Here is a 66,818-nt window from a genome sequence, read left to right on the forward strand (position 1 = left end):
AGGTTGTTTATTCTTAGTTTTAATCTTTATCAATATTTTGCGAGAATTATGTAAAGAAAACAAAATGAACCAAGAATTGAAGAACTCTCCACAAAATTCATTATATTATACATACATATATATATATATATATCATCTATACACTGGTCTGGTAGTACACAGAAAAACTTCCTAAAGTAGATGATCATCGCAGAAGAATTGCAAAACCAACAAATTGAAAGAAGAGAGAGAAAAAAAAAATTATGGGTTGTGCTTCTGTGTGTAGATATAATCAATATGAGCCGCAAGCGTTCTTCTCATGAGGCACTCTTCTTCCCCAACTCCCTCACAGCTTTCCTCCACCATGGCCTTTTCTACTTCAACATCCTTCAACTGAAAAAAATATATCATAAAGAGAACAAAAGATTAGCAAAAACCCAGAAATATTTCATCACAAAGTTACTAGTTTATTTATAATATGATTTGGGCTGAAATAGCTTAATTAGTTGATTAATTATTAATTACCTCATCTTGAGCTTTCATTGCATTGGCATCAGAAGCTGAAGGCAACGGCCGAGCTGCGGAGGAGCTTAATGAGAGGAAGAGGATGAGGGCTATGAAGCAGAGGCTGGTGAGCTTGGAAGCCATGTTTTTGCTTTGCACTTTGCAGATTCTAAGACGATGAGCTTTTGTAGTTTGTGAGGATGGGACTGTGTGGAAGACTATATATATATAGGAAGCTGCAGGTCATCACAAGGGCAAATGTAGAATTTTAAAATGAATTGGATGATCGCTACTGCCCACTAGTCGTTGACCACTTTAAGAATATCTAGAAGATTATTAGCCGCAATTGATTTAAGTGGATCAAATGTGGAATTGTATTTAAGCAAGTGGATTTTATGTGGACTCAATTAATTTTTTATTCTTTCTTTCGTGAGAATAGGGCATTCGAATTTAAGATTTCTTCTAATAAATTGAACTGATCTATAGTATCGTTAACCTTGCATTATTAGCAAATTTTCGCAATCGCCTTAATAGGCAAGGATAAAGAGAGCACACCCCAATGTTATTCCTCATTTAAGCTTCATATGATTATATGTTGCGTTTTATGTAATTGTGCGTTACATATACTAAATTATAGTTATCAAGAAAAATAAAATAGTTATCAAGGGCCCGCTTATCCGATATGGTCCCTGTTGCATAGGGATGGGAATAGTAATTGCAAATTCAGACCCAATTCGCGTCGTTACCATTCCTAGTCCATTAATTAAAAACTTTTTTTTTTGTCCCCATACAACCCCAATAGCTATTTGTTTTAAAATTAAAAAAATATTATATTGAGTAGACTAATAGCTAATTGTTTATTCAAATTCTTTCGATTTCGTGTGTAATTTACGCATGGCTAACAAAAGAAGTAATTAATATTGTTGAATTTATTAAATCCCCTTGTTCATAATAGGCATGGCCAACTCGTTCATAGTTTTTAAAAATGTAAATATACCTAGTACGGTCAGCTAAGCTTAGCTAAATGATGCCGTGTTGGCGTAGCACCCTGCATGTGAACAAACAAATATTCTCCGCGGGATGGCACGGTTTAACATTCACGCGTTGACAAAAGCTAAAAACACGCAACAATGCCTCTAGAATTTGGATCTTGTCTTGATTTAAACTAATTAAGAAATTATGCCATAATTGGATTAGTCCAAAATTAGCGTACCTGTCCCTCCAATGTCACCTGGATTCTGGAGGAAACTTCCCAGCTGATATTGCTTTGTCACCTTCTGAATGTTTAATTAAAGGATTAAAAAGTGTTGAGAGTATTTATCCCACGTTAAAAAGTACATGTCACCCAATATGTGTTGTCTACGTGTTAGGCTTGACAGTTCGCCATATTTGCGAGGGTATTTGAAAATACACCCCCAATGTTCGGTTTTTAAAAGTCAACATCAACAAATCATAATTTGACACGTATTGATTGATTATCTTAAAAAGTGCAAGTCAAAATGTATGGGAACTATTATGATAACTGTCAGCATGCTCATTTGCTTATGGAATAGAACCCATGAGAATTTATGTTGGGGGGGTGTGGTTGTTTAGTCAAATAAAAATTGTCTCCTTATAAAGTGTAGGCAATTTTGTCAAATAAAAATGGAGACCATTCTTTTGGCATTAACTTTTAGTTGTTGGCTGGTGGTGGGGATTGGGTGGCTTGAAAGTATAAAGAGAAAAGTAGAGAGTCTAATAGGCATGACAATTGGTGGTAATGAAAGAAGCTTCTTTTGGTCATCTTTTCAAGCTTGCAGCAGCCTTTTAGCTTTAGGCGAGTCTAAGCTGTTAGATCACTATCCAGACCTCAACATCTTCATGGCCTTTTTATTCTTTCATGAAGCATGGAGGTGAAAATTATAACCTTTATAAAAATAAAAAAAATACAATCGACACTAGGGGAGGGGAAAATCGAACTTAAAACCTCATTTATAGGAGTAACTGTTCTTAACCGCTTGAGTTACAAGCCCCATGCGAAAATTATAATTTAGTTCTGAGCTTGGTGGAAATCACCTTGAATTTTGCTGGCTCACAAAAGCTCACCAATATGGGAGTGAATTATAAACCGTCCTAGAAAAGTAGTGCGGAAACCATAAGCATGAGGGCTAACATAAGTAATGGGTTTTACTAAAATCTTCCGAAAAAAGTCAAAAACAATGAATTAACATTGACTAGACTAATTTCTGATCCATTGTATGAAGAATTCGCTTCTAGTACATTGTTGAAATAAGTAGCAAAACTGCTATGAAATGCATAGCATAATTGCATGGGACATGTTGCAGCTATCATTTTCCCAATTTGTATTCTTTGAAATCATGCTTCCTGCATCTTTGTGAGTATAGCTAATATTCATAAGTTTTTTTGTCTCCTAGCTTTTCCCCAGTCCAATGGATGAGTTACAAAACATACGAATATCCGTCGTATGTTTATCAGTCACTAGAAACATTCTTTTCCTTGAAGCATGTCGCTTAGAAAGTCGAAGAGAAGCCCCCAAACCAATTTCAACTTCCCATTTGTGAGCAAAACCACAGAATGGAAGTCATTCTTTTCAGTCCCCTGAGAAACAAAAGGCTCTAGCAGAAAAAGAAGCAACGTCTGCATGATTGTGTCAACAATGGAAGGGCAGGCAAAAGAAACAAAAATGCTCAAGAACTCTCAGGCTAGGGAGAGGTTGGAAAAGTAGTCTACAAGCAAGCCTGTTAATGGGGAAAACTAGGTGGAAACAGTACAGCATAATACAGCTAATTCTTAGTAAACGAAAAGGAAAATATATATTTTCCTTTGTAGGATGAAACCACTACCGAAGTTCAAAGATTGTACTATGGAAAACATATATTTTGGCAACATTAAAAAAAGTTTAAACACGGGCATAAGCAATTTGTAGGATGAAACAACTACCGACTTTCCCCAACATCGCCAAATTCCCCATCTTCGAGCTCATCATGATCACCACTTCTACGAGAACCATTCCGATGATCTCTTTTATGTCTTCTATGTCTGCTTTCGGTATCTGATTCATGACCAGGTGCCTGCTACGCAATAACAATAGGAAACGAGGTAAAATTTATATCAGTGTTTAAATAATAAATCAAATGAAAGGTCACAATTATTCTCAACATACCCGTCTTGATTTCTTGTGGTCACTGCTAGATCCATGAGATCTTTTAGACCGATCATTCTCATTTCCATTGGCATGATCTTCATCACTATGATGGCGCTTCCTATGTTTCTTATTATCGTCTTTCCCAGACCTCTTTTTCTCTTTGGAATCATGAATGTCCATTACATCAGCAATCTCACTGTCTAAACCATCTTTCTTAAGGCGTTCCTCTCTTTCTCTTTCATATTCTACCTCTTTTTCTCTTCTCTGCTTCGTCCTTCTCCTTTCTCTATCATCTCTCTCCTTTTCCTTCTTTTCCTAAAGGGTGTAGAAAATTATAGGAATTCATTGCGTTAAATTCAAGGTCTCATATTAATGGACAAGTAATACATGAGAAGTGACTGAAGTTTGCAAATATCATGCTTTCAGTTCAAAATAATCATACGTAATCAACAATACAACCGGATACAGCATTAAATTAATACTCTTTTATTTTAACTTCATTTACTTTCCTTCATTAGTAGCCTGTGCTATTATATAACTCCTTATTTAAGCTAATAAACATTAATCACTCAGCAAACCCATATTTAAACTCTAAAGGCTCTATTAATGAGAACATAATCCTCTCATATCATTACATTGCATCTAGCCAAATATTATTATATCATGTAATCACAACCTCCATTTACAATTTTGGGATTCCTTGTGAACGCCCTTCTAGAAATAAAAAAACTCACCATAAAGTTATCTAAAAAATGGTTTAAATTATCTAAAAAGTGGTTTAAATTATCTAAAAAATGGTTTAGACAACAAAAGTGTGTCTAGTCATGCAAATAATCATACTTCCGATTTCCTAGTGATATGCGGGACAAACATCGTTATAAGTTGTCCAAGTTGCCAAGAAATAGTTCCTTTGCGTATAAAAATAAAAATAAAACCTAAAACCTAAAAAGTAAAAATCATATATGTATTCACTATTCAGTTCTATTTATACAACTATAATCCCTCAAAACAACACCAAATGCACGCTTAACAATGATTCAAACATGAAACATACAAGTACTCTGCATACCAGATGTAAACCCTGCAGGTGTTATATTCCACATTCAAAAGAGAATAACAGCTCATATATCAGACATAGGAACTGATTTAAAAATTGTGATCCAACTAATTAGTACCTTTTCCTCCTTTCGTTTTCTCTCTTTCTCTTTTGCTTGTTCTTTCAGTTGCATTACATGCTTATCAAATATCTCCTTGCAGAAGCTCTCTTCACCAATAGCACTACACAAGCATCCAAAATAATCATGCAATAGTCAGTTAGAGAACAATGTTATTTGTTAAAGTCTAAGAAACCTAAAACAAACTTGTCCAGCACAATATAAATTATTCTAAGCTTCACTTTCAAATTTCAATTCTATGTTCCTTTAAAGTTTTCTTCATTTTCCACAATTTTCTTTTATACCAAAATGTAAAAAATAATGTGAACTTGTCAAGAGCCCACGTGTCTCCACTACTGCCCAAAACATCAGCCAGACAGTAGAGATCTCTCAGATATTAAACTCCAGGCACAAAAAGTGAATGTCAGAGATACTTTAGGAGTCATAAAATCATGCTTCTATGGAACAGAAGTCACTATATAAAATTAAAAGAAAAACAACAAATAACACTATTATGAACATAAAAGATAATTTGAAGGTGATTTAAGTTATTAATAAAATATACCTGCACTCTTGACTACCTTCAAGAAGTGATTTGTAGTCCTCCCACTTAGAAGATGGAGTTATCTCCTATAACAAATATGAATCAGAGAGATGACAAAAATTTAAGCAAAATAAAGAAAAATTATGTTACTGCTAAACCATTAGGAAAATGAGAACATCATAATATCATAAGTTGGCACACAGCGTGCTACACCTTGATAGAAGATAAGAGATGAGAGAAGTCATCTGCAAGACGTTTACGTTTTTTAGCTTCTTTCTCCTCCTTCTCCTTCACTCGTTCCAATAACTCATCAAAAACTAGCTGCAAGGCAGTTGAAAATCACACTAGATCATTGTGACACATAGTACAATGACAAAGAACTTACTGTAGACGCTACAGTGTAGGATGAAACCAAACATAAAAATAACCAATCCATAAATGAATTTTATCAACAGAAAAGAGCCTTCAACAGATCAGCCCTTTTTCCTTACCACGTGGATACTCCCCTGGTGAAGCCACTTACATTCATTAACACTTTAAACATCACATATTAAAAAAATATGGTTGCACAAGGATGTTTTCCTAGTGTCCTATTCATTGCAAGTTCTTGAATGCTTATAAGTTATAACTACCTCATCCCAGAGAGTACTGCACAATTCATCATCTAACATATATCCAGGCGACTTGACTGGCAAAGACTGGAACTTTGGAACAATGGCATCAATTTAGACTAAGAATGCACATAGTAGCTTCATCATGACTAAGGAATTATATCTGAGGTTGGAAATGGAGTTAATTAGCAGCCTTGTTCTAGCTTCTCTGCAATACTTTCTTTGGATTTTCTGAAAAAATAGCGCATTGTCTGAAGTGTAGGCTTTTCCGTGAGCAACCATTTAGAAATTTTGACAAAGAAATACTTGTTACCTAAAAATCATGTTGTGGCAACAGGTCCAAGGAAGTTTCCATAGTTTTCATGCCAAAAAAATTCAAAATCATTGGACCACAAGATAATTTGTAGGAGATTCATCAAGCTTACTTAAATGATTCTTAAGAGCAATGACCACAAGATGAAAGCTGATGTCCATCATAGACTTCTAGAAATGCAAATGTCATCATCTTTGTGTGAAGTCTATACGTACCTTTAAGTTGGCATCTGATATGGGTGGAAAGCCAATATCATTTGATATAACAGTTTTGAAGTCTTCAAGCTTCCAGGTTGATGTAAGCATGACCTAAACACAATCTCACATTAGATATCTAACGACAGTATAAAATGGAAACAAGAAAAGTCTGACAAATCAAACCTTTCCCAACTTCACGGCATCCTTGATTCGAGTTTTGTCCTCATGATACTGTAGAAAACAGGCAGATTTATCGTTAATAAAATGTATAAAATTTATGTTAAAAATTAAATAAATTAAATTAAATATTGCTACAGAAAAGAAAGAAGGAAATTATATTGCAACGTAACAGGAGAATTTTTGAGGATTATAAGGGAGTGGGAGTGGCAGAGTTATGGGATAGAGTGAAGTTTTGGGCTGCCCTTTGGGCATCAACTTCCCTTGCCTTTAAGGATGAACCCTATCCTTCAATTATGCGCAATCTGCTAGCCGTAGTATCTTAAGGGGCTGTTTTATGTTTGGTTGGTTAGTTAGGTGTTGAGTGGCCTTGTGTCTGTTTCTTCGGCTAGTGTTTTCTTTTATCTGCAGTCTAAATGCCCTTGTTTTGATCCTTACAATTTGAATAAAAATGTTTCTATTCAAAAAAAAAAATATTGCAATGTAATTACAGAATCAAATTTTACATCGTTTAAACAGGGACCCGAAACATGGAAAACTGAACACAGTAAATTTATATGGAAAGGACAACAGATTGTTGGTCTTTGGACTGCAACGATAGAGTTATAGACCTATTTAATATAATCAGAAGTACAAAATGGCAAGGTACAGTTCAAGTACTTGTTTTTGTAGTTCCTCAACAACATCTTCAAACAAATCTTTCGGAGTTGAACCAGAGGTGTTTGATGCAACTGCAAGATATGTAGGTAGGTCTTTAACCTAAAAGGACAAAAGCACAAAAACAGAAGAAAAGAAGAAAAACAGGGAGTTAAGTACATTAGAGAACAACATGAATCAGCTAAATTAACATTTAAAAGTAAAAATGAAAAAGGTTTCTTAACCTTCATGCAATAATCACGCCAGTGAGATTTAGCCGTAAGAGTGCCTGCAGCGAGATGCTCTTCCATCAATTTGCGGAAGTCATCACGGTTTTTACGTTCTGTCTTTCTCAATTCTTCCTGTGCCCCAAGAAAGCCCCAGATAAAATAAATGTCCGTTTAAAAATAAACACAAAGATCTATATCAGCAGAGTCGAACAATAAAGAACCTTCTGTATCCTCCTCTGCTCCTCCTCTTCCTTCTCTAGATCCCGCAGATATTCCTGTGACAACATTTTAAAATAAGCTTCAAAGTCCAGTTTGAAGTATCACTAGCTAAATGAGGAAATTACCTGAAAAATTTCCAAACGATCAATTTTTTCAAGACATGAACATCTCTCATCAGCCTCTAAACGATCTTGAACTTTTCGCCACTGGCTGCTTGCCTAAATGAGAAGGTGATTCCAAGATGTATAAGTTTTGATGGCAAAAGAAACCCATGAATACAAAAGAAACATGCTAAAAGAGAACCTTGATGAAGTCACAAGATTCCAAGAATTGCCTGTATTCCATTATATTGTGCTTACGTTCCTCCATTGCCTTTGCTCGTTCCTGACCAAAATCCAGTTTAACAGCAGTAAGAACATATATACTTAAAATCCATGATCTTCAAAGTACCAAATGACAATGGGCATCAAATGCTAATCTAAACTACATCTGCACTAAGTTATTTGTTATAGTCAAGAAGTTTGGATGAAAGAGAAATGGTAAGGTTAAGGTTGGAACACCTAATTTATGAGGTCAGTCTATGTAAAGCACTTATTCTCAGCTAAGAATAGCCATTAAAAATCAAGCTTTAAAATGAGGAAAACTCAATAGATCCGACTTCATATGCACACTGGAGAACACCCACAAATGGACAAAAAGTCATGTAGTTTGACTCAAATATAAGGTTATGGAGGTCAACTCAGGCTCAATAGTTAGATCAGGAAAGGATTCCTCAGTAAAATCCCAGCTTAAAGTTGCTGAATGCAATGTACATTTTTGTAACCAAGGCTGCAACATGCATGGAAATGTTACAAACAGAGGAGAACAGTCAAGATATCAGGAACTTACTTTCTTTTGGAGTTCCTCTACATAGTTTTCAAACATATCCCTGCGATCTCTATCTCGTTCAACAGCTTTGAAGCGTTCATCGTGTTCAAATATGCTCTCTACTTTTCTGTACGATAATTTAACCATACGCATTAACCAACCATTGCATATATTATAAACAGAATATCAAATATTGATATAAGGAAAAACAAACCCCCATCTTGTGGATGATGTTAACTCTGAGCATTCCTGCAAGGATTTCATGACATAAATAAGAAAAGGAAACAAGAAAATTTCTATTCAGAGAAAAAGAAGAATCTTTCAAGGAGTATACAACTTACTTCCAACATTTTTTTGAATTCTTCCCTTGCCTTTTTCTGTTTGATACGTCTTTCCTCAGCCTCTTGTTTTTTCCTTTGTACCAAGAACTGAAACATAATCTCGATTTTAGTGGTTATTTATAGGCATATTGATAACATCATCAGAAGAAACTACAATGATATAAGTGTATCAAATTGCTAGAATATTTTCAGCATTTAAAAACACAAATTATATACTCTAACAGTGATATTAAGAATACCAGACGGCAGTAGTCATGATTTAATGGTAACATCAGTCTGTCAAAGACCAAATGCATGGATCCAATATTTGGGAGTGGGCTACTTCATGCCAAATTGATGAAGATTAAGACAACACCACATCTCCCTCTCAGAATCCCACTCTCATGAAACCATTATTTGGTAGATGCTATAATTTCTTTTATTCGCACAACAATGTAAAGACTTGCCTCATTAAAAGCTTGCTTCCGCTCTCCAAGTGTTTTCAGAGCACCATATCTTTTGTCATTAATTATCACCCTCATGGCCTGGTAATATAAAGTGTTATATCAGGTACTTTCCCATATAAAACAAATAAATAAAAATAGAGAAGTTATATGACACAATTAAATTACCCGATCCCAAGTCCAATCAGAACCAATATTGGTAGACTCCAGGAGTGCTTTAAATGCATCTTTAGCCTCCTGAAAAAGAAAACATAAGTTCAAATAATAAAGGGAGTGCCAGGACAGTAACAATGAAAGAGACTGCAATGTGTTGAAATTTGAGAAATTAACAATGAAAGAGACGCAATGTCTTGAAGTAAGAATTTTAGGTTGTACCAATTTATTTTCATAACTTATGGGTTCCCGATCAACTGGTTTTTCTTCTGATGCAATATCATTAATTTTCTTTCCTGTTACGTCATCCGTAGCTTCCTGCAAGGCCTCGCTATATCAAGTTTCAAGAAAAGCACGTAAAGAATTCAATACCACAACTACAGAAGAAACCTAAAAAATACCTCATTCTCCTGTACCAGAACTCCATCAGCAGAACTAACAAAATCCTGAGCTGATAAATTGTTCGAACTTTCCCTACAAAATGAGCACAACAAATTTCAGATTTTCAGAATACATACCAAACATAGCACCTGCAATTGCAAATGAAAGCACCTAAAACCAGTTAAATGACAGTACATTGGTTCTGCAACAGTATCGTTGATTGTAACAGTAGCTTCAACACTTGACACAGCGGAAGATGGTACAACAACAGGTGTGTGAACTCCATTGGGATTTTCTATTACAGGAGAAGCCACAACAGGTGGGGTAGATGATCTTGATGCTGCAGCAGTTTGAACATCACCATCACCAGTGGCAATAACAGGTGCCACAGAAACAGGACTTGATGCTACTTGGGCAGCATTGACTAGCGTATCAGCTTCAGCTACAGGAGGGGAAACGGTGACTGTAGCATGATGATTTACAAGCATTTCTTGTTGCATTTCCTTCACAGGCGCCTTTTCTACTAGCTCTCGAGCCAACTTGAAGAAATATTTGCAAAGATGAATAATAAGAAAATTATAAAAATGGGAAAGAGTATAAAAACTAGAGGCATAGATGGGTGGAGCAAACGGGTTGGAACAGTGAAAAACCTTCAGTTCCTCAGGCATAATCCATCTAGATTCTTTTGTGACTTTGTTGTAGTAATACCTGTAGCATTTACATGTAGGATGAAGAAAACAAATACCAACGAGTTTAAAATTGTACACTTGCATTGATGACTATTTTTACAGAACCAATATCAATTACTCACTTTCTTCCATCAGGACTGGTGAATTCCTTCCAGTTAGTTGATGCATCTGCCCTCTGTCCCAGTGAAGAAACTAAATAAGTTGAATTTCTATCTTAAGCAATACTTTCTCCCAAATTAGAATAATAGAGAAAAGTGGAGCTCGTTGTAGGTTGAAAAGTAAAACTGTGACATTTTAGTCCAGCTCCAGAAGCAGAAATAGAACAATAAGAATTGTCGAACATAAAAGTAAAACTAATATTGACAAGTATTACAAAAGTTCTGGCAGAAAAACTAGAACATTAATATCACTACAGCGCCTGCCTAACAACAATTTTGGCACAATCGATTTTATTCCTATCCAGCACAATGAATTTCTTATGGTGAAGTGTGTCAAACTCTCTCTCTCTCTCTCTCTCTCTCTCTCACACACACACACACACACACACACACACACACACACACACAAACACACACACACACACACAGGCAGCACATGTCAGGGGAAAGAGCCACTGGAGAAGAGGAAATTCGAAAATCATATATGATCTTAAGTGTAACATAGTTGTCACCCATCCTAGCATAAAGGCACACAGAAAAAATTGCTGAAGATCAATGGAAGAATTTTACCTAAAACTTCCTAATAATAACCATAATTCCCTCCCTTGCCCCTAGAACCCTCACCTAATGCAACTTTACAAAAACTAAACCACCATGCAACTTACACGAAGGCCCTTCTAACTAGGAATCCCAATAATAATAGCTGCTAAAACTATTCAAAGAACCAAGCAATGCAACTTTCTTGTCCTCTACGACACTAAAGATTACGTGCAGGCCTTGAAAGATGAACCCCAAATTATATGAGGCAAATCCCTTCAAGCTACAATAAAGTAAAATTTTAAAACTCTCAATTTCTGCCCTACAAATTAGACAAGTTTTAATCGATTATAAAGAGATGAGATACCTATCAAAGCCAGAAATTTAAAACTGAAAACACTATGCATGTATGTATAGAAGAAAGATGTTTCTGATGTAAGTTACAAGGTCATTTTGTAGAGTTCCTTATAGCAGTGTAAATGCAAAAGTCTCAAATAGTTGCACTAAAGAATTAAACATACAATTTCACCCAAATGTTATTGTAAAATCAAGTAATACAAATGACAGGATTTACTAACATTCAAGCTATATAGTACGTAGAGCAAGCAGCAAAGACCCACAGCATATCCTACCTCTCAATAGATTGGCACGCCATGTACCTGTAAGCATCTTTAAAGCTATGGAAATCACACAATCCATAAATGAACAAAGAGAAAACAAACAAACAAAAAACAAAAAAATGAAAAAACTCTTAAACGAATTGAAACACCATTAACACTATTTCTAGGATTGATGCAAATAGAGAACAGCAGAAAACAGATCTTGTAATACCTTGGAAGTCTTACCAAAAGAGAATACCTTCGAAGTGGATCAAACGTTAAATAATTAAGAATAATATTAGCAGTATGACAACAAGTAAACATCTCAGTGCATTACCATAACATTTATATCGAATACATAAACTTAGGTAAGCCAATTACCATGAACTCATTGAAAGTTATGAGATAATGATTGTTGAGAGATTCATTTTGTGTATTTTAACGAATTTACTAATTATGTGTCAATAGCCTAACATTCTAAATATTGTCAACTAATTTGAAGAAAAAAGCATCCTGTACATACTAAAGATTCTTCAAGCAAAAGATGTAGGATTTTCCAGTTACCAACACAAATAAACAATGTTTCCAATACAAAAGGTAACTCTTTCCTTATTTTGAACTTAGCACCATAATTGAGCCAATAACACCCAAAAAAAAAAAGTTGTATAAAAATGACTTATGACTTATCTCAATGTACACAGAAAAGCTATAACTAATGGTCCAACCAGGCTACTGGATAGTGGTAACCTTGCAATGAATATTACCAATTAGTGGTTGCCTGCCTGAGAGAAACTCCAGTCATGAGCTAATGGACCAAATTTCACCAGACTTGCATAAGATTTGAATGCAGTGTAACAAGATACAAAAAGAGCGGACATTTGAACAACAAGGAACTTGATAAATCAAACCCAACCAGAACACCACCAACCAGGAAACACAGACAAGCTCACAACTCGAAGGAAATGAAAACTGTTATATGATCACTAACAAAGGGGCACCAGGACAAGAAAGTTACGTGCATGACTAACCTCCAGTGGTGTCATCAATTCAAAAGGCTTCTCCCAAGTAGATAATCCTGTCCTCCTGTTGTAATAAAATCTGAACAGTTTATACAGCAAAGAACAATATTTGATTAGCACAGATTATCAGCCATAAAAACTACTAAAGTACGACATTCTAACAAACTGAAGCTTAAGAAACAATTAGGTGGAATAGTAAGAATCACCACCTTCTTCCTTCAGCAGATGTATGCTCTCTCCATTCTGCCACGGTCCCTCCTGCAGGGTTAGGCCGTACACCTGTTTCCTGAAATTTTAAAAGATAATGAATGCTACCAAGAAATCAGCATGGATAGCTGAGGAGCATGAAAATAGGCTCAAAGCTTAAAAAAGAAGCTTCTTACTGGAGCAATGGAAGAGGTTACAGCAGGCCGTTCACCAGTGTGCTGCAGAGGTGTAACTTGTCCCTCCGATGAAACATTAGGTGCATGCAATTGAGATATAGACTGATACTGGGTGGAGTCATTAAAACTTCTTGGCATTTGACCATAAGAAGAAGGTGTGAACTGCATAAGTGCGACTTATGAATTCAAGGCCTAAAGTAAAATAAAAAGTCAACCAACAGCACTCCTAAGACTTACAGTATATGATGAAGAGAGAGGTGTTCGTGGGCCACCTAAGTTAGGCATGGCGTTATTTGGACCTTGTGAATTAGGCTGAGGTAGGGGCAATTCAGATGCAAAGCTCCTGTTGGGCTGACTAACTGGCAATGGAATGGCCTGTGATGGCAGCATACCATGACCTGGCTGACCAGATCTTGGAGGTAACTGCTGCATTGGTTGCGAAAACTGGGGTTGGTGAGTTGGAGGAGGCAGTCTAACATTCATCAACGGAACACCCCTACCAACATGCTGAAAATTTTGAGAAGCCACAGAAATGAACTCCTGCGAATGTGGTGCTGGAACTACTGGCCGGAACTGCAGCATAAAATTAAATTGGAAGGGGACTGTTTTTAGTTATCATTGAAAATATACAGCTGACAAACAAATTCATTAAGAAGGAATGTGTTACTTGAAAAGACATGGGAGGCAAACTTCGAGGAGGATCAACAGAACCAACCATAGGAGGCCGAAGAGGCTATCCAACAAAAAGAAAAAGGAGAAGATAATTAGCAAAGCATAAGAACATAATTGGCCAGCATCTATTTTTAAATTTTATTTTATGGAATCAGAAGCTTCCATACTTCTGAAAGGTAAAATATTTTTGAAGGGAAAAGTCAAATACATGAGAAAGTATAACCATTAAAATAATGGATGGTATGGATCCATAAGAAAGGAAAACATTGCCTCATCACCTTTTTCAAATGGTCTTGCATGTTGCTGGAAAATAGAAAGGTAACCGAAAAATGAACAGCCCTAACATCTAAAAGGTAATAAGCAAGGAGGGAAACCAAAATATTAAATACATTAGAAATAATGAACTTAGTCAATTATTTATACCACAAAGTTCACCGCTTATAAAACCAGAAACAGAAGGAACAAAAAGGAAAGTATTAAATAGTTTAAAGATAAAAAATAAAAAAATCAACTTAAATTACAAAACCCAGGTTCAGGTCACTGGATAAGAACCTATGAAGACATAAGACAAGCCTTGATGCATGAAGCAAAGACGCCATGAGTTCCTTAATCTATTTGGAATGCAGATAAAAAGTAATAGCCTAAAAGACTCCAGAAAGGTAACCCTTCAGACCAAATTGATGATAAAAATAAGATTAAAGCAAAACATGCATAGAGCAAATAGAAAAACATTATATAAAAAATCTCTAAATATAAGCGATTTACAAGATACAAACGTATAAATACAGTTTTCTTTACACATTACCTGTAGACCTGAAAACTGAGGGTTATTGGCCATTTCAGTAAGATATGCCTCTGAAAACAACTGCAAAGGCAACAACCATCATTAGCATCTTACAGATCCAAGAGAGCATGTTAGGATGGAAGCTTTATAATCAAGTAGTGTAACATCAAAATTCCATTTAATGGAAAAATAGATTCCATCAACAAACACACGATAATATATGATCTAATCTAGTCTATGAAGCAAATAGAACCTAAATGTTTATGGCATCGAGAGTTGCAGATTTAGAAACATGTTCATAAAACAAGCACAGCTAAGGAGAGGTATTAAGACAACTCAAGCGGCAATGCAAGGAAAAGATGAGACAAGAAAAGGAAGGGTAAGGTGAGGCAGCACCAACTTATAATTTGATTGCTCAAAGTCCTCTATGACGGTTCATATGCGCAACCAAAATTTAAAAAGCATTAGACAAAGGAGTGATCTGCAACCAAGATTGAAGGGATGAAATCTGCAACCAAAACAGAAAACAGAGTAACCCAAAACATTAAATAATTCATTCTAAGTAGTCAAAATTATGTAAACCATTTCATGTTTTCAGGTTTCTGTTCAGAAATTATAGAACTACTGACAATTACTATTTCTACAGCTTTATATAAACTGATATGAAAAACTAGCCCAAACAGACAGGTTTAAATTCTCAGAAAAGATATATATACACGATATTTTCCATAAGCCAAAATGTAGGGTGTGACGGTGCCACCACCCAATCCCAAACTAACCCAGAACGTCAACCAAATCAAATTTAAAGCCCTAATTTCACATTTAAGAATCTCAATTGAAGCAAAAGCTGACCTAATTAATTGCATACCACACTGAGGACAATTGAAGTTGAAGATGCATACAATATATATATTGGAAACTGCATTAAAAGTTTGATTCTTTGGACATAGTATTGAAATTTTCGCGTGATAGTGAAAAGGATACTAAGAATTAAGATGAAAATGAGAGAAAAATCGTACCAGCTGAGTGAAGAAGCTGTGACGGTGAAACACGTGAGAACTTGAAGCCTTCAATTTGATTTCGCTGTGTTATTTTTTTGTTTTGGGCTGAATTTCGAAGCTTTAATTACACTGGGGCGGTTTATATCGTCGTTAAATTTTAATTAAACCCTTTTCAATAGGACCTTTTATTTGTTTTTTAAGGACATGAACAAAGTGTGTCGTATACTTAACAAGACTTCTCACTCTAGTAGATGACCGTTGGGTTTGCCGACCATGAGGAGGGTAAGAAATAATGTTTTGCCATATGTAGTCAAAATAATTTGGTAATTCACATACACCCTAAAAGAAAGATATGGTAAATATAGGTATTATTGTGAATTTTTTTTCCTTTTGGAGAATTCGAATGATAAGGTGAATTGTATCTTGATGTATATCAAAGGAATATTATGTATACGTGGGTTAGGCACGTTGACTAATGCAGTGTGCATGTTTCTTTGTATTCGAGTTTAATCGATCGCCTCCTTATTTCCTCACTTTCTTTAACCTATCGTTACCCTTTCTCTAAAAAGTAAATATTTTAAGGAAAATTTTCATTAGTTAAACAACAATGAGTTGGATGCAATATTGTCAAATGAACAACTTGAATTTTAAAACAACAATGGCTTATCTATGAAATAATTAAATATAGAAGGGGTTTCGTGTGCAACTTCAAGGATTTTGAGTTGAATGCAAAGACCGAATAGGATTCTAATTAAATTTGAAATTCTTTTTTAATACAATTAAAGTTGAATTTTTTCTTCTTTGTTGGGGGTTTCGAACTTAAACCTCGTCTAAAATTAGAAATAAAAGTATCATTAAACCAAGAACTAGTTGTAAATTAAAGTTGAAATTCTTGATTAAACTTAAAAAGTTTATAGTTGAATCACGTAATCTAAAGGATGTCCACAATTCGTAACTGAAGTAAAATATAAATTTCAGATTCAAACCTCCTTAAAATTCCGAAAAACAGAGCACAAAAAACCACACAAACGCTAATTGGTTGCACTGATCACCATTAATCTGTAAATTCCAATCAAAATCCAAAACCACAAGCCGATTGGAGCTCCACGTCCACACTGAGCTTTCACGGGGTCTCATCCTTTTGTCACAATCTTCAGCACCCATGACGGGTGTCCTGAAGGACCCCTCTCCTAGCTTCTCCACCTTTCTAGACTGGCTTCTCTCTGTTTCCAGCACTCTTTTTATGTCCAGCCACCACACCATGGCCTTTCACATCTCTCATTCTATTCTCCAAGCTCTCCAATGGCTTCTGTTTCTGTTGCTTCACGTTACTCCGTTTCTTCATGGCCTCCCAAGACGAACAACAGTAGAGCCGTTGTCTCATCTTTCACCAAAATCCCATTTGGTAAAAAGACCCAGTGCTTCTCTTTATCTCCGTCTTCCAATCCCACTGCAAAAAGACATCGTCTTTCATTTTCCATGAAAAATGATCAAGAAAACGAACCCAGTTCATCTTCTTCGGCTGTTGTAATTTCTGAGAAGCCAAGTGATGACAGTGATACCCAGAAGAGTAAATTGCCAGTGGAAGAAGTTGAAACGGGTAAGGAGAGTGGCTCTGAGTCTGAGGAGAAGGAGAAACAGCAAGAAATGGATTGGAAGACAGATGAGGAGTTCAAGAAGTTCATGGGAAATCCCTCTATCGAAGCTGCAATAAAGTTGGAGAAGAAGAGGGCAGATAGGAAGCTCAAGGATCTTGATAGGGAAAGTAGTGGTAACCCACTTGTAGGGCTCTTTAATAAAATTCTGCGTGATAGTTTGACTAGAGAGAAGGAGAGGCTGGAGAAAGCTGAAGAAGCCTTCAAGGCAATTGATCTTAACAAGGTAATTTTCTCCTTTCTGTTTATGTTTTCATGAATGGTTCTTTTCTTTAGAAAAGAATCCTTGCCTGGGATTCATTTTTTATATAGTATAAGTGAAAAAGCAAGCATCTTTGGATGTGATTAAATATACCTGTGTTATGCCAGAAGGTGACTTGATATAGAGTATAATTTACTACCGATTCATTTATTATATGGTATCTTTTATATCTTTAGTCATTTTGTAGGGTGCATTTTATTGGTTATGCCAAAAAGCACCAAGCTTTTGCATCTTATTGTGTCTATTTCATGTGGCAGTTAAAAAGTTGTTTTGGATTTGATTCATTTTTTCCCACTGATGTTCGGAGATTTGGAGATGGGGGCATTTTTGTTGGAAATTTGAGGAGACCAATTGAAGAGGTCATGCCCAAATTGGAGCAAAAACTGTCTGACGCGGCGGGAAGGGAGGTTGTGTTATGGTTCATGGAAGAAAACACAAATGATATCAGAAAACAGGTATTTAAACCAGCTCTATGACTATTAATTATAGGCTAAGTTGTTTCCGGTCTTGATCTTAGCCTGTTAAATTGAGATTGAATTCCTTAGTTTGATGGTCTGTGCTCTAGAAGGTTTAGGAGTTGAAATTTCTGTAACTTTCTTAATGGATTCCCTGTTATTTACTTGCCAAGTACCCTGAGGGGAAATAGAAAATTGGTGTTGTTTCTGATTTTTAACAATGGTTATTCTTTAAGGTCTGTATGGTGCAACCCAAAGCGGAAATTGATCTAGAGTTTGAGTCAACCAAGCTGAGCACTCCTTTGGGTTATGTTAGTGCAGTAGCCTTGTGCGTTGCTACTTTCGGAACAATAGCTCTGATGAGTGGCTTCTTCCTCAAACCTGATGCTACATGGGATGACTACCTAGCTGATGTTGTGCCTCTCTTTGGTGGTTTCATATCCATTTTGGGTGTTTCTGAGGTATCTTTTTATGCATTTGACTTGTCCATCATTAATCTAGGCAATTCATATTATTCTCTGGCACATAATTGTCAAGGATGTAAATCTAACATGAAAAGGACGCTATTTAAATAAGAATTGGATATACCTATTATGAGGAGACTTTGCAATCCTTTGTTCAGATGCGATGGTTATGAGATTATGTATTCCGGATATCTTTACACATTGTATGTGATGCAATTTTCTTATCAGTTCTTCATTCTGACAAGTTTGTGTTACACAGATAGCCACTAGAGTGACAGCAGCTCGCCATGGTGTAAAACTCAGTCCATCTTTTCTTGTGCCATCCAATTGGACAGGGTGTTTGGGAGTGATGAATAACTATGAATCACTGCTTCCAAATAAGAAAGCTCTTTTTGACATTCCAGTTGCACGCACAGCTAGTGCATATCTTACATCGCTGGTGCTTACGATTTCTGCTTTTGTGGCTGATGGAAGCTTTAATGGGGGTGACAATGCATTGTAATTTCTTCACAGACCCTTTCTCCGAAGCATAAAAATTGCCTTTTAAAATGCCTAGAAAAGATCCTCAATACTTCTTTGTGCATACCAATGGTGGTATTGCTCACTTTAAGTATAGTTTCAGCAGTATGTTGCAATATTTCTTCAACCAAAACTCTAGCATCACTGTTTTAAACTTTGTCATACCACACTTAATGTTTGGTTTTAACTATCATTTCTTCTTTTTTTGTTGGCAGGTATATAAGGCCTCAGTTCTTCTATAACAATCCCTTGCTTTCTTTTATCCAATTTGTTATTGGTCCTTATACGGATGACCTTGGAAATGTGCTGCCCTATGCAGTTGAAGGTGTTGGAGTTCCTGTTGATCCCCTTGCTTTTGCTGGACTTCTAGGTGAGTTCCTCAGCCTTCTTAATCCTACAGTTTTTACTGTCGTCCTTCTCCCCAAACAACCAACTGTGAGTTGGCTACAAAAGTGGATCCATGGGGTATAAAAGAATTGTTTTGTACAATTTGTATGATCTTTTAGCGTTTTAACCTAAAATGTTTCTGCAGAACAACTGTGAAATAATTGAACATTTGGCTTTTGGGGGAAAAAGAGGTTGATATGATTACTTTGTGCCGAAATCCAGTATTTGCTTAAATATTAGTATCTAATCTGTATACAAGGTATTGACTAGATTTCTTGGCAGGAATGGTGGTGACTTCTCTGAACTTGTTGCCATGTGGGAGACTCGAAGGAGGCCGGATTGCGCAAGCCATGTTTGGAAGAGGCACTGCTACTCTGCTATCCTTTGCCACATCACTTTTACTTGGTATTGGTGGCCTAAGTGGAAGTGTCCTTTGCTTGGCATGGGGGTTATTTGCAACTTTCTTCCGGGGTGGAGAAGAAATGCCTGCAAAAGACGAAATCACCCCCTTGGGAGATGACAGGTTTGCTTGGGGTTGTGTTCTTGGCCTCATCTGCTTCCTCACGCTTTTCCCCAACAGCGGAGGGACGTTCTCCAGCTCATTCTTCAGTGCACCATTTTTCAGGGGTGATTTGTAAATAGACTGATAACTGTAATTTGTAAATAGGCTGATAACTGTAATCTGTATTGTGACAGTCTCACTTCTGACCGATAAATAAGGTGAAATGCTAAGGGAAACAGTATATACTTCCCAAGTTATAATGCAAGTTAGGTTTGAATTGTATGTATTCAATGTTTCATTTCAGTTACCCTATCCGTTTATGAATTTGAATCCTGATGTTTTTTTTTTTTGGCGCTAATGTTGTGTCTATGTCCAAAACAATATCATTTGAGGTTGAGGGTTTAGCGTTTTGGAATACATGTCGTAAATTCTATCACGTCACACACCAATCAATATTTCACAACTGCCAAACATGCCATGGATTCAACCAAACATGCTATAAATATGTGGTTAAAGAGACAAATAGACACTCACCATTTTCTCCAATTCCTCTCTTTCTCACTAGACATCAAACAAAAACAAAGCAATACAAATCACTCTTTTAGCACCCAAAACAAAAAGTAGGGAAATCCATAACATGTCTCAGTGCCCTTTTTCTTGATGAGGGTTTTGAGGGAGGCTTTGTTGGAAGATCGTAGCAATCACAAGCTATTGGTAATTGCAGTACAGGCTTGTGCTCTTAGACTCGGGTTTCATTCAGTACAATTCAGTTTCGGGTATACGGGTCGACCGCTTTCGTTTCTCGGATGCATGGCCAACGATATCTTTCACAATGTCGTTACCTACACTCCTAAATTCTTCAAAATCAGACCAATGGTCAAAACGGGATTGACGGCATTGCATTAAAATTCTGGAATGTCAGATCCTTGATCAGCCCATTTGGATGGGAAGAAGTTTGGGCCAATGATCCAACAACTGGTGAACGACAGATATGGGCTTGTCGCTGAAAGAGAAGTGATGTCGTTTTGGAATGTTGTGAAGGATGAGATTCTGTTGCCGTTGTCGTTCGATCTCTGCGCAAAGGTCGGGTTGCCGTCTCTCCGGCAAGCTTTTTGCAGCTTCCTTCAATGCTCCAAATGAAGATTCTGGAGTTGCTGCCGGCTGAGGATATTGCCAAGGTGGGTTGTGTGTGTAAGGAGTCCAGAGATCTTGTAGACGATGAGGAGTTGTGGAAGCAGTTCGTTTTGGATGAGTTTGTTCATGACTTGTTTTTTACGTTGAACTTCATGCAAATATATCAATTTTAATAAAGATACGAGGCTTTGAAAATAGAAAGATAGTAATTCACAGTCAAACTACATGTCGTAAATTATACTATATCACACACCACCAATTACACTTGTCTTGTATGTTATACATCACACCATGCTATATACCAATTTCAGCATACAATGTCATACTCGTACACCAAAGAATCATTCACAATTATTATGTATGTCGTAGTCGTGCTGGTTAATTTTGTTTTTGTTGGTTTCGTTTATTTTTATTTGATAGATAAAGGATATATTTTCGTATGATAATATAAAAAATACTCATATTTAACATATGTAATTGAGTATTTGTTTCGCGTTGAAAAGCTGACGCTTTTTTTTTAACATAAATATAACAATTATAAAGAACTGTAAATAAAATAAAATAAAAAGTCCATGCCAAAATTCGTTCTTCTTTCTTCCCTCGCCGACTCAAAGCTTCCAATTCCGCAACAACAAAAGTAGACAGAGCATTCTCTCAACAAAAACAAAAGCAGCCATGAAACTGAGAGTGAGATCCATAGAAACCAAAGAGACCCTCCGAGTCGAGGTCCCCAATCTCTGCTCTCTCCACCAGCTCAAGCAAACCATCTCCCAATTGATCTCAGCCTCTTCTTCCTCTCTCCGACTCTCCCTCAACCGACGCGACGAGCTCCACGCGTCCTCTCCTGACGACTCGCTTCACTCCCTCGGCCTCACCTCCGGTGATCTTATCTTCTACACCCTCGACCCCTCCTCCCAAACCCTAGCTCCACCTCCGCATTCAATTTCACATTCGTCCGTACAATCCCATAATCAAATCCTCACCACTAGTGTGCCTCAAGGTTCGAATTTCCAAAACCCTGAAACCCTAATTGGCGAAGGGTCTGCCGCGGGTGATTCGATTGCTGAAGAACAGAGGTCTCTGGTTTCGAATTCGGAAACCCTAGTGGCTTCTGGTCCTGAAAGCATGGAAATTGATGATGGGTCTGATGGGATAGGGTTGAAAAAGTACTCGGTGCCCTTTTTCTTGAAGAGGGTACTGAGGGAGGAGTTGGGAGAAGACCGTAGCAATCACAAGCTATTGGTGATTGCTGTTCATGCTGCGGTCCTGGAGTCCGGTTTCGTCGGGTTCGATTCCGTTTCGGGTATGGGGGCCAATCGGTTTCATCTCGCTGATGAATGGCCAAGGACAGCTATCACGATGTCGCTTTCCTATACTTTGCCTGAGATTCTGAAAAATCGTGGCAATAATGGTAATGGGGTTGAAGGGGTTATGATGAAATTTCAGAGCTTGGGGCGTTTTGTTAATGTTTATGGGTCTTTGGCCAGTGGTGGTGCTGGGCCTTATCGGGTATGTTTGGACGAACGCAGATTTGCCCCCATCATTGAATCTGTTTGGGAAAACAGGAATGTGAATGAGAGAGATGGGTTAGTCTCAGAAAGAGAGGTTCTTGAGTTTTGGAAGATTGTGAAGGATGGGATCACATTGCCATTGCTGATTGATCTTTGCGCAAAGGCCGGTTTGCCCTCCCCACCGAGCCTGATGCGCCTTCCACCGGAGCTCAAAATGAAGATTTTGGAGCCACTTTCTGGTGTGGACATTGCCAAAGTGGGTGGTGTTTGTAAGGAGCTGCGAAATCTTGCTAATAATGATGAGTTGTGGAAGAAGAAGTATGCTGAGGAGTTTGGTAGTGGTACTGGAGGAGAAGGAACAATGATTAACTGGAAGCATAAGTTTGCTAGAAATTGGGAGATTGCGGAGCAACAAAGGAAGGCAGTAGGGTATTGGAGATCATATGAGAGGCCTTATTTCAACCGTATCAGGAGGGACCCTAACCCATTGTTTGTACCTCCAGTTACTGGTATAATTGGTGGAGATTATGACCGCTTTCCGGTCTTTGGTGCCCTTAATCCTACTGGACAACCACACCCTATTCTACAACCACCCAGTCGGTTTCCAGCACGCCGTAATTTCTCACCAAATTGCAATCTGGAAGGGTTCCTTGGCTAATATGATGCCTTGGAACTGAAGCTGCAGGTTCATGTTTCGTATGCATAGTATATATAATAAGCATCTTGGTGGATATCCAGCTAGAATTAAAGACCGAATCATCATCAGTCATAGCTGGTTTTTGTTTCTGTTTATGTGTATATTGTTGTTACTTGTGTTTATGGCCTTTTGGCTTTTGGAGATAATTTAAAGTTGATTTCGTAGTTTTGGTGTGAGTCTGTCTATTCTTGATGTGCATATAAGCTGCTCTACTGCTTTATTGTTTAAGTTTCTTACTAGTATCTGTTGGTGCTCTAAGATGGCATGGTTTTCATATATGAAGAGTTTGGGTTAATTCGATACACATGCTGCTTGTTGTTTAGTTCAATTGGCTGGGGAGTTCAAATAAAATAATGCAGATCAGAAAGATGGTGTTGTCAACTGTGTTTGTTTCTATCGTTTGGCTGTCATGGTCATCGATTGATTGGTTTACAACTTCTCATATCAAATTAGTTGCAAAGTAGACATTTCCCTGAACTTCTAATAACACAATATGTTACTCTTGTCCTTTCGCATTGTGTTCAGTGCAAGAGTAGTTCAACTTTGCTCGAGTATCGGCACGTTAACAGCCCTAAACATCCAAAAGATTGTTCGTCTCCGCCCCTGTAGATTCAAACCTTAATTGGAAAACTTTTACAACTCGAATTGTTTAGGGTGGTTGCACTCTTCTTATCCCAAATTCTGTCACAGGCTCACAGCCCTTAAAAGACTATTGAGAGCAACTGCAATTATATGTATAATTTAAGCAAATTGAGGTGCCACAACTTTTCTACCCTTCATGCAACTCCATACTTTATTTTTATTTTTTGTGAACTGGGGGCTAGACCCCCACAAAAAATGGAAAGAAAAAAACTAACACAAGTAAAACATTTGGGGATCTGGCAACCCGCTCAGAGCAAGTAAAACAGAGACTATGTTGCCCAGGTCAACCAGTGACTTATTTTGTTTGAAATGATTCTATATTTTTATGCACTACTTGTAAGAACTCAAGAGTCGAGATCAAAAGGATGATTATACAATAATTTCTCATCTTTCCTTTTCCATCTTATATTACATAGGAACCATACTTTTCCTTTTGCTTTATTTGAAGAAGTTTTTAAAACTCATTCATTTTTTGGACCTATGCAACAAAGAGACGTAAGGAAATGTCTCGGTTCACAACTTCAGATCAGACCATGTGCAAATATGACTTGGTCGACAAGGTTTCAAATATGACTTGGTTGACAAGGATTCAACGGCTGCAGTTTCGTGGAAAGTTTGTGCACTTCACCTACCCCTCTTGTATATATTTTGCTTCTACAACTTTTCCTAAGCACACAAATTCCACAAATTACCTTATAATTTTAGTGTAAACAGAGAAATGGAGAGAGGTCAGAGAGCCTACAAAGGTCACTGCTTGGTCTTACCCTATCCGAGCCAAGGCCATATTAATCCTATGCTCCAATTTGCCAAGCTTTTATCTCACAAAGGAGTTAAAGTCACACTGGTCACTACCCGCTATATCCACAAGACTATGTACGGGTCAGCATCGAGCTGCATAGCGCTGGATCTGGAGACCATCTCCGATGGCTATGATGAAGCCGGGAGAGGAGAAGCAAGCATAGATGCCTATTTGGAGAGATTTTGGAAAGAAGGGTCAAAAACTTTGGCTGAGCTCCTTGAGAAGCTTTCAAGCTCAGGGCCTCCAGTTGATTGTGTTGTTTATGATGCGTTCATGCCTTGGCCTCTGGATGTTGCCAGAAAGTTTGGAATTGCCGGGGCTACTTTCTTCACCCAGTCTTGTGCTGTTAGCAACATCTACTACCATGTCCACAAAGGACTTTTGAAAGTTCCTCTTGCTGATGATCAGTCTCTGATTTCCCTTCCTGGGTTGCCACCACTTGACCCTCTGGACTTGCCATCGTTTGTATACGATTTGGAGTATTGCCCAGCTTTTTACAGAGTGGTTGTGGGTCAGTTCTCCAATGTTGACAAAGCTGATTGGGTCCTCTGCAACACATTTTATGAGTTGGAAGAACAAGTGAGTACATAAGCTTTTTTTTTTTTTTTTTTTCCTTCTCAACTCTGATATATGACTAATTTTTATAAGCTTCAATGAAACTAATTGGTATTAATTCTTTGCTTAGGTGGTGGATTGGCTGGCTAAGTTTTGGCCACTGAGGACTGTTGGACCAACTATACCATCCAAGTACTTAGATGAGCGACTAGAAGATGACAAAGAATACGGTGTCAACCTCTTTAAATCAGACAATGATGCCTGCATCAAATGGTTAAACGAAAGGCCAAAAGGGTCTGTTGCTTATGTATCATTTGGCAGCGCAGCGAAACTTGACGATGAGCAAATGGAGGAGCTGGCTTGGGGTTTGAGGAGGAGCAAAAGTAACTTCTTGTGGGTGGTTAGAGCATCAGAAGCAGCTAAGGTGCCAAAAGGGTTCATCGAGGAGACATCGGAGAAGGGTTTGGTGGTCTCATGGTGCTCCCAAATGGAGGTTTTGGTTCATGAGGCTGTTGGATGCTTTGTTACACATTGTGGTTGGAACTCAACTTTGGAGGCTTTGAGTTTGGGGGTTCCAATGTTGGCAATGCCACAATGGACTGACCAAACAACCAATGCCAAGTTCATTATGGATGTGTGGAAAATAGGGCTCACAGCTCCATCTGATGAGAAAGGGAAGGTGAGACAAGAAGTGGTGGAACATTGCATAAGTGAAATAATGGAGGGAGAGAGAGGGAAAGAAATGAAAATCAATGCCCTCAAATGGAAAAAGTTGGCTAGAAAGGCAGTGGATGAAGGTGGAAGTTCAGACAAAAACATTGATGAGTTCATTTCAAAGCTGGTTCAGTGATGATAGCCATGTGTTAGAAAAGCCCACACGAATAAAAACAGCTTTAAGCACTATATATGTGTGGTTCCAATAATATTTGTATGCCAAATCTTGTCAACAAGCTGTTGTCAATTTATCAATATTTCTTTTCATCCTAGTACTTGTGTTGCAAAAGTGACGATTTATCGCCTCAGTGATGGCAAAATTTCTCTGTCTTCAATTAAAGACCGCATTGTTCATATACATCGATACATCATTGATGACATATCAATAGTCCCATCTTGGTTAAAAATTATATTGAGAACATATCAATAGTCCCATCTTGAGAGTTTAGTTTTTGTCATTGTCTTCTCGAAATAAAAAAATAAAAGAGAGCAGAAGAAACTCAAAATCGTGGCAATAATGGTAATGGGGTTGATGGGGTTGTGTTGAAATTTCACAGCTGTTCGGGAAAACAGAAATGTGGATGAGAGAGATGGGTTAGTCTCAGAAAGAGAGGTTTTTGAGTTTTGGAAGATTGTGAAGGATGGGATCACGTTGCCATTGCTGATTTATCTTTGCGCGAAGGCCGGTTTGCCTGCCCCACGGAGCCTCATGCGCCTTCCACCGGAGCTCAAAATGAAGATTTTGGAGCCAAAGTGGGGGTTGTTTGTAAGGAAGCTGCGGAATCTTGCTAATAATGGTGTTGTCAACCTTAAACATCCAAAAGACTGCTCGGCTCCTCCAATTGTTTAGGAAGAAATGAATCCAATTGTTATTTCTTGGCAGCACTCTTATGCCAAATTCTGTCACAGGCTCACAGCCCTTGCCCATCTCTTTGCTCATACAATACAAGACAGCCTTGCTTTAAAGGATTTATTTTTATCTTTGGGTTGGTTTGTCTTTGCTGTATTATCCTTTGGATACTTCTTCTTTTTTTTTTTTCTTTTTTTCTTTTTTTCTCTGCGGTGTCAATAAAATTTTGTTTCTTATAAACCAACTTGTCTCAATTGTATATAAACTAGGCTTGTAAGTTGTAGCCCAAGTGGGATTGAGATGAGATGAAGGAGCCGTAGAATCTTATTTTTGTAACCTTTAGTGATCTGGCAACCCAGATCAGATCAAGAAAAACAGACTATGTAGCAGCCCATGCAGCCCAAGAGACCTGGGGTGTGCAAGATTCAATTCAATGTGCCAAATTGATCAGTCTAACTCAATTTTAATTGATTTTGGTAATTTGAAATTTGGATTGGATCTCTAATTTCCAAAACAGACATGATTGGACTTGATGGTGAATTTGCTTTTGAGAATCCAATCCAATCTAGTTAGTTTCGAGCTTATTTTGTTTGTAATTGAGAAAGTTATGAACATTTTAAATCATTTGATGGAGTTATGTTTAATATATTATAGAATCAAAACAATTTTCTCTAGCATTTCATTTATATTTTACATTGACGTCTATTAAAATGTTTAATTAGATTTTAAACATAACGATAAATATTTCATATTTCATTATTATGTTTTTTAATTATGAAAACCGATCATCCAATCCAATATCAATTGGATTGGATATTGGATTTAAGCCTCTAGTCCGATCGGATTGGATTGAAAAAAAAAATCATAATTTAATATATATTGAATCGAATGCAAATTGGCTAAATTACATTGGTTTCGTAACGATACACACCCCTACCCAAAGCTATTTAATTACTTATTTAATTTGAAATGATTTTATATTTTTATGCACTATGTATAAGAAGACCTCAAGACCAAAGGCTAATTATATAATAATTTCTCATCTTTCTTTTCCACTTTATATTACACTGTAAGGGCGGCTATGAGATTTTTGGTGTCATAAGTCTTGAGCAAAATTATATAAAAAGAATTGGATCATATATATTGATAGCAAATTTAAAAAGTAAATTTAGGTTTTAGCCACACAAAAAATTTCACTTTTGTAAAAAGCCAAACTACTCATCAATGGCTAAAGAATTATCAAACAAATAATTCCACAAGTAACATAAAATTTTAAAAAAAACCGTTGTTTATCAAATTATTAATTATAATTAACCCAAAAAAAAAAAATGTAACCATTGGATTTAGTATTAATCAAGAGCTCCTATTATATGCAATTTCAACTTAAAAGAAACCGTCTCACCTTCATATGCAAGGGACCATGTGTAAAGATGAATTATGAACCCTCTAAAAATTGGGGTCATGTGCAAGGGCCCACCTTGCACGCCCCTAAAACCGTCTTCCATAGTTTTCTAGAACTGCAGTATCGTGGACAGTTTGTGCACTTCATTTTCCCCTATACAATTTGCCGCTACCACTTATCCGAAACACACAAATTTCAATTGCCTTCTAATTTCAGGAGTAGACAGAGAAATGGAGAAAGGACAGATAGCCTACAAAGGTCACTGCTTGGTCTTACCCTTTCCGTGCCAAGGCCACATTAATCCTATGCTCCAATTTGCCAAGCTTTTAGCTCACAAAGGAGTTAAAGTCACACTGGTCACTACCCGCTATGTCCACAAGACAATGTACGGGTCAGCATCGAGCTGCATAGAGCTGGAGCTGGAGACCATCTCCGATAGCTACGACGAAGCCGGGAGAGGAGAAACAAGCATAGATGCCTATTTGGAGAGCTTTCGGAAAGAAGGGTCAAAAACTTTGGCTGAGCTCCTTGAGAAGCTTTCAAGCTCAGGGTCCCCAGTTGATTGTGTTATTTATGATGCTTTCATGACTTGGCCTCTGGATATTGCCAGGAAGTTTGGAATAGCTGGGGCTGTTTTCTTCACACAATCTTGTGCTGTTGAAAACATCTACTACCATATCCACGAAGGACTTCTGAAACTTCCTCTTGCTGATGATCAGTCTCGGATTTTGCTTCCCGGGTTGCCACCACTTGAACCTCTGGACTTGCCATCGTTTGTATACGATTTTGGGTCTTACCCGGGTTTTTACCAAGCGTCTTTGGGTCAGTTCTCTAATGTTGACAAAGCTGATTGGATCCTCTTCAACACATTTTATGACTTGGAAGAACAAGTGAGTACGTAAGGAAGCTTTTTTTTTTTTTTTCCCATTCTTTTTTCTCAACTGTCATATATGATTAATTCTTGGGCTTCTTAGATCTAGGTCAAAAACGATTAGTTATCATTGGGTTTAGTCCACGTGTTTTTTTATTTTAGATGTAAATAAGGAAAACATATTGAAAATATAAATTTAATGCATTATTTCCTAAATTGCATTTCAGAATTTAAATTTTGAATTTTATTCTTGATAAATCGTGTTACCTGTAAGTTAGGAACATAAATTACAAGACTACCTATAAATTAGGAACATAAATTAGAATACTACCTATAAGTCAGATACAAAAATAGACAAATCAAATTTTATGTTACCTATAAAAATTAGAACATAAATTAAACATTGTCGAAAATATGAAAAACAAAAAAAAAACAAAAAAAAAAAACATATATACCTATGCAATAGGACACCGTAAACAAATGCATTTTTTCTTTGTCAAAACATTTAGAGTTCGAAGGAGCATGATTGGAGGTAAAAACGTGATTTTTGGGATATGTTTGCTATATTTTCCTTTTCTATTCAATGCCAAATGTTGTAAATAGCTAATTATTTTGACATTAATGACTATTATCCGATTCAAGTTACAATGGGCAACATTGAAACAAAAATAAATAAAAAGATTACATCAAAAAACATTTAAAAATGAATGTAATCATATGTGGTACAAAAGTCAAATGACTTAGATCAAAGTCACCAAATCTGAAGATTAAACCCAACTCCTTAATGAAAATTTGGATCTATATCAACTTTTCTATTAATTTTTATAAGCTTCAATGAAAACTAATTGGAATTTATTCTTTGCTTAGGTGGTGGATTGGCTGGCTAAGTTTTGGCCACTGAGGACTGTTGGACCAACTATACCATCCAAGTACTTAGATGAGCGACTTGAAGATGACAAAGAATATGGTGTCAACCTCTTTAAATCAGACAATGATGCCTGCATCAAATGGCTAAACGAAAGGCCAAAAGGGTCTGTTGCTTATGTATCATTCGGCAGTTTCGCGGAACTAGGCGTTGAGCAAATGGAGGATCTTGCTCGGGGTTTGAGGAGGAGCAAAAGTAACTTCTTGTGGGTGGTCAGAGCATCAGAAGCAGCTAAGGTGCCAAAAGGATTAGTCGAGGAGACATTGGAGAAAGGTTTGGTGGTCTCATGGTGCCCCCAAATGGAGGTTTTGGCTCATGAGGCTGTTGGATGCTTTGTTACACATTGTGGTTGGAACTCAACTTTGGAGGCTTTGAGTTTGGGGGTTCCAATGTTGGCAATGCCACAATGGACTGACCAAACAACCAATGCCAAGTTCATTATGGATGTGTGGAAAATAGGGCTCACAGCTCCATGTGATAAGAAAGGGCTTGTGAGACCAGAAGTAGTGGAACAGTGCATAAGTGAAATAATGGAGGGAGAGAGAGGGAAAGAAATGAAAATCAACGCCCTCAAGTGGAAGGAGTTGGCTAAAAAGGCAGTGGATGAAGGTGGAAGTTCTGACAAAAACATTGATGAGTTCATTTCAAAGTTGGTTCAGTGATGGCTATGTGTTAGAAAAGCCACATGAGTAAAATAAAAACAGCTTTTAAGCACTACGTGTGGTGGTTCCAATAATATTGTATGCCAGATCTTATCAATGGTCGTTGTCATCTTATAAATATTTCTTTTCATCCTGGTATTTGTTTTGGGATACTTTGTAAAAAGTATTAGGAAGTCAAATTTTAGTAGTGTATTTTATCTTTAAATTGATAGACAATCAGAAAGGACTATCCAGATCTTAGAAGATATGCTAAGAGCTTGTGTTTTGGATTTTCATGGAACTTGGGAAGATCATATTGCTTTGGCAGAATATGCTTATAACAATAGTTTCCAATCCAGCATCGAAATGGCACCATATGAGAGACTCTATGGTAGACCATGTAGATCACCTTTATGTTGGGCAGAAGTAAGTGAAACTGTGTTATTAGGACCTAATCTTGTACAAGAAACAACATAGAAGATCAAAACTATTAAACAACACTTGTATACAGCTCAGTGTCGATAAAAGAATTATGCTGATAAAAGAACAAGGCCATTGAAGTTTAATATTGGAGATTATGCATTCCTTAAAGTTTCACCTCGAAAGGAATTAAAAGATTTGGAAAGTCAGGAAAATTAGCCCCACGATTTATTGGATCTTTTGAAGTACTACAACGAATTGGGGAGGTAGCTTACAAGTTAGCACTACCGCCTCAACTTTTCGAATGTTCATAATGTGTTTCATGTCTCTATGCTTCAAAAATATGAACTAGATCCAACACATGTTTTAGATTGAGGAGAACTAAACATAGATGAACAATTATCTTTTGAGGAAAGACCAATACGGATATTAAATCATAAAGAACAAGTGTTGCGAACGAAAACTATTCCACTAATCAAAATTCTTTGTTTATATGGGAATACATAAGAGGCTACATGGGATTAGAAGTTGAGATGAAAGAAAAATATCCAGAACTTTTCCTTGACTCGGGTACGTTTCAAAATTTGGGAGACGAAATTTCTTTTGAGGATGATAGATTGTGAAACCCCATATTTTTAAATATGTATATTAATATTTCATAAAATTAAATATTTATAATTATTAGTTTTCAAAATTGTGGCAATGCCACCATTGGAACCCCCAAACTCAAGGCCTTCAAAGTTGAGTTCCAACCACAATGTGTAATGAAGCAGCCAACAGCCTCATGGGCCAGAACCTCCATTTGGGGGCACCATGAAACCACCAAACCCTTCTCCGATGTCTCCTCGACGAATGCTTTTGGCACCTTAGCTGCTTCTGATTCTCTAACCACCCACAAGAAATTAGTTTTGCTCCTCCTTAAACCCCAAGCCAGCTCCTCCATTTGCTCAACTTCAAGTTTTGCCGCACTGCCAAACCATACATCAGCGACAGAGCCTTTTGGCCTGTCATTTAGCCATTTTATGCAGGCAACATTGTCTGGTTTGAATAGGTTGACACCATATTCTTTGTCAGCTTCAAGTCTCTTGTCCAAGTAATTGGATGGTATGGTTGGTCCAATTGACCTCACAGGCCAAAACTTAGCCATCCAATCCACTACGTCTTTTATTTTTAACTGAAACTTCGAACACTTGTTTTTCAGAATCATAAAATGTGTTGCAAAAAATCCAATCAGCTTTGTCAACAATAGAGGACTGATCCACTGCCATTTTACAGATAGCCCGGCAAGACCCCGAAAAGTTTCCAAAGGATGGCAAGTCCGAAGGTTCAAGTGGTGGCAACCCGGGAAGCAAAATGTTAGACTGACCATCATCATCAACAGCACCAGCAGTACTAAGAGGAAGTTTGAGCAGTCCTTTGTGGACATGGTAGTAAATGTGGTTAACAGCACAAGACTGAGTGAAGAAAACTGCCCCAAATATTCCGAACTTTTTGGCAACATCTGAAGCCCAAGGAATTAATGCATTATAAACAAGACAATCAACTTTGGACCCTGCAGAGCTTGATAGCTTCTCAAGGAGCTGGGACAAGGTTTGTGACCCTACTTGCCAAAATCACTCCACATAGGCAGCTATGCTTTCGGCTTGCGCGCTCCTTCCTTCGTCATATCCATCGGAAATGGTCTCCTGCAGCAGAATATTGCAACTAGATAGTAATCCTGCAGCCTGCATAATTGTGTTGTAGACAAATTGGGTAGTGACCAGTGTGACTTTGACTCCTTTGTGAACTAAAAGCTTAGAGAACTGGAGCATAGGATTAATATGGCCTTGGCTGGGATAGGGTAAAACCAAACAATGAGCTTTGTAGGGGCTCTGTATTTTCTCCATTTCTGCAGTTTACACCAAAATTACTAGATTCTAGCTCTGCACATTTGTAGTGACTGTAAATGGACAATGAGGACAGTACCAGCTGGTTGTGAGTTGTAACCACTATTCTGGTTGCTGCTCTTGACTTGCAGGAGGCCAACAATTTGCTCACAGAGGAATGGAGATTGAAAAATTATAACTACCTTTCTTGGTTGTGATGGGATCTGGATCTCTTGACATTGGCTGCATATATGGGCCTGCAGAAGGAAGTAGTTTGTTCTGAATTACACATGGGGCAATGCATATGTCTGTGTTTGAGTTGACTTGGCTTGGACAAATTAGGGATCAGTCCCTTACAAAGGGGAATAAGAGTGGATGGCCTCATTCAGTGTGTATTGTTAGAAAACTAGTCTGCAAGACTTTCCTCAATTGTATCATATTGAGTGACTATTGAGTAGTGTTAATAGTCTTTGATACACTTTCACTAAAAGGAAGGGACGCTTTCATTAAAATTTAAATAATAAAAAACACTAGTATTGGAGACTTATTTTCATCGTCCCTTGATATTTCTTTAACTTGAATTAGCGCCAATGGCCGATTATATTGACCTTGCTAGTCTTTCGATAAGAGGCAATGATCTATTTTGTCGTCAATTCAATTGAAAAAGATAAGAAAATAAATGAGATAATGAATTGAAATAGAGAAAATAAAATAAAGTTATACGGGAGGGGAAAGAGAGGGATGCAAGTTGGAGGGAAGGATTGGCGGCCGACAAGGGGAGGAAGGGTGCCACCGCCGGCAGTGACAAGGAATTTTTAGTTCAAAAAGGGTAAAATTGGATTTTAGAGTTCACAACAATGTGGGAGGGTGTGGCGAGCATTTAGCTGGGTGGCAATAGAGTTCCTTTTTCAGCGAAGCCAATCTCAAACTAACCAGTCATTCCATCTCAACTACCTTGACCTCTCTCTCTCTCTCTCTCTCTTAGTCTCATTCACCACACCATGCTCTTCTCTGCAACTCTCTCACCTTCCACTCTTTCTTACTTCCCTCAAACACAACAATTGCATCTTCCTCGCACTCTCAATCCCTATCTCAAACCGAAAAGTTTCAGTCTTCAATTTCAATGCGCCCAAGCCTCCAGACGAACCCCTAATTACCCTCAGGTCCTAACTCTCTCTCTCTCTCTCTCTCTCTCTCTCTCTCTCTCTCTCTCTCTCTCTCAAAATCACTCTCTACAATTCTAATCAATTAACCCTTTGGACTCTTCATTTTACAGGGCGGCGCAGATAATCTGGTTGATGATCCGCGCAACTGGAGCCGTTCGATCAACTCCGAGGTCGACCGGCACTATAATTTCGAAGACGATGATGAAGACGATGAGGATGACGACGATGATGAAGAAGAAGATAGGAGTTTGGATTTATTGGTGAGGTTTGTTCAGAATATGTTCAAGAAGGTCTCCAGGCGAGCCAGGAGGGCCGTACGATCAGTTCTCCCCGTCTCAATTCCCACCAAATTGGTAACCATTGATTATAAATTTGGGTTCCATTTTTCAATTTTTCGAAAGAAAGCTGGAATTTTTATAGCTGAATTGTTGAACTGTTTTTTGTTGGCTTGGCTCATACACAGGTGGGGTTTTCTGTTAATGGGGTGCTCATGCTGGCATTTTTATGGGTCTTGAAGGCATTTCTTGAGGTAATTATATATGCAATCCACATTCATGTATACAAACTTCCATTCATTTGGTTATCAATGAACTGTTATGGGTTTCATATCCATGTGAGTTCATGATCAATTGCATGCTCTTGAGTATTGTTACTGGTTCTTTTAAGGGTCTTTTCCCAGCACGTTTTGGTTCTCAATTCATTGAGCAAAGATGTTAGTTTAAACCCCCATTCTGCATACACGGCTGGTAACATTAGCTAGCGGTGTGGCCTTCTGTTTTTCTTTTTATCCCCTACCAAGTTTAATTTATCAAATTTGTGTTCTGTTATTTTACTGAAATTTTAAAACTTAAACCATTTGTTGCGTGTGTGATTATTCTTCCTTAACACCAGTTTGCAAAGTGGTCTTGTTTCTTGATACCACAGGATTTTAGAGTTACTGGACTCGACACAGGCCATGGTTCTTTTCTATGAATAAATCTCAAAAAGAAATAAAGTTGATTAATAGTAAGGGAGAAATAAAATAGTATCTCTGCTGTTGCACTTCATCAGATAGCAGTTTTGCAATGCAAATGGTAATACTTGCAGCACTTTGATTCTTTTATCGTCTTTGTGGAAAGCTTGGTTACAGATGGGAAGAGTTAGCTCTTTGTCAAAGCTGATTCATCTGGAAAGAAGAACTCAGCAGGCAAAGTGTCCTAGTAATGGTTAACTCTGCTTGGTCTATGGTTAGTAGCCATGCCTGAAGCTGCAGTTGTATAGGCATCGTTTTTTTTTTCCTTTCCAAAGCCTGGATCTTTTAGTGAGTGCTGCATTCTCTATGTTTAGAAGACCTTTGACAGATTTGAAATGTTGACAGTTGTTAAAGTATATGGCTTTTCAAATCAGACTGCTCTTATAGTTGGCGATCTTATTGAGGGCTCACTTGTGGTGTCATACTAGGCATAGAAAACAGTATTCAGTCTTATCTGCGTGTTTGCATCAGGCATGAGTCATATCTGTAATTTATTTTGACTTATACAGCACCTGGATGGCTTCTCCTTATAAAAGCTTGTTATGACCTTTCTCTTTGTCTGTTTTAAATCTAGGTTGTTTGCACCCTTGGAAGTCTAGTGTTTGTAAGCATCTTACTCATCCGTGGGATATGGACTGGAGTAACCTACGTACAAGAAAACCGCAACCAGAAACTCCGCAATTTTGAAGATGAAAGCCGTCCGTGGACTGGCACACAGCCGGCAACCTGATACTTCCACTCAAAGAAGAGAGTTGTTCAACTATAATCTCACACCAGAATAGGAGGAGTATACAATAAACAATAAAGGAGGACTACTTGAAATCAAGGATGATGAGAAGATAGCATAAAAACCATGGTTCTTGTCTGGAAAGAATTATAACTATGATGTAACTTCCTGCCTGAACAGGTACACAAGATATTCTTGTGATTTTGATTTAGCACCATGTATAATAGCATAGCAGGATAAAATTTTGTTATACGTTTTGGGAAGGTGGGATGATGGTTGGGTTCCCCCTGTATGATACATATAATGTCGACAGAAATCCTGTCAAAAATGAAATTTTCCATTGTGAGCTGCATGTAGGGTCCTGTTTGGTATAGCATATACTCGTCTGATTTCATTATCTTCGATTCTTTTCATTGTTATAATGATAGTTCAATGCCATCTATATTGACTCATTTTCTCTATTGGCATGTGAAAATAATCAGTTCATAAATATTTTACAAGATCATTTCAAGTTCCGCTGGATTTCTAATCTCTTAAACGTTCCTTCACAAGTGAGTGACTATCAGCAATTGATGGATATCTAGAGCTGCCAACGCCGGACCCTAGCATTCTTCTTGAAAGTGATCATCTGGCCACCAAACCAAGGAAATAGTCACTGTTTCATTAGAAATGATATTGCCAATGGTAAATCACATTCCCAAGGGAAGCTTTTCCATAGTTGCCATGCCACCAGTGACAAAGACATCTATTGGGCTAGTTGGGTAGGCCCGGGATTGCTTTGCTTTGGCTACACATTTGCGTCCCTTCCCGCATTATTATCACCATTATCATACAAAGTATTTAGTGTTGGCCGCATGAATTTTTTTAATTATATGCTTTTTAAATTAATAATATGCCATATCTTCTAATAAATCCATATTTTAGAATTTTCTTTTTACTTGTATTACCTGGGAAAAAAAAAAGTTTACGAGAGATTAAATATGCAAAACTCCTAATCAATTCAAAAATCGAGTTCGATTCAACTAGATTTGAATTGAAAGTCATATAATTTGTGCTAAGAGTACCAACTAACTATTAATTTAGCATTATTTTCATAATGTTGCACCTTTTGTTATAAGTTTTTGTCCAACAAAAAAATTTTGCATTTGAGATTTTCATTCCCGTTCAATTTTTTTGTTTTGAAAAAAAAACCGTAAACCATAGCTAAGTACTCAATTATACCTGTATTACGCAAATAACCTTACTACTACGGTCCTTCGGCGGCAAAATTTAATTTTTAAAACCAAAAAAACAGAGAAAGACAACTGTGGTTAAAAGAGGTGGTTAAGCCAGGCCAGCATCACATCAGAGACAGCCAACGGTCAATTCTGGGCCGTCCGTTCCCTCCCAATCTTAACCAAACCCTAGACCTCAGGTTAAGTTTTGCATCTGCCACTTCCCATGTCCAGTTATAAATACCTCGCCCAAAGCCCCCCCTCAGATCTCATCTCAATCTGAAAAAGAGGGCGTCTTAATAAACGCCTTCGACTTTTCTTCTTCGTGAGAGCCTCTTCTTCTTCTTGTTCTTCTTATTCTCAGATTTCTTCTGTTTTTTCCTCGCGTTTAATCGATCAAAATGAGAGAGTGCATTTCGATCCACATCGGTCAGGCTGGTATCCAGGTCGGCAATGCCTGCTGGGAGCTTTACTGCCTTGAGCATGGCATCCAGGTAAACTCTCTCTCCATTTCTCTATCGATGCTGTTCGTATATTTACTTGGATTTTTGATCTGTGATTTGTTCTAGTTTTGTTATGTTTCTGTTAGATCTGTAGCTTTTATGCTGTAATTCTTTGTGTTGATCAGATCTGTGAGTTTATCTACATTTTATTCAAAATTCAGTTAGATCCGTGTTTTTCATCAATCGATTGAGCCTAGAAATGTGAGTTTTGATTTGCATAAAAAATTAACATTATTAGTGTTGTAAGAAACCTTGTTTCGCTCGGATCTGCTGCCAGACAGATCAGATCTGCATAATTTCTAATAATGGATTTCGTACTATTTGTTAATTGTACCAATTTGTTCCTCACTCGCTCAAATTTTGTAGTGTTTTTTTTATTTCTAAAGGTTTCTTGTTTTAACATTGGATAGATAAGTGTAGATTAATTAGCTCTCTGCTCAATTAGCTAAAATTTGTTATGGGCTTAGCTTTTATTGTTAATTATAGTGTGAACAGCCAATCTTAAGTTATATAAACAATTGTTATTTATTAGTGTTTATCAGCGTAGTTATGATTGGATTAGTATATTAGTTTCTAATTATTTGCCTTCATTTACAGCCTGATGGCCAAATGCCTGGTGACAAGACCGTTGGTGGAGGAGATGATGCCTTCAACACCTTCTTCAGTGAAACCGGAGCTGGCAAGCATGTGCCTCGTGCAGTCTTTGTTGATCTTGAGCCCACTGTCATCGATGAAGTGAGGACTGGAACTTACCGCCAGCTCTTCCACCCTGAGCAGCTCATTAGTGGCAAGGAAGATGCTGCCAACAACTTTGCCCGTGGCCACTACACCATTGGCAAAGAGATCGTTGATCTCTGCTTGGACCGCATCCGTAAGCTTGCTGACAACTGCACTGGGCTTCAAGGTTTCCTTGTGTTCAATGCTGTTGGTGGAGGCACTGGCTCTGGTCTCGGGTCTCTTCTTTTGGAGCGTTTGTCTGTTGACTATGGAAAGAAGTCAAAGCTTGGGTTCACTGTGTATCCCTCTCCACAGGTCTCTACATCTGTGGTTGAGCCCTACAACAGTGTCCTCTCCACCCACTCTCTCCTGGAGCACACAGATGTTGCTGTGCTACTCGACAATGAGGCCATCTATGATATCTGCAGGCGTTCTCTTGACATTGAGCGACCCACCTACACCAACCTCAACCGTCTTGTGTCTCAGGTACAGAAGACTATCTGGTGCATAAGTTTAAGATAAATAATTCGGATCTTTTGGATGTATTTGAAATTTCTTGTTATTAAATGGTTTTCTCTTTGTTCTTCAGGTCATTTCCTCTTTGACTGCCTCTCTGAGGTTTGATGGTGCTCTGAATGTGGATGTGACTGAATTCCAGACCAACTTGGTGCCATACCCCAGAATCCACTTTATGCTTTCCTCTTATGCACCAGTCATCTCTGCTGAGAAGGCTTACCATGAACAACTCTCAGTGGCTGAAATCACCAACAGTGCATTTGAGCCCTCGTCTATGATGGCCAAGTGTGACCCTCGCCACGGCAAATACATGGCTTGCTGTCTCATGTACCGTGGTGATGTTGTGCCCAAGGATGTGAATGCTGCTGTTGCCACCATCAAGACCAAGCGCACCATTCAGTTTGTAGACTGGTGCCCTACCGGATTCAAGTGCGGTATCAACTACCAGCCACCCACTGTTGTCCCAGGAGGTGACCTCGCCAAGGTTCAGAGGGCTGTGTGCATGATCTCCAACTCGACCAGCGTTGCTGAGGTGTTCTCCAGAATTGACCACAAGTTTGACCTGATGTATGCCAAGCGTGCCTTTGTGCACTGGTATGTGGGTGAGGGTATGGAGGAAGGAGAGTTCTCTGAAGCCCGTGAGGATCTCGCTGCCCTTGAGAAGGATTATGAAGAAGTCGGTGCCGAGTCTGCCGAGGGTGAGGATGATGAAGGGGATGATTACTAAGAAGTCACAGATTGAAGTTTCAACTATCCTTTGTTGTTATGCTTTGGATGTCGTTTTCTGTCATGTGGTGATGATACCTGTAAGACTTGTGTGTTAATGGTTTTCATTCTATATGCAATGTGATGATATGGTTTAGAGTCGCCGGATGTTTTTTTAGCTATTCCCAGTTCTTGTTTATTATCTTCTTTTCTGAAACCAACCCCCACTCACTCGTGATTGGTCCACTTGTGAAGGCCAATTGTTGGCCTAGCAACTCCCATTGTCCAACAGGTGTGATCAAGCAAGCATATGTCAATGCTAGAGCCATTCTTGGTCTTTTAAAATTAAATTATTGGCATAAAGAATTGAAACGCTATAAAAAAAACAAGAACAAAAAACCAAGAAAGAAAAGTGCGAGTGAGATTGTTATTGAATAAAAAATGACTAAAATGAAATGGGTTATTGTTGATTGTTTGGCTGTAAATTGGAATCAAATTCAGAACTAGAACTATATTTGGGTTTAGGCATTAGACTTGTAGTTGGTACTTGCGTTTAGATGACTATTAAGGTGTCGAAGCAAAGAGAAGCTTTGCATGTACCAGAAGATGGCAAGGCTGAGATTGATCCGGTTTACTTGAGGGAGACCAACGGGAGAGAGAAAATGCCATTTGAACTCTGGTCTCACGTGTGAGATACAACTCCAGACTTTGTTTTTGTTTATACTTTAAACCACAAGGAGGGGATGAGGAATTTGAACCCGTGTGCTGAGTGGAAAGCACGTCTTCTCTAGCCAACTTGGCTAAGTCTGTGTATCACTACTCCAGACTACTTGGTATTTTACGCTCAAACCAAAAAATGGTTCAAGTTGGACTAGCAATATTCACAATGAGTCTTTTCTTTAATAAATTTGAAGGGAGCTTTTTACAAGGCACCCATTTAAGTTTAAATACTCACTATTTACTCATCTTTAAATCATTTTTTCAAATCTTTTATTACTCTTAAATAATGGGAGCCCAACAACAGCATCGACTTCCACATGATAACCTATGATATAAGCATAACCTTTGACACCTTAAAAAAAAAAAAGGGTTAATTTCATTTTAGTAATTGAACTTTCAGCCACAAGACATGCTGGGAGCAGAGTTTTCAATTTTAACATTTAATTACTTCAGGTAAATATTGTACATAAAATGTGCAAAAAGAAACTTGATTCAGTACATATTAATGTTCGAGGCCTATTAGCCCCAGAACAACATCGCAATAAACAGCAGAGAAAGTTATTGATAAGTTAGAGATTTATACAGAGAAAGAATAAACAAGAGCCAATAAAATAGTTGAGAGAAACCTGTATTTGGATTCTAAGTTATGTGAAAGACTTTGTGCTTCAATTTACACGAGGTGCTATTTGAGAAATCCTTTCGTCTTCCAGAAGTTCATACGGATCAATGTATTGGGGTGGTGATATTGGCGAACTGCTTCCGTCGTGGATAAAAGTTGATCCAAAGTACTGCCCAACAACATTGGAGGATCAATATCTTACAGTTGATACAATATAAAGACTAGCATCCCCAAACACACCCACACACACACACAAGCCAACACTTCCCTAAACAAGTGTCAAGAAACTTGAAAAAATATGCTTCACAGAACAATAAGAAAGAAAGAACAGAACTCTTAAGGTCAAAAGGTCACAAGATGTTCGGGAATCACTTCCATACGCAAGTTTTTTTAGTCATTATCATTATACAATATGAACCTTGCAAACTATTCTCTTAATAACTTCCCTACTCCTGTGAAGTATACACAGTTGAAATATGCCTTCCTATTTACAATAAGTAATGGTTTCGCCTAACATGCATCTAGCTTGAAGAAACCTCAATATCATATAAGCAGCAGTTCTTGACTATATACCAACAATGTTTCATGTATCAAACAGGTGCATAACATGTCAGACAATAACTTTTGTCTTACATCTTAACAGCTTAAACTTTTGAGAATAGCAGTGAACTAGAAAAGATTTAACATTAGTATCAAATGGAGATTCTAAGTTCGAATCCTTACACTTGTCAACCTCTCAATTTATATTGAATTCTACATGCTGGGCTCTTCAGTCGTAGGGAAAGGCCCCCTCTCATCCTAACAACTTAAGTTTTAGGGAATAATGGTAAACTAAAAAAAATTAACAATTCTGAAGTGACTGGCATTTGCCAACAATACACAGTGAGATGTGTCTGGATGGTGCAAACATGTATAAAATTATTAACCATCTGAAGGTCATGGAAGAAAGCTTACCAAGTAGAGAGCAGAGAAGAGTGCTACAGTTATAAGTATTAATGGCCAAAACCCCAAGAAGAATGTCCCCCCAATTGTCAGCAAGAGTCTGGCCCGAGGGATTAGCCCCTAAAAACAGATGAAGAAGTTACTGATCATTTCCTGGGACTCTTGTGAGTGTATGGTCACATGCACAATGCAATTTAGGACCACTTGAACAAATAAGGGCAGTGAATTATGCTGAAGCTAAATATGAATTTTTGAAAGAGTAAAAACTGAACACTTGGTGCTACTCATCTCATGAACACATAAAAATGAATTCCATTTCATTAGAACTATTGAATTCATTTTAGGATCAACTAATCTAACACAGCCACTTCCAAGGAAAACTACGAGCAAATCATTTTATAAACCAATAATGAAATATAAGTGATTCAACCTCAAGGCCTTCACTGTTCAACTGCATGGAGCGCTCCCTTTGATTAGCTAGGCTTTTCTCAATTTCAGTTGAGACCGCATTTCTAGTTGAAAAACCTCTATCTTCTTTTCCCATCTCATCATTGGCTCCATACTCAATCCTCTCTTTTTCCTCAAGCAAAGAAGTGGGAGTCATACCCCTCCTCCTTAATTCCTTCATAAACAGTGACTCCGGAGGTTCTTCACCTGAAAGTTTGAAACATACGTTTAAACTGAGGAACATATGAATGCAACCATTCCCTTCACATCATTTAAGAAAAGCAACTGACCCACTAAATTACTCCCAATTGGGGTTGTTTTTTGCCAAAAAATACCACAAAAATTTCCCATTTGTTCTTAATTCATAATAATTAGTTTTTCAATTTTAACTACCTAGCAATTAACTAACTTTTCCTAGTAAATGTTAAAACTGATCACTGATTTTTCATTTATAAACATTAAGGCAACATAAACTTCTTATCACTATAAGAAAGAAAATCAAAATTGGCTCCTTCACTTTTCATACACAATAACAAAACCCATATTCAAAACCGCTCCCCCAATCTATCCATGCATGCTACTCAACCAAACCAAACAGCGGATTACTTCCAATTTCCAATTTTTCTTTCTGGTGGTTCAGAATTGGTCGCTACAGAAAACACTCATAAACAAGTCGGAATTATACTCATAAAGCACAAATCTTTGGTTCATAAACATCCTAAATAAGAACCACAAAACAAAATTGAAATAAAAAAAAGAGAATTTGAAGAGCTTGCCATTGCTTTTGTTGTCGCCTTCTTGAGCTTTGCAGCAGACCCTTAATCTCCTTCTCAAGTAATATCCAGACCCCCGATAACTTGACAACCTGATAGAACTTTTCCTGGACTGGATTCCCGAGAAAATCCAGCTGGATTTTCCCTGAAAATTTGACTGGGAAACGGGCATAGGGGAGAGAGAGGACTTCAACATTTGAAGAGAAGCCATCTCAATGAGAAAATATTTCATTTCGTTGCCGATAGCTAAACCAAAAAAAAAGAACTGATTTTTCTTGAGAGCGAAAGCTTTGTTCTAGAGTAGAGTAGAGGTGAAGAAGCAAGTGGTGACAAGGGGTGCTGGTGTATTTTAGTGGCCGAAAGTTGTTGGTGCCTAACTTGCGCGGGAGATGGCGTGGGCTGCTTCTTGTGGCTGAAACTTGCGGTCAGAGAGAGAGAGAGAGTGACATTATTCACTATTTTTTTACCCTTAAGCTATATGCACCAATCTTTTTTTTAATCTTCTTTTTTGGGCATTTTCTCATTTCTTCATGACATGTGTTATTTTTTTTGTCATTTTCTTTACACTTAAAGGGGTGTATTCAATTAAGATTTTAAAAGAGTTTAAAAGTTTAGATGTATTCAATTCATATTTCAATTGATATTAAAAAAATACATCGAAATCTGGGTGTATTCAATTATGACTTTATAAAAGTCAAACAAAATTTAGGTGTATTCAAAAAGTAATTTATTTTGAATGAATTAATAAGTTGCTCAATTTCGTTAGAAATTAAAGTGGTAAATATAAATACAAAAGGCTCTGACAAATCTTATGTCAACCCTAGAAACTTTGAACGTGCTCTACGCTTTCCAGTCATTGAACGTGTGTGCTTGTCAAGTGGAGGTAAAAAATCTCTTCTCTTTTCATGTATGTATGATCTTTCATTGTATGTTTGAATATTTGTTCTTGCTGCACATCACCATATATCGATGAACGATAGCATATATATATCGATGTATATCATAATATGAACAGTATATGAACAGTTGCTGCTTGAATACTTGTTGTTGTTACCGTCAGATATAGATGAACATCAACGTATTTGCTGCTGTACATCAAAGAAGTTTTCTACGCTTTTTCAACTTTTCCTTTTTCTTTTTTTTTTTCAGTTGCTATTATTATTATTTTATTATTCTATTTTATCATATATAAGGTTTAGGATTGCTGTTATTATTATTATTTTTGGTTGCTGTTATTATTATTATTTTTTAATTGCTGTTAATATATATTTTTATTTTTTATTTTTTTTTATTTTTTTTTGGTTTCTGTACATTATATCATATAGATGATATAGTCTTCTTCATCGATCTATAGTCATTCTTTTTCTTGTTTTGTACAATATCTGTATATATCTAGTCTATGCCAAAACAAAAAGGAAAAAATTATCTTCATATATAAGTGAAGGAAAAACACCTTATAACCCATGGACCTCAAAAGAGAGATTCTTTTTCTTTTGATTAATGGTATTTTATTTTAATCTATATGTTATTTACAATGTTATATGTGCACTTCAGATTTTTTTTGTTATTAATGGAGATGGAATAAGTAGATGCAGTACTATGGAATGGAGAAATCGAAGAAGGAAAAGAAGAAGAGGAAATGGACGATGAAGAATTAGAGAGACATTATCAACAACCCCCCAAAAAAAAAAAACCATTTTAGAACTCTAACAAACTCTTTTAAAATCTATGATAAAACTCTAACGAACACCATTAAAATCAATCTAGGAATTCAATCAAACTCTACATGGAGTTTATAGAAATCAATTGAAATATATTGAACTCCATAAACTTAATAACTCCGTTTAACTCTTTTAAAATCTTAATTGAATACACCCTCCTTAAAACAATGCCAAACAACCTACCTTTTGTTTTCCATATTTACCCTTATTTGATGTATTGACTTTACTTTAATTTATTAATTTTTTTACAGCTTTCTTAATACTTTGTAAAAATTATTATATTCATTTATTAAATATTAAAAAAATCAAAATAAAAAACCTATCTCAAGTCGTCCCCAGCACCTCCATCTTCCCCACCATCTCCTTAATGCCACCCATCCCCACCACACCCCACCCTACCATGCCTTACCCTCTCCTCACCACCTCCCTATACTCTCTTCCTTCTCTCTCCCTCTTTTTCTCTCTTCCCCCAATCTCTCTTCAAATGAAACCAAGACCAAAGGCAGACCTAAGCGTAGAGGAACATTTATGAAATATTAAACAAGGTCTTATTATTATAGGTTTATTCCTACTCAAATAAATATTAGCCCCTTGCACCAAATAAATATAGCCCACATATTCATTGTTTTTTTTAAAAAAATAAATAAATTAATAATAGCCCAATCTAAGTAAAGTAAACAATAGCTCAATCCTCTATTTAAAATAAGCCTACTCTGCAAAGGACCCACCAGTGTAGTGGTTTGGAGTATTTACTCCCTCAGGCAAGGTCCTGGGTTCAAGTTCTAGCATCCGTGTTGTGTGTGTGAGTTTAATATACTATCGCCCCTTTCAATAGGAAAGGTCCTCCAAAAAAAAAAATTAAGCCTACTCTGAAAGCATATAGGAAATAATAAACGTCAATCCAATCCAAACCTATATAAATTTGATTAGAAGCAAAACTCACGCTCAGGCTCTACCAACTTGAGCTATTCTAATCGTACTGATATTGGGCTACACCCACATAGAGCAAACATCAAAAAATTTCTTCTAGCCACCCAAAACGCCATATTTGAATCTTGAGAGCCTAGAAGAAATAGTTTTCCTCCTCTTAAAAATTGTACCAACCTATCTTGAGTGGGTTGTTCAATCTTGCTAAGTTTTTCTTTTAATATATATATATATATATATTCAATTTCCAATTTTAATTGTTGTTGTTAAGTTTTTATGATTTAGGGTTTGAGTGAAAACTTTTGGAGATTGTTGATATATGTCTTATTTTTGCAACTTGAATTATTAATTAGCATATATGATCTAGTATTTTTGGGGAATCCACTTATTGTATTCTTGTTGATGAAGCAAAAGATGCATCTAATCAGTGGCGAGGCTATGCAAAGGGCAGGCTGGGGAGGCTGGGTAACTGCCCCAGCCTGCCCAACCCAAAATTTTTCAAAAAAAGAAGAAGACCTATATGTGTTATAATCCCAGCCTAAAAATAAAAAGAATTAAAAATAAACCATACCCATATGTTGCCCATCCATGTGGTCCCATCTTTTCTATCCTTCTCTTTGGCCATTAGACTACTTCTCTCTCTCTCTCTCTCTCTCTCTCTCTGTTACCAGACAGCAGCAGCAAGTTTCTCTCTTCTTTTTTTGGGCCAAATCCTTCCTCTATTGGCTACATCTTCTTATCTTGGGTGGGCAACTTGGCAACAACATCTTCTCTTCTCCTTTTGTCACCAACAAGGTATTATTCTCATTCTCTCCTTTGCTATATATCTTTAATTATAGTTTTAATTTAAAATTGAGTATTCTAGGGTTTAATTAGGGATGAATTATAATTTTGAGATTTTTTTTGAAATTAATTAGGGCTTTGATTAGGGATGAATTATTCTAAAGCTTTAATTTGAGATTTTGTTAAAATTGAGTATTGTAGGGTTTAATTATGGATGAATTATAATTTTTGGTTTGGTTTCATTGAGATGCTATTATGAGAATTTGTTTGATTTTTTGTTGGTATATGTTATTAATTTTTTTTTCTAATTCATAGGCTATCTTTTATTATGTCGGATCACAATCGGAATCCCAAGAGAACAAAGATGTTATAGATTGCATGTTGAGGGAGTTAAATGATAGATTTCAGGAGCAAACAGTTAAACTTCTTACCCATAGCTCACCATTGGATCCTCGTAATTCCTTCAAGTCATTTAATATTGAGCATATATGTAAACTTGCCGAGAAATTCTATCCTGCTGATTTCCTTCCACATGAGTTGAAAGCTTTAGAAACAGAGCTCATGTATTTTCAAAATGATATACATCGCATTCCTTGCTTTAAGGAAACCACTACTCTTCCTCAGTTATGTCAACAATTGGTGGAAACAACTTTGGCAATAAACTATGTTTTCCTTGACAGGTTGATTCGGTTGGTGTTGACCCTTTCTGTTTCTACAACAACAACAAAACGAGCTTTCTCATGTATGAGAATTATTAAGAATCGACTTCGAAGCACCTTAGCTGATAAATTTCTTGCTGACTGTATGATCCTCCACATTGAGAGAGAGTTTGCAAATAATATCGATAATGCATCAATAATTGAGGAATTAAGAGTTCCAAGCCTCGCAGGGTTAAATTTTAGATTTAAATAGTGTTCTTTTCTATTGCATTGCATTTACTTTTGGTTTTAGTTTTAGATTTTGTATTTGTTGAACTTTTATTTATGGATAGAGATGCATTTGAGGGTAAGGCTCATTATGTCCCCCCTGACTAGGTGTATCTTTTTATGTTTATTAATGAAATTCACTCGTACCGTCAAGTTTTGTACGTAAGTTTTGCCCAACCGGCTTTTTAATTCTGGAACCACCACTGCATCGAATAGAGAGCAAACGGTCATTTTTTTAAGATTTGTTGATAAGGATGGTTTTGTACGAGAACCTTTTTTTTTAGATTGTTTGGTATTTATTTATATTTTGTACTTCTTTGTGTTATATTTGCTCGTAATATGGCTTTGTTTGATTTATAAAATTTTATTTACATTTTTGTTTCAACAGAAAAAAAGCTTATAATATATCTCCTCTATAAAAAATAAAAAAATTTAGCATACTCCTATAAAAATTCATGGATCTACCATTGACCAAGACCCTACAAGTTTTGGCTATGATAAGAACACCCTCAAGGCCATGGCAAGCATTGGCCATTATATTAAATTCCGGTTTGAGGACCATCACCAAGCACCACCAACAACAACCACCCATCCCAAATTTAAAAATCTCACCTTAATTGCAAACTTTATTATGAGAAATAAACAAAATGATTTTGATGGATTTTGATTTTGATTTTGATTTTTTTTTTGGGTGAGAGATGTCATGTTGTTTTGGGTGTGAAGGTCTGGCTCTCTCAAATGATGAGAAGGAGGGTTGGATTTAGGGCTGCAAGTCTGTGATTATTTGAAAAGAGAGAAAGTTGTAAAAAAAAATAATTGACTGAATTGAAGTAAACAATAAAATCAATACATCAAATAAGGGTAAATATGGAAAACAAAAGGTAGGTTGTTTTATATATTAATGGCATTGTTTCAAGTGTAAAGAAAATGACACATGTCATGAGGAAAAGAGAGAAAGTTCAAAAAAGAATGTTACTAGCATTCCCCTATAAATAATGTTACTCTTACCACATTTTTATACCACATTCATATACCATCTTATGAAGCAGCTGAGGTAGACAACCACATCAATTAAAATTATTTAATATTTTCTTTTCTTTTATGATTTATTCTAGTATTTGTTTTTCTAATTGTCTTAATTAAAATACACTTCATTGATTTAATTGATGTGACATAGAATATGGACATGCCACATCATGTGGTATAAAAATGTGGGATAAAAATGTGGTAAGTGTAGCATTACTCTTCCCCTATATTCACAAGCTTCAGACAATTCTAAGCCATCATTTGATGATTTTTAGAGAATGTCATTAATAAATTTAAAATATAATAACTAAGATGTGGAAAAAAAAATGTTATATAAGAACAATAATAATGTATGTGGGAGACACATACATCATCATCATCGTGTGAAACATGAGTTATATCAAATAAGGACAAAGTGAGACAAATATGTAATAATATTCATGTCTAAAGTAAATAACAAATAAGTGTCGTTATTTATGCCATATTTATTAATCACACTGTTTATTATCTTCTTAATATAGGAGAATTTTTATATATATGAATTGAGAGGCAATCTGTAATGTGGTCAGCAAATATCATGTAATTAGCATTATTGATCGTTATTGATAATTAAATAAAAAAAGCGATTCTAATATCAAAAGTACGTTGTATTGTAATATGATAATGTATTCGCCTCACAAATACAAAAGAATCAAATCTAGCTTTGTGTTTCTAGCAATGTCACTTAAGCTAGAGCTAAGAGTGGTTTCAAGTTGTTAAATTAGATATTCTCCTCATAAGCCTTTTAATTCTAAAAATAAATTTTAAATTCGAGCTTTAACTTGCATTGAAGCTCCGAAAGCAAATGCATTTTAAAAAGAAAGACATTGTGGACTAGAAGCCAACACAGGTGGGAAATAATATCATTCCTTTTGGCCTTTTCTAGTCACATGATATCATCTTACACGCCAAGGATTTCTTTCCTGTTTATTCCAGGAAAGTGGCAATATGTGCGGTCCAACAATTCCTTGACTTTAAATGAAAATGACAAAAATGGGTCTGAATCTACAACAATGAACACTAATGCATTGTCAGTGATGGCCCCTCCTCGATCGTAAATAAATTCATGGTGAATTATTAACTGCTGAAATATTTATATGTACCTTCGTTTCTTGTAATAACCATTTCAACATGGTCGATGTGTTATTATTGACAGGAAAAAAAAGAAAAAAAAAACATTTCACAACAGAGTTGAAAGAAGCTTATATTAAACGGGGAGGATAAATAGGTCTTTGTGTATAGACTAAGAGCATTTCCAGCAGTTAAGGCCGGACTCGGGCTGGGGGGGTTTGGGCAAAAAAGTGGTTTCCAGCAACAAAATTCAGCCCGGACAAATGGTGGGACCCAGCAGACTGGGCTGGTTCGAGGGCAAAGCTGGCCCGAGGGCAAAGCCAGCCCGAGTGCTGGCCCGAGGGCAAGGCTGATGTTAGCGTGCTGACGTCACGTCGACGTCAGCCCCGCGTCCAAATTTTTTTTAAATCGTCCACGTGGCGAGCGCTAGGCTCTCCAATCATATTTTTTCCAGCAATCCAACAGTAGCCAATGGTTGTGCAAAAAAAAATGAAAAAAAAAAAAAGGATACAAATTTAAAAAAATTACTGATTTTTTTTTTTCTCTATACCTTATTTCCATTTTCAACATTTAAATAAATGTCTTTGTCCTTTTACTTTTATTTATTTTTATATTACTCCATTTACTTAAGTTTACAATGTAAATAAGGAAGTACCCCCTATTTGGATTCAAATAAAAATACTAGAAAATCAAATTCTCATCAAATCAAAATATGAAAAATCGGTTTTAGTGCAAAATACGATTTAAGCTAAAAATGATGGCTCATTAAGTCAATATATACTTCATATTAAAATTTCATAAAATCAAGTTTTCTTATTTGATGTGTAAGGAATAAAAGCCGCCAAAAATTATCTTGAGAAAATGATTATTCCGAAAAATCATTTTTCATACTTAGTCAATATTGCACCTCTGCTACAAAAATTCTGGGTTCGCCAATGTCTATAAATATCAACCAATACTCTTCACTTTTAACACCAAATCCTCATTTTTTTTTTCCTATAAATACCAACCAATACAACTAATAAAATAAAATCTTATCCGAAAATATTATCCAATATGAATAGTATTGACACGTAGAAACCAAAAATTGTTTAAGTAAAAAAAGTTGTGAAAAAAACAAAAAAAATGAATAGTATTTGCATGTCAAGCCTAAACTGCTGGAAACACACTTTGCTGAGGGAGGCTAGGGCAGCCACTATTCACGTGAATAGTAGCTGCCCTAGGGCTCCCCTTGCCATGGCAAGGGGCTAACTAGTGGAAATGCTCTAAGACCCTCTCACAATGACTCAAGTTTTTGTTATGTTTTGCAAAATGGGTTGGAGTTGGATGTAAGCAAGAAATTTGAGATTCTTTCTTGCCGCAAAAGCAAGTATTACGATACGTTATAATCATCTTATGTTACCAGATAGTCTCGTAAGACAACGTGTAAGCATGTGAAATCTGTAAAATGATTAGATTTCTTTAGACTTCAATACTTGGAAGCGAAAGCTAGCCGCGGGCTGAGATTACAGTCAAAACTATCCAAAGCATCTCCATAGAAAACCAAAGTAAATTTTGGAAGCTAACATTCTTCAAGAACTTGGGCTTCTTCTCAAGCTCCTTGCTAGACTGCACCAATCTTTGACAAGGGCTCACCAGACTTAACAGCAATGTGGGAGGAGTGGCAGTCAAGAAATGGTGCTTGTCTATTTCTAATATGGTCAAGGTAGCTGATCAAGTTGATAACCTGAGATCGAGGAAAATGGATAATGAAAATACATAACAGATTGTTTTAGAGGAACTGAGTTTTGATTTCATGTGGCGTCACGGTCATAGGTATAGCAGATGAGATGTTAGCATTTCTATATAACTTTTTACTTTTATTTTTATATAACTTTGGGCGAAACACTAATTGCTTTTAACCTCTCGAGCTACAACAAAACAACACAACACAGGCTTGTCTGCTCAACTCCTCCACTATCCTTGGAAGCAAAGCCTGGGCTCAGGGTGTGAAGCCAGTCAAGACATCTAGAACCCAAAATAAGAATTGGCCGGCACAATTCTCTGAGGACTTGAGTTCCTTCTCAAGCTTCTTCTTACCAGACAGCCTATCAGTAATCTTTGTGAAGAAATCACCACACTTAACAGCAAGGTGGGAGGAATGGCAGTCAAGAAATGGAGCTTTTCTATTTCTAATCTGACGAAACTGGCTGATGTTGATGACCTGAGATCGATGTAATGAAAGGAAAATGAAATACATAATAGATTATTTTAGAGAAATTAATTGAGTTTTGATTTCATGCTTATCTGCAAAGTGATTAGGTTTCTTTAGACTTAAGACTTTGTAGCAACAAAGGATAAAGTAAACGAGTCCACAACAAAACACAGCTTCTTTGTCCGCCCAACTGCTCCTCCACTATCCTTTAAGCAAAGGCTAGTTGCTGGCTCTGATAATAGTCAAAAGTACCGTCCAGAAAACTTTGAAACAGAAAAATAATAAAGTTTCGTCAACCCCACCATTCTTCAGGGGCTTAGGCTCCTCCTCAAGCTTCTTACCAGACACAGACAGCCTATCAATAACCTTTGTAAAGACCTCACCACACTTGACAGCAAGGTGGGAGATGTGGCAGTCAAGAACTGGAGAGTGTCTAAACAAAAGTTAGGATTTTCTTTTACTAAATACAAAATCCAAAGCTTGAAAACACAACCTAGGGTGCTACTAAATTGCAGATACATCTACTATAGTACTTCCATGGACTCAAAGATTCTATTATTACTTTGTCTTTTTTAATATATTACCTTGAACAAAAAAACAGTTCCTCCTAAGCAATGGTCTTCACCTGGATTGATTGGAACGTCATTGGACTAGCACTAGAAGGAGTGACATCTGAGACTACCAAGACTGAATCTCCTTCTTTCACCAACCCCTTTGATTTTACGAGATGGATGGTGCTTGAGATGTTAGACTCCATATCATCTGATAGATCAGCAAGAAGTGGAATAACTCCCCACTGCAAATTCAGAGACATACGGGTGCTTTCCTCATTTGTGAAAGCGAATATGGGAGGGTTTGGTCTGTTGCGTGACAAGAGCGATGCCATGTGTCCATGCTTGGTGTACACAAAGATTGCATCCACAGCAAGGTTGTTAGCTGCACAGAGAGCGTACAGGTTGATTAAATGTTAGCTGACTTTCACAAGAAACTAATTGAGGAAAAGAGAGGCTGTGGAAGAAAAGTAGAAGTACCCAGTTCAACAGCAGAATTGCATATCTGCTCAGCAATGCGATCAGGCAATGAGACTCCTAGTTGACGTGGAAGGAGAGACCCTTGTCGGTTTTCCTCACGACTTGATGATTCCATTCTACTGCTGGTCATTTGAAGAACAGAAAGAGCCTTTTGTCCAAATAATCCAATTGCTGATTCCCCAGCCAACATCAAGGCGTCTGCATACTGTCGAACAGCTTCAGAAATATCTGCCACCTTTTGAGAAAGTAGTCATTATAAAGACTTTCCCACAGCAAATAACCCGAGAAAACAGGAAATCTTTTTCTTTGATTGGTTTTTCTCTCTTACTGCTCCACATGCTACAAAAATAATCATTATAATTAGAGTAGTTTTAGGAATATGCTATTAGTACCTCAGCACGTGTTGGAGTTGGATACTCAATCATTGACTCAAGAAATTGAGAAGCTACAATAACTGGCTTGTTTAGCTGCCTGCAAACTTTGGTGATTTCTTCTTGGACTGTTGGAATCTGTTCAAGTGGGATTTCAACTCCAAGGTCAACCCGAGCAACCATGATTCCATCAGAAGCCTCTATGATTTCTTCCAACTTCTGAAGGGATTCCAAGCTCTCAATCTTAGCCAAAACTCTTATGGATCTGCAAAAGGGAAATCTCAATTTTCACATTTTGAATTCCAAATGATTATAGGCTTAGTAGCTAGATAGGTTGATATAACTATGTGGCTCCTAAAAAGAATGGTAAGGATTATCTGGTTGAAAAGCTACAGAACTCATTTTGGCATGCCAGATGACTCTGGTAAAATGGAAAAGTAAAGTTACAGGCATTTCATTGTTGAATGATGATATTGCTGAAGCATGTAGAAGTTTCATAACAAAATTGGAAAACGAAAAAGCTAACCAGAGATATTGATACAGTTGAGCTCAGCCTTACCCTCACATGCACTTAGAGCCCAAATAAAGGTGCTGAATTTAGAGTGTAAACTTGAGCAAGTACGAAAGTGCTTTCAACCACATTATGCAAAAAACAACTTAAACAGATAATTTAATCTGGAAATTGCAAAGAATCCATCATATCATGCAAGGAAGAAAGTTTCCATGAAATATTGAACTATAACTGTCTACTTCCATACGTGGCTGATTTGGTAGAGAGGTAATTCTTCAAATGCCTGACAGATTCAGCATCATTTACGAAGGACATGGCAATAAAATTGACGCCTTCAGAAATTCCAAATTCAATGTCAGACCAATCCTGTAGAACAGACAGAAATAAACATGAGCATGGAAAGGTATTATAAGAATGTATGTCAGTATAAGTATATAAATAAACAAATAAACAAACTTAAGAAGTCTTTCCCTCCCCCTAGTTAGTAGGTTCTGCAATAGTGCTAAGGTTTGAAGTTTAAGGATTTAAATTCATTAATAGGCCAAAGAGTTTGAAAAACAAAATGCAAGAATATTTTATGGATACTGACCTTGGTTGACAGAGTAGGGAGCTCATAGTTCCTCTCCACAAGCTTCCCATCTCTCCAAAAGCTGAATTTTGCTCGAGGCAGGAATAAACCGGGGTCTGTGCACTTACAACGCAGGTCACTTCGTAATTTTTCAATGACTTCAAATCGTGCCATTCCACCATCAATAACAAGTTCATCACCCACTTTGATACCTGCAAACAATTCACTTGCAAGCCTCAATGAAAAATTCATCCACTACTACGATAAAACCTGCCGGTTATACAATTTGCAATAAAGTCACTACCTTCTGAGAAACCTTCATATTTGGCTTGAACTGTGAATGGAACAGAACCATCAAATTTTTCATTGGTAAATAGCCAGATTGAATCCTCCTGATATTGCAAGAAAAATAAAAACAAGTCCATCAAATTGACTTCTTTTTATTCTGCATTTCCTTCTGATGACAGATCATGCATCAAATAAAAGGCCTAACTCTCCTACCTAGGAAGCAAAACCAATTAACCAGTGGGGTTCAGTTAATTTTTACCTGAACTTTAAGAGAAGATGGAGCTCCATGATCAACAACATGAATCTGACTGCCTTCAGTATCAATCATGACCGAGACAGAAAACCCCTTTTCCTCATTCAACTTCTTGATTTTCCTAATCACATCGCGGTGCCACTCCCGCGTATTATGGCACATATTGAGCCTAGCCACATTCATCCCTCCCAAAACCAGTTTCTCCAAATCCTCCAAAGAAGAACAAGCTGGCCCAATTGTGCACACAAGCTTGGTCTTCCTCAACCCCAAAAACCCCTTCTCCCTCAACTCCCTCTCTGACACCGCATCGAGCTCCAAAGTCCTCTCCAAACTTCTCAGATTTCTCACTCTCTCTGATTCCTCCAAACCAACTTGCACTGCCTGCACTCCAGCCCCAACCTTACCCTTGAGTTTCTTTCCAATACAAGACACCCCATGATGCAAAACTGGTACCCCAAAAACTTGTTTCTCTAAATTAACTCTTGGGTTCTTAGATTTGATATGAAAACATGTATGAATCGAATGGCCAGCCACCGCCATGGATTCCATAAAAAGATTGAACTTGAACTTTTTGATCAATATCAGAAAGACCAAGATGAAAAGAAAAAAGAGGGTAATCTTTCTCACTAATAGAATACAGGGTTACGAACAAACCGATTTCTTCGATGAATAATGATGCTTCTTGGATCGAAAACTCCGTCAAGATTTGGACTTTGTTCGGAGTTTACAAGAAGAAGAGGAGGCAGAGAGGGGTTGAGTGACAGAGTGAAAGAATATTCGTCAAAAAAGAGAAGAACATGGACCAAAAGGAAACAAATTTACAAAAGAAAAAGGAGAGCAGGTTTCAGATTTTTCGGCATTAAATATTTTGAACACTGGTGCATTCGAAAAGGGGCGGTAGTAGGTGTCCAAATTTAACGGTCAACTACCCTTTGCCGGTAGGGTAGGGCCGACACTGTAACCATTTGCGGCACGTGAGTTTTAAGACCTGTACGGATTTGCAAGCAACAGCTGTATTGTCACAGATGGTCCCAAAGCACAGTGTGCTACAGCCTAATCAAAACCCTTCTTGGATTTTGGAGATCTAAAATCCATTTCCTTCATTTTTTATTACCCAAAAAAAAATTGAAAATGGATAATCAGAGCCCACCAAACTAAGGGCCTCAAATGAAAGGGTTTTCTTTTTTTATGTATAAACGTGGACCCAAATGATTGTAAGCTATAAAGGGTCCATCTGACAAACAATCAACTCAGTCAGACCAATCTTTGTTTAGCTTTATAACGCAATTTTAAATGTAAATTCAATTGCAAACCCAGGTGGAAATTTAAAAGAAAAATGCCCAAATATACTTAAGATGGATCGAGGCAGGCAGCTCAAGGCTTATTGTTTTTTTTATTTATATACAAGAGATAATCTAAATTAGTGTATCATACAGAAAGGTAAATCGAACTCGGGCACAAAAGACAGACACCATACTACCTTAATCAACTAGCTTAACTTATACAGAGTAATAGGGGAATAAGATTCTCTTTAGGGTAAGCAACAATCTACCGACCGACCACATTTTTCTTTTTTTTGGGTTTTGTATAGAATGTGGTATCAACCTTTGAACCCAAGACCACTAGTAGTTAGTGCAAGCGCACTTAACCATGAGGGTAGGTAGAAGGCGACCACATTTTTCTTTCATTGTCTTGTTATTTTGATTAATGGTGAAGAGGATATTCGAATTTTGGATATCTTCCAACATTAAGAAAAGACGTATCACTAGACCAAAAGATAACTTTGTTTTTCATTCTCTTGCTATTCCATTGGGATTACGCCATGTCTTTTACATGTATCACATTTGCAAGTGAAATGAATTATGCTATGTGCTTTAATTGAAATATTGTCAGGTTGATGTCATGGCTCGTATCTGTTTCAGGAATAAAGTCATGCTAAATTTAGCAAATTTCCAGCTCAAAGATTGCCAATTTTCCATAAACTGAATGGGGCATTAAATTCTATGTTCCCTTAGCTAGGGAGAGGGACCATATCAAAATCACTTTCAACCAAATTCTATATGTGTTATTGTAGCTAGTTATATGCCCAAAATCACCATTTGTCACTCCCATATTCAGTAAATCCAGCTGATATCCACACTTGGGGAATCAAAATGTTATGTACTTTTAGCTAGAGATATTGAACACTTTTTTTCACTTGCCAAATCATTCCATATAGTGTGCTTCCTCTACCTCTTGTGAATAACAATCTTTTTAAAGATCAATTGTAAGAACCCAGAACAAAATATCCAAAAAGGAAGAAAATATCTAAAAAGTAAAGAAAATATCTTTTAGCGAAATGACCAAATTGCCCTCGCATTATTTTAAGGGGGAAAATTTGACGTTTTGATCGAGAAAGAATTTGGGACTTTCGCCTACGCCATTGCGTAGAGCGCGGCGAGAGGAATTCGTAGACACGGAGTAGACCCGAATCGGAGCCGTAACGAAGAAGTTATGGTCTAAAAACCGCGAGGGGCAAAATGGTAATTTGGTCAAAAGTCAGATTTTTAAAGCTCTCTCTCTCCTCTCCCCCGTCAGCTCTCTCTCTCTCCCCCGCAGCTGCCCTCGCCCGCGACCTTCCTCCCTTCCCGAAGTCGCACCGGTCGCCTCGCTTGGAGTTGATCTCCGAGACCGGTGCCAAACGAACCAGCACACGACGGCCGACGTTTCCCTACCCACCTCCGCCGCTGCCGTGGCCGGAATCGGCCGGAATCTGCCATGGAAGTCGACGGTTCGTCCGAATGCCATCCGAACTTCCAGCCGCTCGATCTCCTCCGTTTCTCAACCAAATCAGTCGAGTGAGGTATGGATTTTCATCTATTTTTCGTGCTCTATCTGCTGGTTATCTGGGTTTAGATCAATTCAATCTCTAGGTTGTTCGATTTACAATTTGAAATTTGGCCGAAACTTTGGCCCTTCGAAACTACTGTTTCCGGCCACTTTTTGGGGGTGGTCCAAGAACAAAAGTGACTCCAAATGGGGTGTTTTACCTAGGGTAGGAGTTTGGAGTCTCGGTTCCACGATTTTTCGGCACACCCGAATCGCTTTGGGCACCCGATCTGCCCCGCGCGTGTGGCGGCGCGTGGGCCAGGGTAGTGGCATGGCTCTGGCCAGTTTTGAGGTCCTCGTGTCGTCACGAGCGCGTGGGATTTCGCGGATCTCGATTCGGAGTCCGTTTGAGCCCCGAATGGATTTTCCATATCGCGCGATCCGTGGGTGCAGTGTCGTGTAATCGTTGGATCGCGCTGAATTTTGGATATGTCGGTCTACGTGACTCCAGGATCGCGTAGGATTCGACGGATTGTGAATCGGAGTCCCGGATACTCCGGAATCGCGAACCCTGGGGCTAGGGTTAGGGTTTTAAGCGATAACGCGATTTTGGTCAATCCGACCGTCCGATTCGGACCAAATTCGCAGAACATGGTTCCCATCCTATGAGAAACCTTCAGGGAACCCTAGATTGGCCATCAGAGACCGTGGACCCACGGGGTCCCGGGTTGGCCGATCGGGCAGGGTATCGCTTAGCTGAGCATTGGACCTTTTAAAACTGGTCCAAGTGTCTGAAAAGGGCTATTGTGGGTTTAGGAAGAATTTGAATTTGAACGCACGTATTTCTAGGAGCCGGGGGCAGGGTGTTTAAATTAATTCCTTTATTCAGCGGTTTAGTGATTTACTATTCTTGATAATCAGGCATCAGAGGTCCAGCCGATCAGCAGGAGGAACCTTCAAAGGGTCAAATTAGCTCGGACCATCTGTGAGTGGACTTTCTTTCAGGCATTATTTTATTAAATGAGTTATGTTGAGGTTTTCCGTAAATAAGATTTTATAATTGATTTTATATTGATTTTTATATAAACGAGTTTTTATAAATAAGTTTATTCGAATAAATTTCCTTATTTGATCTTGAGTAAGTTTTATTATGGTTTCGAATACGATAATTACAGTAATAGTTTTATAAGTCGGTGCTGCTTATTTACCAGTTATAGAAACAGAGGTTGAATTTCAAAACAGTTGAAACCGCAGCACGACTTGAGTTTTACAGTTATTATTCAGAGATTTCTTTTTACAAGGACTTTATTTTAAAACCACCTCGTACCCGTTTTTCTTTATGGTGATTACCCAGAGTCGGACCGATGTCTACGGACATCCAGTCTGATTATAGTTCAGTCAGTGCACTTGACTTGCCTCACGAGTTTCGGGGACGCTCGGACCGTGAGTGCCAGGATTTGCGGCTCGGCAGACTTGGTGTCCCGAGACCTGCCAGGATTGCGGCTCGGCTGACTTTATGTCCCCGAGACCTGCCAGGATTGCGGATCAGGCTGACTACGGTCCCCTGCATCCTGCCAGAGCGACTCGAGCTGACTTGGTGTCATCGAGGAATCTGCCGGCGGGACAGGCTGATCATAGTCCCCCGATTTCGCCAGTTTGCGGCTCGGGTAGCCTGTGTGACGCCCGAGACCTGCCAGGGAATTGACGGAAGTAACAGGGGTACAATTAGGTGGCAGTTTTAAAGGATTTTAAAGCTTTTACAGCAGATATTGTTTACTCATTTTTATTAGTAAATTCATTCGAGCGAAGTTTTAAAGGATTTTGAGCTTTCTTTTATTCAAGGATGATTTTCAGGCATTTTATATTGGTTTCTCAGGTGATTGCACAGGTGTATTTTTGGTATTTTTATTCAGTATACCAGTTCTTTGATTCTTCCAGGCAGTAATATCTTTATATCAGATCGATTATGTAAGTTTCTTCATTAGTATACTAATTCATGCTGGTAGAATCTTTTATCTGGTGATATAGTTAAATTTTTGATATATAAATATCCCTAGTTATTTCAAAATGGGGGTATTATATTCTAGCTTGATTTTAAGAATCTCACTTTTTGTCCACTCACAGTTTAAAACTTGTTTTTCGCCCCCAGGTTGTAGAAGTGCATAGGATCCACCACCGGGCCTCTCTTAACCTCCACGCTTCAAAGTCAGGTAAAGTTGTAGAAATTTTTCCTGAAACCCCGTGAACTTTAGAAAATGGCTCTGATATCGAGTTTTTGGGAAAATTTGAATCTGGCAAATTTTGGTTTATTCTATTCTGGCAGTTGGGTGGAAATTTTTGAGATCGTTTACAGGTGAAAATTTTGGGACTGGTCAAAATACAGGGGAAACTCTGCCGAATTTTCGGCAGAAGTCTAAGGGAATATTAAAGAGAAATTGAAGTAAGAGGGCAAAAAGGTCAATTGTGCCCGACATTTGCCAGGTGTCGGACACGCACAGGACTTGGCTCGAATTTCAAAGTGGAAATTGGGTCGGGTCCTGTCATCAATTATTTGTGATTCTCTTTTGTATGTGTCATGCATGTGTTTGAATGAACATTGGTTATGAAGGGACGTCAAAGAAAACGCGTTCACACCACATATATATGTCCAAACAAACATGAAATTAAAAACGTGCAAGGCACATGGAATTGTGTTGCTTTCATGATTCAAGAGTTAGGTTGTTTGGGCTACATTGGGGAACCCCATTGTTTGTTATGTCCTTCCTAAATGCGAGATTTACACGTAATTTATAAGTAGGAGACTATTAGGAGTAAGATTTGGCTTTTGATGTAAGTAAACGACTCAAAGCAAAAGAAATAGTTGTGAGAGCCAAACTAAAACTAAAGCATCTCTCTAGACTTTTCATACAAATTGCGCAAGTATTTTCAAAGCATATTGGCATCTGTCCCCATTATAAAGTGATACTATTGTTAACTTCAATGAGTGGGAGGAGATAAACCAAGCTTACAAAGGGAATTTGCATAGATAAGTTTGCATAATTGTGACACAATTGTGTTTTTGTACGAGCGAATATCAGTTATTAATGCATGTGAAAACGCAATACGTCAAACTTGAAATACATTATTTGCTCTGATGCTTAATTAGTTTGACCATTTTTCAGTATTGTCAATTCTTCCAATGGAGAAGCAAACAAGAAAAGGATAAAATTAATGATGCCCAAAAGTTGGGATTAAGTAGGCCTAACCCCGAGCATATTCTCTGCCTCTTTTTCCTTGTCCACAAACATTTTGTTAATTATATGGTAGCCCCCAGTTCATGACTTCCCGGGCAATAAAAAACGATTTTGATTATACGAACGAAATAAAAAACGAGAGAATCGATACAAAACATCAAATACACGAATAAATACACTTAGCTATTTAAGTTACAAGTCATTTTTATTAGTACTCAAACAATAATTTATTTTACGTTCGAAGACTCATGAGTTAAAAAATTAAAGAAATTAACTTTAATGAATAAATAAAAATTTTTAAAGAAATTAACATTTAAATATGAAGAATAGTTTTTTTATCCATTGGATATATAAAATCATATTACTTTGTCCCTAACCTTATAATACTAATTTTCTCTTGATAAAATCGAACCCACAAAATCATTTTATATTATTATGGTCTTTCATTTTATTATTTAAAAATACAAACTCTCTCGTGTGCCCTGCAGACTGAATATTCCTTGCAATATCCACTCCTCCATTTCCTCCCTCATTTACTCACTCCTTCACTGTAACACCCACATATCTTATACCCGCACCCACTCGCGCGAGATCCGCTCCGACGATCTGACCCGTTCATACCGTGTGCCCCACAGTTGGACCCACATGATGCTACACTCGAGTGAGAGCAGAGTAGCTTGGCTCTCGCATTCACATTTCTATATATAGAGGCGCACATACTTACAGAACGCCCCTACATATATACAAGAGAAAAGCTTCGTCTAGACAGGGACAAGAGAACCAATTGTCCTTCACTCTATTTATAATCCATATATCTTTTCCTTTTCTCTTAAATTTTGGATTTCATTTCCTTTTCTCTGAAATTTTGGAAAAAAAGTTTGGGAATTTGAAGCGCGGGATTGATTTCTGAATTGGGGATTTCTCTGTCTGTTGTTTGATTGCTGAGAGTGTGTGAGAATGAGATTGAAGGGCGAGATTCACAATCCTTGCTACGACGAAGAAGAAGAGAAGGTGGCTGAGGAAAACGGCAGGGAATTGAATTCGATTGTCGGCGTTGGGATTTCTCCGCCTCCGAAACTCGTCGTTGGCTATGCCTTGACCTCCAAGAAGAAGAAGAGCTTCTTGCAGCCCAAACTTCTTGGCTTGGCGCGGTATGTTATATAGTACCATCAATCTTTTTACCATTCGACTCTGTCATTGCATATTTTTGTACACACACATACACATATTTGTATCTTTGTGAATTTTGAAGCTTTGTGAGTTTTTTGTTATTGTAGTTTCCTTTTTCGGGTATCCAAAAGGTTTAGTCTTGTTTTCTAGTTTCAGTTTGTATCTCTTGCTTTAGGAACAAACAAAAGAAGAAAAAAGAAAACAAGATAAAGAAAGTGGATTTTTGCTGCAGTGGTGTGTGATTGGGGGGGGGGGGGGGGGGGGGGGGGGGGGGATATGGATGTTTTTGTCTATATCGTTTTGCTTTGACAATATTGACCATGGGCAAGTGTTTTTGCTTGGCTTTAGCGTACCAGCTTCTCCAGTGGGTATCTAGAATGTTGGTATTTGGTGCCCTTCACTCAGACAATTTTAAATGGGGAATATTCCACCAAATATACTCTTTGGGGTTAGTCCACTCAATCAGGAACCCAAAGTCAATTCTTGGTGCTTGTTTCTGTTTTCCAAAAACTTTCAAAAACACTAAAAGATTTTTGCCACTTCTGTCTTACTGAGAATATTTATTTACTTTCTTGTCCCTCATTTTTGTGTAATTGCATAGATGATTTTTGGTGCAAGTGAGGCTTAACTATTACCCCCTCCCCTTTATAGGTGCGTTTACATTTCTAGTTAGAATGAATTTTTTGTTGCCTAACTGTTTCTGTAGCAGATTAGCTGCACATGTTATAGATATTTGTTTCTGCAATTATTGATTATGCTTCATAGACAGACTCTTGACCAGTCAGCAACCATAACCTTGACTTTATAGCTGCGCATGTTATAGAGATTTGTTTCTGCAATTGTTGAGTATAGCATTGCAAAATTGCACATAAGTCCTTTAATTTCTTGATTTTTTTTTTTAACAAGCTCAAGTTTTGTGCTTATAATTAAATGGAATTATTCGCTGTCTCCTGTCCTTCTACTTCCCTTTTAATGGTTCTTGGCTTTGTTGATGTTTGTAAAACTTTTATTTTATTTTTTGTATGTAAGTTAAGAAACCAAATAAATTTATTTAAAACTTATTATGAAATATGAATATTGATGGATACGGACAACCTCCATAGCTCAAGTTTTGAAAATGCTTCAAACTATTTCAGCACACAATTTAGTAACAACTTTCACGGGTGCAGGAATATGGGAATATTCTTCATTTCAATTGATCTAAACAGGCCACTTTCAGATCAAGGCCCCTTTGATGTTGTTTTGCATAAGGTTAGTGGTCATATATTCTTTTAGACTATGTCATTCTCACTTGTTTAAAAGGCTGCCTCTGGTTGTATGATTTGGAATCTTTAATCATGCCATTCGATAAGTCCCTCCCCGCCTGTTTCACTAAATAATTTGCTCATCGTTTATCGACAAATATAGACCACATTATGAATATGTCTGATAAACCTTTGTTCTTTCCAGTTGGCAGGAAAAGAGTGGTCCGAGATTATTGAGGTTTGTCCATGCAAACCCCAATGCTTCTTGTCTTCCTTCTCCTTTGTCTTCTATTGAATGTGAACTTGTGGTGTTGCATTTTCTTGCTGTACAACTTGTCAAATGATATAAAAGGTTGCTTTGTGTTAATGCTGGAAACTGAAGTTTGAAATGGTGGTAGTCAGTTAAAACCCAAATATCCGAGCCCTTAAAGTCATTTTTGTCTGACATAATTTGCGGTGTTTTTGCTCTCCTCATCATGAGTCTTGATCATATTTAGATATTGGTGAGCTTGGTTGTAGAAAAAAAAACATTTGTTCCTTTTTCTTCTTTGCATTTTCTTTCACATAGCTTTTCAGGGTACTATTGTTTGATATTTGGCTTAGATGGTTTATTTTATTTGCTGAGGTCACGCAGAATCAATAGTCTGTGTCATATGTGTTTGTGTGGCCTTTATTCATAAGACCACTCTCCTACTTGCTATTGTAGGAGACATTAAACAGTGTTTTAAATCGATAATATAGGTATTTCTAATCCAATAAGTTGACATTAAAGAATGTTTCAACATCGCAAACCTCTATTCTTTCCCGATATTTATGCTATAATCAAGTTTGATTTTAGCTTTGGGAAATATACTGACAATAGTTTAGAACTTAGTGGCAATGAACTGTATTAGAATCTTATATATAGTATATTGAAATTAAGTTAAAAAAAGAAAAAGAAAAAAGAAAAAGAAGTGGCTGACCTCTATTTTGTACTTAAAAAAGAAAATAGAAACAAATCTCTTGCTAAAGAATTTGTTCATGTTGAGACGCTTGGAAATTATAGAATCTAATAAATTCTTTTTTCTATGTTGGAATGGTAGTGGCAGTACCGTACATAAAAGGAATATTGAACGACCTAATGAAAGTAGGCTAGGTATGTAATTTCAATAACGTGTTTATCTATTTGCACCCAAAAAATTGATAAGCACACGTATCGTCTCTCCACACTCTTTATTCAAATTCAAAAACTTTGGTTTTGCTCAGAGCACCGTCATAATCCCTGAAATCTTCTTGGACATAGTTCTTTCCAATCTCCAGTGTTATTACCACAAATCTGATGCCACTGGTGCTGGCACCATGACAGCCAAATAAGGTCACTGCTTGCTGGCCCCAACAGAGGCGAATGAGCACGGCCAGCATTGGACACTGGCCTTGAAGTTTTTTTTGGGTCAGATTTAGTGCACTGGCTGGGTCTGGAACATTGGTCGGAGCTGTGTCAGCCAATAAGGCCTACACCAGTGCCATGGTCTTATATACTTCTATTTATTCTTTGTTGAGGTTAAAATAGTAATACAATTTTCATCAAAAGATAGGTGGGATTAGCATTTTCATAGATGCAGCTAGAAGGGCAATGGTGTCTTTATAAAAATCACAATTCAAAGAGGCTGGCTTTTCATATGGTATATAGAGAATTTCTCTTATAAGCACAAGAGTATAATGATCATATTCTTTTGCTTATTAGAAAACCACTTTACTGATTGTGTACATGGACACATTTAGATCTGAACTGGCAATTGAGTTTGTTGTTTTGCTTGTTGGATGAAGTAACCTGGCATTCAATGTGACTTGTTACTGTCATGTCTTAAATATCACATGTGTTCCTATGAAATCTTGTCCTCTCTTGACGTGTTTAATGAAAAATGGTAAATTGGAGTTTTCCTGCTCTAGTAATAACCACTGACCCAAATATCTCTCTTTACTCTGTTAGTTACTTTGGAATTGGTTGATGCTAAGTTCTGTGATTTCTGTATCATTGGGTGATGCTATGTTCTCTGATTCAAATATCTCTCTTTACTCTGTTAGTTACTTTGTAATTGTTCAAATCAGTTTGTGGGCTGAAACTCAAAAGCGTAAAATATCCGTAGTATTTCAGTTTCTGCTATATTGAATGACTAGAACTAAAGCCAAAGTTGAGGATTGCCTCTCTGGTTCAAACAAATAAAGACATGTATGTACATTTTCAGTGCCAGACATCACATGCTAAATTTATATAAGTGCCACTTTGCACACCGCATAAACTTTTAGAAGTGGCACTTTGCATTTGCTCGACCCATAAGCATGTATGAATTGAAAATAACTTTCTACGTTATCCATACATCCAAAACCCAAGCATGCAGGGCAAAGATTTTTTTTTATGGGTCACATACATGATTTTTAAGGAGTATGAATCAACTTCCATTATCGTTGCAATTTCATATGATAAATAGTGTGGGATAGGATTATGGCAAGCACTTCATTTCAAAGAATTTGTATGTTTTTTTAATGCCTTACTACTTTCTGTATAAAGTTTCTAAGCATATCTGCAGCCTCGTGGGACTAGATCACGGGGGAATTTAAAGACTAGATCAGGAGGAGTCTAATAATGCATGTAGTAGATTATGGGGAGTTTGAATTATTTGGCAATAATTCTCTGCATTTTGATATACTTTTGTGCAATAGGCGCACTTATGCTGAATCTATTAAGTACTTAAAAAGATATTACAAGTGCCCTGTGTTTGAGACTACGAGCTCTTTTTTGGTCTATCCTTGATTTATGAAAATTCAATCTCATCTTCCCCATTAACCACCTGAGCAATATCCTGGGAGCTTTTGCTCTGTCTTGGTGTTTTCTGAACAAGGTTTCATTATTTGGTAACTGAAGTGCGGTTAATTTTACTATGGCCTTACTTTTCCCCCTTTTTCCTTTTGAAGGATTACAGACAAAAACATCCAGAAGTAACTGTCCTTGATCCACCAAATGCAGTACAACATCTACACAACCGCCAGTCCATGCTTCAGGGCGTGGCAGATCTGAATTTGTCCGACTGCCATGGTAATTATGTCCCTTTAATCTTTCATGCAAACTGTAAATTATATATTGGAGTCCCTGACCAATTTTTGTTCTGGCTCTTATAGGCAGGGTTGGTGTTCCAAAGCAGTTGATTGTTACAAAAGATCCATTATCTATTCCTAATGAAGTTGATAAAGCTGGGCTCAAATTGCCGCTGGGTACTGTTACTTTATCTTTCTCTGGCGTGTGCGTGGGGTGTGTTTTCAGGAGCATTACTTTTGCTTTAAGTGTTAGGACACTGTTTCCGCATCTGAATGGAATGGGTTACATATAATACTAGCTTCTACATACCCAAGTGATTGTCGCACAAGGATTAACTGATATGGCCTATTGATCCTCTGGATCTCCATGGATAATGTTTGCTTTGTAGAATGGTATGTATAGCCATCTTGATTCGCAGGAGGCAGGCTTCTTTCAGCAATTTGGTAGGGGAGATATGTTGTCGACTAATGCAGTCTGATGAATCCTGACTTGGATGTTGATTTCTGTTTATTTT

General features: G+C 37.3%; 11 protein-coding genes and 1 pseudogene across 26 annotated transcripts in view; 7 read left to right on the forward strand and 5 right to left on the reverse strand.

Annotated features, from left to right (window-relative positions):
* Nucleotides 1-76: 76 nt before the first annotated feature.
* On the reverse strand, nt 77-686 carry LOC117637951 (phytosulfokines-like). Its single transcript, XM_034373007.1, has 2 exons — nt 505-686; nt 77-372 (listed from the first exon to the last, which is right to left on the reverse strand). The coding sequence occupies exons 1-2, from the start codon at nt 625-627 to the stop codon at nt 241-243; spliced, it is 255 nt and encodes an 84-aa protein (XP_034228898.1). The 5' UTR covers nt 628-686; the 3' UTR covers nt 77-240.
* Nucleotides 687-2,631: 1,945 nt separating this feature from the next.
* Nucleotides 2,632-15,917, reverse strand: LOC117636560 (pre-mRNA-processing protein 40A-like). 7 transcript variants are annotated; one of them, XM_034371112.1, is made up of 30 exons: nt 15,755-15,917; nt 15,136-15,243; nt 14,757-14,816; nt 13,947-14,012; nt 13,517-13,852; nt 13,280-13,441; nt 13,106-13,182; nt 12,906-12,975; nt 10,706-10,758; nt 10,545-10,602; nt 10,090-10,433; nt 9,915-9,987; nt 9,736-9,831; nt 9,529-9,597; nt 9,364-9,441; nt 8,918-9,004; nt 8,791-8,825; nt 8,598-8,703; nt 8,013-8,093; nt 7,835-7,927; nt 7,712-7,765; nt 7,506-7,622; nt 7,285-7,383; nt 6,631-6,678; nt 6,466-6,558; nt 5,540-5,647; nt 5,348-5,412; nt 4,804-4,906; nt 3,647-3,943; nt 2,632-3,554 (listed from the first exon to the last, which is right to left on the reverse strand). In XM_034371112.1, exons 3-30 carry the CDS (start codon nt 14,787-14,789, stop codon nt 3,420-3,422), a joined length of 3,036 nt encoding a protein of 1,011 aa, XP_034227003.1. In that variant the 5' UTR covers nt 14,790-14,816; nt 15,136-15,243; nt 15,755-15,917; the 3' UTR covers nt 2,632-3,419. The 7 variants fall into 7 exon arrangements, 5 of the variants coding, with proteins under 5 accessions (XP_034227003.1, XP_034227000.1, XP_034227001.1 ...); XM_034371109.1 differs by having other exon boundaries at nt 2,632-3,557; XM_034371110.1 differs by having other exon boundaries at nt 2,632-3,557; nt 15,132-15,243.
* An 857-nt stretch (nt 15,918-16,774) lies between these two features.
* LOC117636561 (probable zinc metallopeptidase EGY3, chloroplastic) lies at nt 16,775-20,266 on the forward strand. Of its 3 annotated transcripts, XM_034371116.1 has the most exons (7): nt 16,776-17,617; nt 17,911-18,108; nt 18,345-18,569; nt 18,832-19,070; nt 19,307-19,461; nt 19,624-19,669; nt 19,761-19,875. In XM_034371116.1, the coding sequence occupies exons 1-6, from the start codon at nt 17,039-17,041 to the stop codon at nt 19,632-19,634; spliced, it is 1,407 nt and encodes a 468-aa protein (XP_034227007.1). In that variant the 5' UTR covers nt 16,776-17,038; the 3' UTR covers nt 19,635-19,669; nt 19,761-19,875. The 3 variants fall into 3 exon arrangements, 2 of the variants coding, with proteins under 2 accessions (XP_034227007.1, XP_034227006.1); XR_004587086.1 differs by having other exon boundaries at nt 16,775-17,617; nt 19,307-19,669; XM_034371115.1 differs by lacking the exon at nt 19,624-19,669 and having other exon boundaries at nt 16,781-17,617; nt 19,761-20,266.
* A 1,352-nt stretch (nt 20,267-21,618) lies between these two features.
* Nucleotides 21,619-23,498, forward strand: LOC117636562 (F-box protein SKIP22-like). Its single transcript, XM_034371117.1, has one exon. It carries the CDS (start codon nt 21,790-21,792, stop codon nt 23,281-23,283), a length of 1,494 nt encoding a protein of 497 aa, XP_034227008.1. The 5' UTR covers nt 21,619-21,789; the 3' UTR covers nt 23,284-23,498.
* A 1,132-nt stretch (nt 23,499-24,630) lies between these two features.
* Nucleotides 24,631-26,307, forward strand: LOC117636563 (UDP-glycosyltransferase 74G1-like). Its single transcript, XM_034371118.1, has 2 exons — nt 24,631-25,342; nt 25,449-26,307. Exons 1-2 carry the CDS (start codon nt 24,683-24,685, stop codon nt 26,166-26,168), a joined length of 1,380 nt encoding a protein of 459 aa, XP_034227009.1. The 5' UTR covers nt 24,631-24,682; the 3' UTR covers nt 26,169-26,307.
* Nucleotides 26,308-28,482: 2,175 nt separating this feature from the next.
* LOC117636564 (UDP-glycosyltransferase 74G1-like) lies at nt 28,483-30,875 on the forward strand. Its single transcript, XM_034371119.1, has 2 exons — nt 28,483-29,174; nt 30,023-30,875. Exons 1-2 carry the CDS (start codon nt 28,515-28,517, stop codon nt 30,740-30,742), a joined length of 1,380 nt encoding a protein of 459 aa, XP_034227010.1. The 5' UTR covers nt 28,483-28,514; the 3' UTR covers nt 30,743-30,875.
* A 954-nt stretch (nt 30,876-31,829) lies between these two features.
* Nucleotides 31,830-33,027, reverse strand: LOC117636565 (annotated as a pseudogene).
* Nucleotides 33,028-33,916: 889 nt separating this feature from the next.
* LOC117636566 (protein SHORT HYPOCOTYL IN WHITE LIGHT 1-like) lies at nt 33,917-36,263 on the forward strand. Its single transcript, XM_034371121.1, has 4 exons — nt 33,917-34,169; nt 34,283-34,525; nt 34,636-34,701; nt 35,759-36,263. The coding sequence occupies exons 1-4, from the start codon at nt 34,008-34,010 to the stop codon at nt 35,912-35,914; spliced, it is 627 nt and encodes a 208-aa protein (XP_034227012.1). The 5' UTR covers nt 33,917-34,007; the 3' UTR covers nt 35,915-36,263.
* Nucleotides 36,264-37,207: 944 nt separating this feature from the next.
* Nucleotides 37,208-39,748, forward strand: LOC117636592 (tubulin alpha chain). Its single transcript, XM_034371167.1, has 3 exons — nt 37,208-37,619; nt 38,226-38,831; nt 38,935-39,748. The coding sequence occupies exons 1-3, from the start codon at nt 37,527-37,529 to the stop codon at nt 39,586-39,588; spliced, it is 1,353 nt and encodes a 450-aa protein (XP_034227058.1). The 5' UTR covers nt 37,208-37,526; the 3' UTR covers nt 39,589-39,748.
* Nucleotides 39,749-40,710: 962 nt separating this feature from the next.
* On the reverse strand, nt 40,711-43,467 carry LOC117636593. 2 transcript variants are annotated; one of them, XM_034371170.1, is made up of 5 exons: nt 43,071-43,467; nt 42,278-42,501; nt 41,860-41,967; nt 41,629-41,703; nt 40,966-41,074 (listed from the first exon to the last, which is right to left on the reverse strand). In XM_034371170.1, exons 1-4 carry the CDS (start codon nt 43,297-43,299, stop codon nt 41,659-41,661), a joined length of 606 nt encoding a protein of 201 aa, XP_034227061.1. In that variant the 5' UTR covers nt 43,300-43,467; the 3' UTR covers nt 40,966-41,074; nt 41,629-41,658. The 2 variants fall into 2 exon arrangements, with proteins under 2 accessions (XP_034227059.1, XP_034227061.1); XM_034371168.1 differs by lacking the exon at nt 41,629-41,703 and having other exon boundaries at nt 40,711-41,074; nt 43,071-43,354.
* Nucleotides 43,468-51,133: 7,666 nt separating this feature from the next.
* Nucleotides 51,134-55,618, reverse strand: LOC117638128 (pyruvate kinase isozyme A, chloroplastic-like). Of its 5 annotated transcripts, none has more exons than XM_034373231.1 (8): nt 54,783-55,617; nt 54,540-54,627; nt 54,257-54,447; nt 53,915-54,033; nt 53,178-53,421; nt 52,786-53,020; nt 52,380-52,690; nt 51,134-51,286 (listed from the first exon to the last, which is right to left on the reverse strand). In XM_034373231.1, the coding sequence occupies exons 1-8, from the start codon at nt 55,323-55,325 to the stop codon at nt 51,164-51,166; spliced, it is 1,854 nt and encodes a 617-aa protein (XP_034229122.1). In that variant the 5' UTR covers nt 55,326-55,617; the 3' UTR covers nt 51,134-51,163. The 5 variants fall into 5 exon arrangements, with proteins under 5 accessions (XP_034229122.1, XP_034229126.1, XP_034229121.1 ...); XM_034373235.1 differs by having other exon boundaries at nt 51,268-51,286; nt 52,339-52,690; nt 54,783-55,616; XM_034373230.1 differs by lacking the exon at nt 51,134-51,286 and adding an exon at nt 51,340-51,763 and having other exon boundaries at nt 54,783-55,618.
* A 5,759-nt stretch (nt 55,619-61,377) lies between these two features.
* LOC117638703 (inositol-tetrakisphosphate 1-kinase 3-like) overlaps nt 61,378-66,818 on the forward strand; it is a 7,484-nt gene continuing 2,043 nt past the window's right edge. For 2 of the 3 annotated variants that reach the window (XR_004587293.1, XM_034373796.1), the window contains exons 1-5: nt 61,378-61,968; nt 63,157-63,238; nt 63,437-63,469; nt 66,184-66,304; nt 66,388-66,480. Coding sequence is in view for 2 of the 3 variants with exons in the window: in XM_034373796.1 (XP_034229687.1) it covers nt 61,775-61,968; nt 63,157-63,238; nt 63,437-63,469; nt 66,184-66,304; nt 66,388-66,480 (523 nt within the window). In the remaining variant the exon portion in view is untranslated. The remainder of the gene's footprint in view (nt 61,969-63,156; nt 63,239-63,436; nt 63,470-66,183; nt 66,305-66,387; nt 66,481-66,818) is intronic. The other variant, XM_034373797.1, reaches the window with a different exon arrangement.

This window comes from Prunus dulcis, chromosome 8 (assembly GCF_902201215.1).
Source record: "Prunus dulcis chromosome 8, ALMONDv2, whole genome shotgun sequence".
NCBI lineage: Eukaryota > Viridiplantae > Streptophyta > Magnoliopsida > Rosales > Rosaceae > Prunus > Prunus dulcis.

Coding starts and splice junctions, on each gene's coding strand:
- LOC117637951 (XM_034373007.1), bottom strand. CDS start 627: ATGGCTTCCAAGCTCACCAGCCTCTGCTTCATAGCCCTCATCCTCTTC. Junction 373..504: donor CAATGAAAGCTCAAGATGAG/GTAATTAATAAT, acceptor TATTTTTTTCAG/TTGAAGGATGTTGAAGTAGA.
- LOC117636560 (XM_034371111.1), bottom strand. CDS start 14,789: ATGGCCAATAACCCTCAGTTTTCAGGTCTACAG. Junction 7,928..8,012: donor AATCTTGTGACTTCATCAAG/GTTCTCTTTTAG, acceptor CTTCTCATTTAG/GCAAGCAGCCAGTGGCGAAA. Junction 3,944..4,803: donor GAAAACGAAAGGAGGAAAAG/GTACTAATTAGT, acceptor TACACCCTTTAG/GAAAAGAAGGAAAAGGAGAG.
- LOC117636561 (XM_034371115.1), top strand. CDS start 17,039: ATGGCTTCTGTTTCTGTTGCTTCACGTTACTCCGTTTCTTCATGGCCT. Junction 18,570..18,831: donor CCATTTTGGGTGTTTCTGAG/GTATCTTTTTAT, acceptor TGTGTTACACAG/ATAGCCACTAGAGTGACAGC. Junction 19,462..19,760: donor TGCTTTTGCTGGACTTCTAG/GTGAGTTCCTCA, acceptor ATTTCTTGGCAG/GAATGGTGGTGACTTCTCTG.
- LOC117636562 (XM_034371117.1), top strand. CDS start 21,790: ATGAAACTGAGAGTGAGATCCATAGAAACCAAAGAGACCCTCCGAGTC.
- LOC117636563 (XM_034371118.1), top strand. CDS start 24,683: ATGGAGAGAGGTCAGAGAGCCTACAAAGGTCACTGCTTGGTCTTACCC. Junction 25,343..25,448: donor TTTATGAGTTGGAAGAACAA/GTGAGTACATAA, acceptor TTCTTTGCTTAG/GTGGTGGATTGGCTGGCTAA.
- LOC117636564 (XM_034371119.1), top strand. CDS start 28,515: ATGGAGAAAGGACAGATAGCCTACAAAGGTCACTGCTTGGTCTTACCC. Junction 29,175..30,022: donor TTTATGACTTGGAAGAACAA/GTGAGTACGTAA, acceptor TTCTTTGCTTAG/GTGGTGGATTGGCTGGCTAA.
- LOC117636566 (XM_034371121.1), top strand. CDS start 34,008: ATGCTCTTCTCTGCAACTCTCTCACCTTCCACTCTTTCTTACTTCCCT. Junction 34,170..34,282: donor GAACCCCTAATTACCCTCAG/GTCCTAACTCTC, acceptor TTCATTTTACAG/GGCGGCGCAGATAATCTGGT. Junction 34,526..34,635: donor TCTCAATTCCCACCAAATTG/GTAACCATTGAT, acceptor GCTCATACACAG/GTGGGGTTTTCTGTTAATGG.
- LOC117636592 (XM_034371167.1), top strand. CDS start 37,527: ATGAGAGAGTGCATTTCGATCCACATCGGTCAGGCTGGTATCCAGGTC. Junction 37,620..38,225: donor GCCTTGAGCATGGCATCCAG/GTAAACTCTCTC, acceptor CTTCATTTACAG/CCTGATGGCCAAATGCCTGG. Junction 38,832..38,934: donor TCAACCGTCTTGTGTCTCAG/GTACAGAAGACT, acceptor TTTGTTCTTCAG/GTCATTTCCTCTTTGACTGC.
- LOC117636593 (XM_034371168.1), bottom strand. CDS start 43,299: ATGAAATATTTTCTCATTGAGATGGCTTCTCTTCAAATGTTGAAGTCC. Junction 42,502..43,070: donor AGGCGACAACAAAAGCAATG/GCAAGCTCTTCA, acceptor TCAAACTTTCAG/GTGAAGAACCTCCGGAGTCA. Junction 41,075..41,859: donor TCTTCTCTGCTCTCTACTTG/GTAAGCTTTCTT, acceptor GTTGTTGGGCAG/TACTTTGGATCAACTTTTAT.
- LOC117638128 (XM_034373230.1), bottom strand. CDS start 55,325: ATGGAATCCATGGCGGTGGCTGGCCATTCGATTCATACATGTTTTCAT. Junction 54,448..54,539: donor ATATGAAGGTTTCTCAGAAG/GTAGTGACTTTA, acceptor AATTGTTTGCAG/GTATCAAAGTGGGTGATGAA. Junction 54,034..54,256: donor TCCCTACTCTGTCAACCAAG/GTCAGTATCCAT, acceptor TCTGTTCTACAG/GATTGGTCTGACATTGAATT.